General features: G+C 30.7%; 5 protein-coding genes across 8 annotated transcripts; 2 read left to right on the top strand and 3 right to left on the bottom strand.

Annotated features, from left to right (window-relative positions):
- Positions 1 to 7,670: 7,670 nt before the first annotated feature.
- LOC113859273 lies at positions 7,671 to 8,920 on the top strand. The gene has a single exon (XM_027492084.1). It carries the CDS (start codon positions 7,751 to 7,753, stop codon positions 8,918 to 8,920), a length of 1,170 nt encoding a protein of 389 aa, XP_027347885.1. The 5' UTR covers positions 7,671 to 7,750.
- Positions 8,921 to 17,889: 8,969 nt separating this feature from the next.
- LOC113857682 (zeaxanthin epoxidase, chloroplastic-like) lies at positions 17,890 to 29,100 on the bottom strand. 4 transcript variants are annotated; one of them, XM_027489803.1, is made up of 16 exons: positions 28,354 to 29,100; positions 27,671 to 27,833; positions 27,425 to 27,499; positions 27,150 to 27,250; positions 26,911 to 27,026; positions 26,368 to 26,579; positions 25,146 to 25,237; positions 24,826 to 24,940; positions 24,608 to 24,711; positions 20,070 to 20,115; positions 19,875 to 19,939; positions 19,684 to 19,770; positions 19,383 to 19,437; positions 19,009 to 19,097; positions 18,832 to 18,916; positions 17,890 to 18,354 (listed from the first exon to the last, which is right to left on the bottom strand). In XM_027489803.1, exons 1-16 carry the CDS (start codon positions 28,857 to 28,859, stop codon positions 18,274 to 18,276), a joined length of 1,992 nt encoding a protein of 663 aa, XP_027345604.1. In that variant the 5' UTR covers positions 28,860 to 29,100; the 3' UTR covers positions 17,890 to 18,273. The 4 variants fall into 4 exon arrangements, 2 of the variants coding, with proteins under 2 accessions (XP_027345604.1, XP_027345605.1); XM_027489804.1 differs by having other exon boundaries at positions 17,893 to 18,363; positions 28,354 to 28,859; XR_003503289.1 differs by having other exon boundaries at positions 17,893 to 18,354; positions 20,012 to 20,115; positions 26,911 to 27,250; positions 27,439 to 27,499.
- A 4,553-nt stretch (positions 29,101 to 33,653) lies between these two features.
- On the bottom strand, positions 33,654 to 35,225 carry LOC113857684 (CENP-B homolog protein 2-like). The gene has a single exon (XM_027489806.1). The coding sequence runs from the start codon at positions 35,217 to 35,219 to the stop codon at positions 33,654 to 33,656; it is 1,566 nt and encodes a 521-aa protein (XP_027345607.1). The 5' UTR covers positions 35,220 to 35,225.
- Positions 35,226 to 39,945: 4,720 nt separating this feature from the next.
- On the top strand, positions 39,946 to 42,521 carry LOC113857683. The gene is made up of 4 exons (XM_027489805.1): positions 39,946 to 40,640; positions 41,013 to 41,355; positions 41,581 to 41,662; positions 42,086 to 42,521. Exons 1-4 carry the CDS (start codon positions 40,013 to 40,015, stop codon positions 42,290 to 42,292), a joined length of 1,260 nt encoding a protein of 419 aa, XP_027345606.1. The 5' UTR covers positions 39,946 to 40,012; the 3' UTR covers positions 42,293 to 42,521.
- A 15,895-nt stretch (positions 42,522 to 58,416) lies between these two features.
- On the bottom strand, positions 58,417 to 64,287 carry LOC113859185. The gene is made up of 5 exons (XM_027492000.1): positions 63,910 to 64,287; positions 63,460 to 63,630; positions 62,665 to 62,698; positions 61,940 to 62,565; positions 58,417 to 58,662 (listed from the first exon to the last, which is right to left on the bottom strand). Exons 1-5 carry the CDS (start codon positions 64,279 to 64,281, stop codon positions 58,417 to 58,419), a joined length of 1,449 nt encoding a protein of 482 aa, XP_027347801.1. The 5' UTR covers positions 64,282 to 64,287.
- Positions 64,288 to 72,089: the final 7,802 nt, after the last annotated feature.

The raw sequence follows: 72,089 nt of genomic DNA, 5'->3' as shown, positions 1-72,089 counted from the left end.
GCTTTGACTATGGACTATTTTAAGAATAACTCTTCATAAGATCTCATGATCAAATTGTCTAGTTAATGTTATATGAACTTTAAGCTCACTATTATAAGGACCTTTATTATACTCCATTAAAAAATTAAATTGAAATGTCTTTTATAAGATAAATAATATGATACATATGATACATATGGTAATGTAATAATTTATAATACTAATGTGTAATGACTTTACCTTTATGCGTTATAAATTATCAAAATCTATGTGTACCAAAGTTACCTTAAGTTTTATATATCATTAATATATTAAAAATTTTATCTGATTTCTAAAATTAATCAATTATGTTATTTTTATTAAAACTATTCATTTAGAATATTCTTATCATTGTGTAACATCTTTACCTTTATACGCTTTAAATAGTTAAAACTTTTGTGTACCAACATTACCTTGAGTCTCTTGTAATATAAATTTATCAAATGAAGTTTTAATCTTTTTATTAAATAACTATTTTCTTTAATCAATTTAAATATATTTCTAATTTCATTAAATTGATATGTGATTTAGATTACCTTTAATTGTCCAATAAATTATAAGATATTTATGTATAGTTTACGCTATCTTAAATTCTCTTTCAACATGAATTATAATTTAAATATAAATTAAAATATTTCATTCATAAATAAAAATATTTTTTAACAATTTGTATTATATTTGTGTGATCTTCCTTCACCTTCCTTATTATTTATTGTAGAAAACATACTTGCATTATCTTGTATCCTAAATATTATAATCTTATAAAAATAATTTTAATTTCAAAATAAACTTTCTTTTACTAAATTTAATTTTTAATCAACCAACTTCAAAATTTTTATGTAAGAACTACGTGATTTTTAGTTCTCCATTGCACTTGAAGATACGTAGGAGTGGAAATCGAACCCGTCAAGTTAAAATAATTTTTAAAATAATTTTTTTAAAAATATCAATTAACATTTCAACAAATAATTTTTCTTTTTTAAAAATAAAAATAACAATAATTATTGTTTAGGGGTTAAATAAATATTTTTAAAATTAAAATAAATTTGCACAATTAATTGAAGGTCACCGTTATTTAAACGGATATTGCAGGGTGCTAATACTTTCTCTATAAATAAATAACTTCTAAACTTATTTTTAATTTCAAAGATCATTTTTTAAATTTTTCTAAGGCTTTCTTTAATAAATTTTGGTTGCGACTCTTTTAATTTTTTAGAAAATATTTGTAATCTTAAAATATATTTTTCCTAAAACATTTTTTCCATACCGTTGTGATAGTATTCTTTTGATAAACCATCAAGAGTTGCTTGAATGTATTGAGAGTCATCAATGAGAGATCCTACAGCTCCTAGTGTATCTACAATTTTTTTATGGAAAGAAATTTTTGTTGATGTTTTCTTGCTTCTTGATATTCTTAAGTTGTGAACGTAATTGACTTATCTTAACTCTTGTTGTGACAACAAACTATAATTTAAACATTTTCTAAATTTGAAATGAAAACTCACCCTACTATTTTGGTGTGGGGATTAAGTGACATGGAGACTAAAAATCATGTCAAGACTAGTTGATCTTGTTGTTTCCAATTGAAATATTTTTCACTAATTGTTTCCATTATTGCATCATTTTCTGACATTCACCATTTAAATTTTCAAATATGAATTTCTAAAGCTCACAATGTATCATTTAATTCTTCCTTGTGCCATTTCACTCATGTGTATAAGGACAACAAAATATGTGAAGTATACTCAAAGTACTTAATGTTTCAGATAGGACTATAGATTCTTTTCCAATATCTGTTTGGAGCATTTTAATTTTAAGTCCAAGTTGATTTTTAAAATGGATAAATATTTTTATAAAGTGTAAATAATATCTACTATCATAGAAAAAGCAATATTGTCGAATGCATAGAGACCATTCCTTAGTTTTCCTTCTAACACAATTTGTCTTGTTCCCTAAGATTTGACATAACATGTATTAGGATAAAACTAAAAAAAGACTTTGTTCTCTCTAGCAAACTAAGATACACTTAATAAATTTTTAAATATGTTAGGAACATGGAATAAGTTATGCAAGTAAAGGAATTTTAAACACTTTGAAGATAAAAAAAAAAAAAAGAATTACAAATGTGTTCAATATTTACTATTTGTCCATTGGCCATTTTGATTCTAGTGTCTACATTGTAAACTGATTTTCCAAACAAATTATTATGATTCGACATAACATGGTTTGTGCCTTTTGAGTCAGAGTATCATGCAAGATCAAAGAGAGTTTTAGGTACAACCATTATTGCAGTCATGAATTGAATGTCTTGTTTAGTATTTTATGAGTTTTCTGCTACCATTGCTCTTCCAAAAGAATTGTTATGTATTGAGAAATCATCTCTTAATATTAAATTTGTGATAATAGTTCAAGGCAATATGCCCAATTTTCCCTAATACTTGATAATAAGATCAATTATCATTTATGTTGAAATACCATCCTTGTCTTCTACAACTCACATTTCCTTTGAAGTTTCCAAAATTTATTCTTCCATGACTTGAATTGTAAAATGGAACTCAACTATTTTTATTTCTTCCAAATCTAATTTTGAATGAGATTGGCTTGTAGTGACTACATTAAGAATCATCAACTTTCTTATTCTTTTCAATTTTTTCTTCTATAGTGATAAGCAATGTCTCAATTTCAACAATTGTATATGGATATGTCCTCAAAATGATTGAAGTTACTATAGAATTGTATTCTTTTGATAAATCATCAACAGTTGCTTGAATTTATTCAGAGTCGTTAATAAGAGATCCTACAACTCCTAGTGTATCTTTAATTTTTTTATGGAAAGAAGATTTTTGTCGATGTTTTCTTGCTCCTAGATATTCTTAAGTTTTGAACGTAATTGACTTATCTTAACTCTTGTTGTAACAACAAAATATGATTAAACTTTTTCTAAATTTGAAACGAAAACTCACACTACCATTTTGGTGTAGAGATTAGGTGACATGAAGACTAGAAGTCATGTCAAGATTAGTTGATCTTGTTGTTCCCAACTGAGATATTCTTCATTAATTGTTTCCATTGTTGCATCCTTTCTATGTGATATTTTCTTAGCATTTCAACATTTACAATTTTTTATATGAATTTCTAAAGATCACAATGTATCCTTTAATTGTTCCTAGTGCTTGTTGTTTCTACATAAGAAAGTTGTCATCATCTAGTTTGATTGATATTAGTATAAAGAGTAGTTGAGTGATAGGTTGTGAAGCCATAGTTGAATTTGATAATATAAGAATTGAGCTTTAATATCATAAAGGTATTTGGGCAATAATTAAAGCAAATTAAAAATAAACGAAAAATATGTGTTAAATTGTTATTACTTGTAGTTCTCATCACATAATAATGTATGTATACTGTACAATGTGTGTGAACAACTAATAACTAAAATTAATTATAAATAGATATTTATTGTGGTATCTATAAACTTGAGAGAAAATTCTATATAGTCTTTATATTAACGGTTGTGATTTTTTTAATATCTTAAAGATAAGAAAATATTAACATCTTTTTTTTTTAACTAAACTACTAATTCTATTATTTATCAATTTTAAATTAACAATTATAATTATTTTACATGTAAGAGAGGGTATCAAACTCTTTAACATAGATTTTACCTTATAAATATTAGAGTTGATAATGTGAAACTAACTACTTTTATAATGATTTTTATAATGTTAAGAATTAAACGTATTGATATTCACAATTTTAATAACTAAAATAGATATTGACTGAAAAAATGTCGGAGACAAATTAATAATTAAACCTAAAAACTAGTTCGGCAGTTAAAAGATTTTAATTTGCACATAACTTTCCTATCTTCTCGTGCGCAGATTCACAGCCCCTCTCTTGTAGGGAATGAACATATGCAATATATAATACAAAGAATGAATGTAAATGAAATATAAAAGAAATGAATTTAAAAAAAATAGTTCTTAATATAATTAAAACTTTAGTAGCTAGGGTAAGTAGTGATTAAGGGAAAACTGAAGAGAGACAACACGCTCCACGAGCCTTTCTAAATTGAAAAACCTAATCAATTTAATAGAAAACTTTTTGAAAGTTGCGCATGGATCCCGTACCACACAAAGTAGGAGTGGTCGGGTAAAATATGCTCCAGTCCATGAAAATCTTCCACTCAAGGAAAACACCATAAGAAAACAAATGAAGAAGTGGCGTATACAAAAAGCGGAGCTTTTCTTCAAAAAGCAAAGTGGAGAATGGGCCATGCAAACCCCTCAAATATCTAACAAAGTCAAATTATCTTCACGTTGTAGATATAAGGAGCATCGGTGACGCTAGCTGTTGACCAAATTTCCAAAAAGAGTGTTAAGACATAAATTCTCTTCACCGTGGAGATATCGATGAAATTACAGTAGATTAAAAGGTATATAAACAAGAGTCTTAATTTTAAAATATTCTAAAATATTTAAATTTGCATCTCAATCACCCTTTCATTCATGAGTCGGACCACGTACATAATCCTAATAAGTTGAGCGGTGATAAATTTGTTTATGAAATAAAATAAAAAAATGTACTTCCTTGACGGGTGGGATATGGTGAAAGATTGATATGTTTCACTTTTACAAAAAAGTTTTGGTTCACTGTGGCACTAATTTTCATCCACAAGGATTTTTATACATATTACTGTTATAAGTTCGTGACTTGACTAACTTTAAAATAGTTAGCTTTCTTCCCCTAAGCTTCTTAATAATATATAAATAAAAATATCATGTGCATTATTTTGTGGGCGCAAGCGAGGTTTGGGTCACAAACTCATCATCGGTGGTTATTATTTTCATATGAATACAAACGCTGTTCAATTTCTGACAAGAATCTTCGTCTAGTATATAACACAATCGTTGACCGAATTGAATATTTACCGACCAAATATTAATGATCCTAAATATTTAATGTTTTTCATGAAAATGATCGAAATTTTAAGCCAACCTCACATGGCATTTTCGTTCAAGAGGGACGGGAGCGGAGGCTCGTTTCTTCTAATATATTATAAATACACGACTCATTAAGGTAGTCATGTTTTCTGCTCTTACGCCATTTTAGAGAATACATGTGTTTAGTCAGAAGGTAACCGTTAATCTGCGATTTGAATTTAAATGAGTATATGAAATGCTTTCCATATGAATTAAATTATTTAAACATTGCAGATGCATAGGTAAGTATCAGCGATTACTTTATTGGAATTTTATTGATCGATCGCTAATCAAGGGTTTTTGTGTATATGAGTAACTGTTCATGAATAAAAAATTCTCTTCTTTTAAACATTAATTTCGGACACGTGCTATTGCTAAAACAGACAATAAGTTAAATAGTAACTTGTTGAAATTCCAAAAATAGTCTCGTTTTAGCATTTTTTTTAATAAAAAAAACACTACCTTTCTTTTTATCTCTCTTTACTTCTCGTCACATTGCATAATAACTTTTTAATTCAACTAATTTCTTATAAGAGATTATAATTTGTACTCAAATTACATCACTTCTTATAACAAAAGAGGGATTGAGATCCTCTGCAGTGGATCCTTCTAGTTTTAATCCCATCCATTCATTTTTATATTTATTATTTTTAAACAAAGAGTATTTATTTTAATGGCTAAGATCAGAGAATCCTGGTCTAACAAAAGAGTGAAACAAAAATAAGACAAAACGAATGATGTGACATACATAGAGAAAACAAGTAAATTATAAAAAAAAATATGAATATCATATGTATAATAAAGATAAACACTCATCATCTTCTGAACAGTTTCACAAGGGCCATGTCTTTTTAGTGATTTTGCTTCACTAAGCAGATAGGGTTTGTATATAATAGAAATTGGAGCTCTAACACAGAAGCATAAGATCGTAAGATATTCCAAAGAATACCCTAATCTATCTTGCTAATATTCAACCCACGTGACATCATTTTGTTGTATTTTTTATGAAAACTTCAGATATAAATGTGTGTTCAGGAAAGTTCACAAATCCAGTTAAAAAAAGTGTGAAAATGTGATAGTTATAATTTAAGGCAGAATTGACAAAATTATTTGTCTCGTTTGAGCTAATTCAGTTTAGCTTAATATAACTAAATTTAAAAAAGTTAACTTTTTTATTTGAGCCACAAATTTTAAGATAAAAACTAATTCAAACTCGTATTTTATATTTAAATAGACCGTGTTAACTTAAATTCAATTAAAATAAAAGAAATAAAAAAATCAAAAAAAATTTAGACTTAAAATTTCAACTTTAAACCTTATGCTGTAATAAATCTAATTGGGCCAAACCTAATTTCAGGCAATGGCGGAGAGTTATATTTCACCCTGTCCCCCAAATCTAAATGGATTTTTTTGTTTGGACAAACCATTAAATTAATAATAGTAGGGTGCTTGATGATATCCTCTCACTGATGCTTCATAAAAGGAAAGTTGGGGAAAATGGGTCGAGAAAAGCAGCAAGCTCGTGAGTGTAACACAAAACATTTCTTTCTGAATCTAGCTAAGCTATAAATGGCCTTCGTTATTATTTTAGTTTGGGAAAACTGCAAATATTGACTCCAGTAGTGTAACAATGTTTTAGCTAATTAATTAGAGTTAGCACAGATGTTAACACCAAACCTGCTAGTCATTTCATCATGTGGGTGAAGAAGCATAGTGGTCCTTGAGATGGGAATTAATGATAGAATTAACCTTAGCTTCTCTTTGAGAGACAACCCGTCTTTAAGGTAGTTTGTCTTTGATCAATGATTAGTTAGATTTAGCCTTGTTTTTTAAATGTTTTTTGAGACACATGCTGAAATAAATAACGATTACAAGCAAGCAAGAAATGAAAAAGAAAAGAGCGAGTTCTAGCTAACCTTAGATACAACTATAACGTGCCATAATGATTATATGCTTAGCTTTCCCCTGCCAATCAAATGCATGATTACCAATGGGCCAGAGCCATGTATGCCTTGCGTAACACACTACTTAAAATCAATAGAATTAAGGTCTGTTCTTAATAAATCTATTTAGAGAGTATTGAATATATTATTTGAAATGTTTTAACTATTTAAAAGATAATATTTGCCGTAGAATCAACTGAACGGATTAAAAAGTTCAATGAACAAATTAAGGAAGCGAATATTAATTGCACTGAGGTTAGCTTTTGCAGTCTCAAATATCCCGGGATAATGGACAACCAAGCCAACAAAAGAGGAAAATGCAAGTAAATTCAACGGGGTAATGTTATTTTTATGTCATCTTTTTGTAATACTTTATAGTTTATTTCTTATTATATTATTTATCTTATTTAATTTTTTTCTCTTTTTCCATTTTAAAATAATAATACTTAATTCAACATTAGACTGCTTCTCAACGCTTATCAGCCCATAATAACACATATTTCAGAAATTAAAAATACCATTTACAAATTAAAAAAAGAAAAAAATTAAGTATAAGAATTAAGTTATTTACAGATTTACAACAGTGTGTTTACTAAAGAGCGAGGGGGCAACATGGTAATTGGATATTAAAGAAGAAAACATTACCAGAAATCCAATGTGGGCTCCATATTTTAGGGGCTATAAATAAGCAATCTTCTCCACCACTCGCCAAAATCACTCGTCCCAGCAAAAAGCGCATAATCACCTCCAACCTTCTCTTTTCATCTCGTATCTGAAACAAACTCCAAAACCAAAGCGAAAAATAATACAATGGTCGACGTAGACCGTAGACTGAATCCGGCTCACTTAGCCGGTCTAAGACGCCTCTCCGCTCGAGCCGCTTCAGTTTCTTCAACCACCAAACGTTACACTCTTCAGTCATTATCTTCTCTTTCCGATAAGCTCATAACCCACCTCCGTAACTCAGGCATAGAGGTTCAATCGGGTCTCTCCGACGTCGAGTTTGCTCGAGCCGAGGCGGAGTTCGGCTTCGTGTTCCCACCGGACCTCCGAGCCGTCCTCGCTGCCGGCTTGCCCGTTGGAGCTGGATTCCCAGACTGGCGCGCCGCTGGAGCTCGGCTTCACTTACGCGCCATAATGGACTTGCCCGTGGCTGCTATTTCGCTACAAATCGCGAGGAACGCGCTTTGGTCCCGGTGCTGGGGCCCAAGGCCCACAGTGCCGGAAAAGGCCTTGCAAGTGGCGAGGAACGCGCTCAAGAGAGCACCACTCTTGATTCCCATCTTTAACCATTGCTACGTTCCGTGCAACCCCTCCCTCGCGGGAAACCCCGTCTTCTTCGTCGACGAGAATCGAATCTTCTGCTGCGGCTTTGACCTCGCGGATTTTTTCCAGCGAGAGTCGCTGTTTCGGAGCTCTGGTTTCAATTCGGATACTCTGGTTCTCAAGAAGCAGAGATCCGTCGCCGATAAACCCTCCGTTAAATGTTCCGTTTCTGAGTTGTCGCGGCGGAGCCTCGATGTTGGAAGGAGGACGCCCCGGTGGGTGGAGTTTTGGAGCGACGCCGCCGTGGAGCACCGCCGGAGAGTTTCGTCGCCGTCGGCAGCGGAGAGGTTCGTCGAGATTCGGCGATGGGAGGTGCCGAAGTGGGTGGAGGAGTATATAGGGAAGATGGGATCGGTGTTGAGGGAAGGAGGGTGGAGCGAATCGGATGTATCCGAAATGGTGGAAGTTTCGGGTTCGGATTTTTTTGAAGGGGATATGGTTTTGTTCGATAATCAAGGCATTTTGGATGCTCTTCTCTTAAAAACAGATAGGTTTTCGGATTCGCTCCGAAAATCTGGGTGGAGCTCCGAAGAGGTTTCGGATGCGTTAGGATTCGATTTCCGACCGGGGAAGGGACGGAGACCGCCTAAGAAGTTGTCCCCTGAACTGGTGGAGAGAATAGGGAAACTGGCCGAATCGGTTTCTCGGTCATGATACTTGGAACTGGAGCTAATTGCCTTTGTATTTCCATGTACATTTGCTTTTTATTCGCTTTTATTTTTATCAGGTAAACAATTTTTTAATGAAAAAGAAAAACTATTTTGACATCGATATTTGTATTTCCCTTCCCACCTGGGTAAAACAATTAGGAATGGGGAAATCGCAATGTTACCTTAAACAAAGTGCAGAAGTGATCATAGGTTTTTTAAATTGCTTCATGTTAATGATCGTCCTGTGTATGAATAAGAATCGATGGTTAATATACCGTTGTGTGCTGTAATATGAAGAATCTCTGATTCCCGACGGTGGTTTAAGACTTTAAGCAGTTTCACTTTTTTACCTTGGATATTTGCGCGCCCATTTTCCTAAATTTAAATTATCTTTTTCTTGCTTCACTCGAAGTATTAAAATTTATTGGTCAGTTTGGTAACAAGATAAATGTAATTAATCCTGATGTAATAAAATTTTCTGTTAGAAAGTAAAAATAAATAAAATTAAAACTTTACAAACGGAGCTACTTTGGTTTTGGTTTCCGTAGTATCAGTGCACGTGTGTACGAGCTACGAGCACATACATATAGAGAGATCTTCGTAATAGAAAGGTGAGCCTCCAACGGGAACATGACGCTGCTGGTGTGAGACAACATGACATGATGAATGAACCAGGGGTTAAATGAGAGAAAAGTAGTAATTTTTTTAGGTGATAGTGCATAAAAATTCATTTAAAAACGATATAGTTTTAACCGGGCAATAAGATTAGAAAGGAACTGAAATTAGCTAGCCTAGTCATCCTTTTTTCTTTCGTAATTTTATTTATTACTAATCTCACGAGTTTAGTTACACGGGGAGAGGGAAACTGAACCAAATTGCTGCGGATGAAAGTGAAGGCGTGAAAAAAAATAGCAATGTCCGGGTGAAAAAGGTATTTAATGAAGGGAAAAAAATGAAAATTGGCAGAGGGAGATACTATGATGTTAACATTCTTTTCATTAAAATTTTTGTCCTTGGGAATTTGGAAAAGGATATATGGACGGCATGTATGGGGTTTGCAGGCAGAGAGAAGACAGAAACCTAGTAACAGTTTAGCTTTTAAGGGACAAAAGAAAGATATATGTGTTTTGAGTTTGGCAGAAAAAGATGGATGGATATATTTAACACGGTGTATGAGGGTTTAGGATGGGAAAAGACGTGGACTGAGCCAAGTGTTTGTTATTTTAAAATGAAGTTTGGAGGGTTGACAGGAAACAGAGGGACCACGTATTTCCAATCCAATGAGCTCTCCCGTTGCACACTTCATTGTTGTTGCTTGTTAGTTTCTTTCCACCTTCCTGGTTTAGTTTTCATATTAAGCTAATTTCTAGGGTGATAAGAAATGAAGCTGAAATGTTGTACGGTTTTGGTTTGGAGCACTTGTCTTATTTTGTAGACATTTGGAGGGGGGGCTCCTGCGATGGAGCGTGGGGTTGGTACAGGGAAAGTGTGCATATGATTTGATTTGCACCTTCCAATTTCAAAATTTTTATATTGTATCTGATATTGTATTTACACAATTTGTTCTTAATTACTTAATCCAGAGAGATCCATCATGTGAATTGAAATTTTAAGTTTAACCCATATCCCAATATTGTGAGCTATTTTTGTCGTTTGCATAAACTAATAACCCTTGCCACGAACTAATTCCTTTCAAAACTAGAATAGATCGTCATAATATATGGTTTTCTAGCAAATTTTATGTATGATTAAACTAGTCAAAACTGTTTACATGTTTGTGTGAACTTGAGGCAGACTCATCAGAATATCCTCGGCGAGTTTAGATTAGACCAAATATCATTCATCGACCACATTTTCTCCATGATGCAAAAAATGTGCAAAAGGGTAACCAAAGCGAGAGTCGGTAACAAGTAAAGTAGGTAAAATCCCAAAAACAATCAATAAATGTTATGCAGGGTCATTCCCTGCATCTGCATCATGCACTGTCACTTTGGTCATCCAAATCCTGAGTCCTCCCTTCACTCCTGATCCTGAACCCAACTGTTAATATTTGTCACAAGTCTATGATATTCATGTGCCTTCACCTCCACCGCCCCATCCTCATCTTCTCTCTGCATATGTCTTCCCGTGCATTATTATTTTTCAACTTCTGGACGGAAAAGTTTTACAAAGATTAATTTTAACATATACAAGAGTATATAGGCACATCTTAGAGAAATTGCTTATTATTTTCATAAATTTTTTAACTTATTTTATTAATTTCTTTCATTATTTTAAAAAATTAGTTTATTTTAATAAATATTATAATAAAATTAACAAAGAAAATTTTTATATAAAAATAATCATTGAACATGCGATCTAGACCATACTAAAACACATCTTATATATATTATTGAGAATTTGAATCAATAACTATTATTTATTAGTGTTTATTCTTATTCTATAAGTTTTGATTATAGAAATTATAAGAATAAAAGAATTGTTACATATTTATGAATAACTTTATATTTGTGATTTATGTTCAGATCAATTAGTAGAATTAAAATCAACTTTAAGTTATGATTTTTTTATATTTAAAAGTTGTTAGTATGAATAAAAGTGTAAGTTTTCACTTTTAACTTGACACCCTTCTAAATTTCTCTTAATTCCAACATTTGATATCAAAGCTTTATTTGTTCTTGAGGGACTTGACAAGGTTGAGAGTTTCACTAAACACCTAAACACTTACATTAAGAATTGAAAATGCAATCTGATAACCAAGTGATAACATTATTAGTTGTTGAGAGTGAAAACTATCACCTATGGACAATTAGAATGTAGGCTTTTCTTGATGCAAGTGACTTTTGGGAGACTATTGATGAGGATTATGAGGTTGGACAATTACTAGAAAATCCAACACTAAATCAAATCATGTTTTATAAGGAAAGAAAATAGCAAAAATCAAAGGCAAAATCTTGTCTATTTTATGTTGTTTCTTCAACAATCTTTACTAGAATTATGACTCTGAAATTGGCAAAGGCCATATGAGATTTTCTCAAACAAGAGTATGAAGGAAATGAGAAAGTCAAAGGGATGCAAGTGTTGCATTTAATCAAAGAGTTTGAGATGTAGCGGATGAAGGAGTCAAAAATAGTGAAAGAATATTTTAACAGACTTCTAAGCATTGTAAATAAAGTGAGGTTGCTTAGAATTGAGTTTCCTAATACAAGAATTGTTCAAAAAATTCTTGTGACTATTCCTAAGAGGTTTGAATCCACTATTTCCTCTTTGGAAAATTCAAAAGATTTGTCAATTATTACTTTGGCAGAATTGTTGTATGCTTTGCAAGCCCAAGAACAAAGGAGACTCATGAGAGAAGGTGTGATTGAAGGTGCGTTACAAGGCAAACTGAAACTCAATCATGGTTACAAAGGAAAGAAAAAGAATGTTCAAGGGAGCAACTTTGAGTAAGGAGAGAATTCTAACAAAGGCAGTAAAGAAGAAGATGAGAAGTTGAATCATCCTCCTTGTCAGCATTGTAAAAAAGGGATCATCCTCACTTCAGATGATGAAATAGGCCTAATATACGCTGCAACAAATGCAACCAACTTGGTCACATGGCAAAAATTTGCAAAAACAAAAAGCAGCCTCAAATTGAAGCTCAAGTGGTTGATCAACAAGAAGAGGAGGAGCAATTATTTGTAGCAACCTGTTTTGCCACCAACAGCAATGGTGAAAGTTAGTTAATTGACGGTGAATGCACACATCATATGACCTATGATGAAGAATTGTTCAAAGAATTGGATTGAATCACAGTTTCAAAAGTTAGAATTGGCAATGAAGAGTGCATAGCTGTGAAAGGGAAGGGCATTATTGTAATTGAAAGCTGCTCAGGTATAAAAATAATCACTGATGTACTTTATGTACTTGATATTAATCAAAATTTGTTGAGTGTTGGTCAGTTGCTTGAAAAAGGCTACAGAGTCTTCTTCAAAGACAAAATGTGCTTGATCAAAGATGCAAGTGGACAGGATATGTTCAAGGTCAAAATGAAAGGAAAAAGCTTCCCTTTAGATCTGATGGAGGAAGTGAAAGTTGTTTCAAGCTCCATCAATGTCACTGAACTTTGGCATAAGAGAATGGGTCATTTCAACCATGTTGTATTGCTTTACATGAAGAAGCACAATATTGTGAAAGGTTTGCCATCACTGAAAGATCACTTAAGTAGCTGTAGTGCATGCCAATATGGGAAGCAAACTATGCTGCCATTTCCACAAGCAAGATGGAGAGCCTAAAGAAAACTGCAGTTGATTCACACAAACCTTGGAGGATCTCAACTTGAATTATCTTTACAAGGGAGTAGATATTATATTGCTTTTATTGATGATTTTACCAGAATATGTTGGATTTATTTTTTGAGATTCAAGTCTGAAGTTGCAAGAGTGTTTTGGAGGTTCAAGGCTCGAATTGAATATCAAGCTAGCTATAAATTCAGGTTCTAAGGTCTGATAATGGAAAAGCATTCACCTTGAAGCAATTTAATTCCTTCTGTGAAGAGGCTAGGATTGAGCACCAACTTACTACGCCTTACACTCTTCAACAAAATGGAATGAGTGAAAGGAAGAATAGAACAATAATGGAGATGACTAGATGCATAATACATGAGAAAGGACTTCCAAAAAAGTTATAAGCTGAAGCTACAAACATTGCAGTGTTTCTATTAAACAGGCTTCCTACAAAAGCAGTGAAAGGAAAAACTCCGTATGAAACATGGTATGGTTATAAATCTTTTATTAAAAGCTTTAAAGTCTTTGGATGTATTTGTTTTACTTATGTGTCAAAGGTGAAAAGAGATAAGTTGGACAAAAAGGCAAAAACTGGAGTTTTCATTGGCTATAGCACAATTTCAAAAGCTTATAGAGTCTTCCAACCACAAACTAGTAAGATTATAATGAGCAGAGATGTTTATTTTGCTGAAGATAAACAATAGAGTTGGCAGAAAGATGGATGAAAACATGTTCCTAATTTTTCTTTTAAAGAAGAAGATGAAAATGTTGATGATCCACTTGTAAGAGAAGTCAGATTACTTTCTAAAATTTATGAAAAATGTAATGTTGCTATATTAGAACCTGCAGATTTTTTTAAAGTTGAAAAAGATCCAAAGTGGATTGTTGCAATGCAGGAAGAGCTTAAAATAATTGAGAAGAACTAGACATGGGAATTGGTTCCTAGACCTTAACACAAAAATGTTATTGGTGTTAAATGGATGTTTAGGACAAAACACAATGCATATGGTTCTATAAACAAGCACAAAGCTAAATTTATAGTGAAGGGATATGCTCAAGTATTTGGAGTTGATTTCTCTGAAACATTTGCTCTAGTTGCTCAGCTTGATACAATCAAATTGGTTCTTGCTTTTGCAACTTAAAAGGGATGGAAGGTGTTTCAGTTGGATGTAAAATATGTTTCTCTGAATGGTTATTTGCAGGAGAAGATATATGTTGAGCAGAAAGTTTTGCACTTAAAGGACAAGAAGACAAGGTTTGTTTGCTAAAGAAGGCCTTGTATGGGTACAAGGTTAAAGCAAGCACCAAGAGCTTGATACAATAAGATTGATGAGTACTTACTGAGTATTGGTTTCACAAAAAGTCTCAGTGAGTCAACTCTTTATGTGAAATGCTTGAACTCTAAGATTTTAATTGTTTCTTTGTATGTGGATAATTTCTTGGTGATAGGAAACAATACTGCATTTGCTGAGGAGTTCAAGCTAAATATGATGAAAGTCTTTGCGATGACACACTATGGATAAATGACTTTCTTTCTTGGAATGAAAGTCAAACAACATAAAAAAGGAATTTTATTAGTCAGAAAAAATATGCAAAAGAAATTCTTAAGAAGTTTCACATGGAGAACTCTAAGCCTATGAGTACTCTAATGTTTCAAAAGTTGAAGCTTAGCAAAGAGGATGGTGCAAAAAAAGTTAATGAGACTGAATTTAGAAGTCTTGTTGGTTGTCTCATGTATCTTACAGCAATAAGACCTGATATTTTGCAAGTTGTAAGTGTTCTTTCTAGATTCAAACAACATAAAAAAGAAATTTTATTAGTCAGAAAAAATATGCAAAAGAAATTCTTAAGAAGTTTCAAATGGAGAACTCTAAGCCTATAAGTACTCCAATGTTTCAAAAGCTGAAGCTTTACAAAGAGGATGATGCAAAAAAAATTAATGAGACTGAATTTAGAAGTCTTGTTGGTTGTCTCATGTATCTTACAGCAATAAGACCTGATATTTTGCAAGTTGTAAGTGTTCTTTCTAGATTCTTACATTGTGCAAGTGAAGTTCATCTTCAAGCTGCTAGAGATATGTTAAAGGAACTCTTGGTTATGGAATTTGGTTCGAGCATAATCAAGAATTTAATCTTCATGAATTTTTCAATAGTGATTGCCGCAGGTTCATTGGATAATATGAAAAACACTTATGGTTGTTGCTTTACATTTGGAGTCTGAAGTGTTTTCTTGGGCCTCAAAGAAGCAAGATATTGTAGCACAATCAACTGCAGAAGCAAAGTTCATAGCTGCTACTATAGCTGTTAATCAAGTCTTATGACTGAGAAAAATTTTACTGATCTACAAGTCGTTTGAACATATTTAACTAAAGTGTTTATCGATAATCCAACAGTAATTGCAATTTCTAATAATTCAGTTTTTCATAGAAAGACTAAACACTTCAACATTAAGTTGTATTTTCTTAGAGAAGTTCAAAGAGAAGGTAAAGTTTTACTGGAATATTGCAAAATAGAAGACCAAATTGCAAACATATTCACAAAGGCACTTTCAAAAGGACGGTTCGAGAACTTGAGAAAGAAACCTGAAGTTGATAACTACTGATGCAAGGAAGAGTGTTGAGAATCTGAATCAATAGTTATTATTAGTGTTTATTCCTACTTTTATGAGTTTTGATCATAGAAATTATAAGAATAAATAAGCTGTTACATATTTATGAATAACTTTATTTGTGATTTATGTTCAGATTAATGAGAGGAATTATAATTAACTTTAAGTTATGATTTTCTTGTATTTAAAAGTTGTTAGTATGAATAAAAGTATAAGTTTCCACTTTCAAGTTGATAGCCTTCTAAATTTCTCTTAGTTCCAATAATTTTTTAAAATAAAATTTATATCTTAAAATTTATAACCTAAACTGTTTACTGATCATCAATGTAATTGGTATGCACCTTGCAATCTGAAATCTTTGTGTCTCGGAGCCTGCAAGGATAACATGAGACCATGGGCAATGAGCCTACCAATGGGGTCCATATCCACCTACTCGCGCTACATCCACATGTCCCTCAAGTCTGATCACAGCCGTTGATCAAGGGAGTGATCAATGTCAGTGATGTGTTAAGAGTTGACCATACACAGTGTGTATGAAGCTATGTCAAAGTTGTATGACACAAATGTCTGGGTAGAGGATCATGGTAGTGACCAATTGATTAATCTCATGCAAGCACAGGGAGACAAGATCAGTTTCGTTTGGACTCTAATAAAGATTTAACAACTAATGGGATGGGGTGGTTGAGAGATGGTGACTATATAGTCTATATTGGAGCAAGCTTGTTGACATTAAAGCAAGTTTGTCGATTTTTCAACAATGTAGTCTATATTGTGATGCTTTACTATGTTTTTGTGGCTTATATGTCAACTTCTCAATTGTGCATTATTGTATGACTAGAATTAGCGTCCGTTCTGAGAGACAATTCCAACAGGAATGAATAACAACTTGGCCCATTTTAAGCATAAATTCCATTACTTTTTCCTTTTTTCCTCGAAGGATTTCGATGGTGACGAAGGTATGTTAACGAGTAAAAAGACTCATTTTGAAAAAATAATATAAATATTATAACTCATTTAAAAAGTTTAGGTGTTAGTATTAGAGTATAAAAATTGTTTTCAAATGCCATTCTATATCAGCATAATGCCACCTCTAACACTAGTATCAATTTGCCACTTTTATTATTACGTGCTAAATGAATACAAGAGGAAACAGTAAATAAAAAATGTAGAAAAGTATAAGGATTATATTGGGTTATAAGACGTGCTTCTCTCATAAAACATGCTATGAGCGAATCTGTAAAGCATCTTGACGGATGAGAAAATAACAGTGAAACCCAATGTAATAATTCATTTAGGAAATGATTTTTCAACCAAAAAGGTACAACTAAAAGTTGTCTTAAGGACATATATATATATATAAAATAATATAATATAAAAATAATGGTATATGGCATCACATATATAATGATTTATTTGCCTTCAGTAAAAGATTCTTGTGGTTTAGATAAAATTGAATTCGTGTTGAGAATATATTTACAGGAGCACAAGAATACGGAACATGATTTAAACTTGTCTTTTAAACTGAGCACTGAAACTGGAATAAAAAGAGTAACTTGCCTGATTAGAGAACACCAACTTAGTATCTCATAGAAATCAGCGCGTAGAAGGAAAGAACAAAATGAAATGAAACAATTATACCAAGACAATCATCTTCAAGATAAGATGCTAGACAATAGACGCAAGAACAGACACAATGACAATTCTCATCCAGGCTAAGATGTAGTAACTGCATTATTTTTGTCAAATATAAATTTAAGATACATTTACAGCGCTTGCTCGTGATGTAAGTAAAAATTGAAGACAAAACGTGGGGTCACATTAGAGAAGACTTATAAAGAGCTTGTGCAAATTGCTAATAACTTATAAGTTCTTTTTAGTTTATTTCAAATTTCAATAAGTTATTCTGGATATTTTATCAGAATAATTTTTTTTTTTAACTTATTCTAAGAAGTTCAATGATTAAATAGATAAGTCATCGTGTAATAAGGAGCCTATTAAATCAGCGTTTAATTAAACTGTGTTTCCCAACATATCCTTGATCACACTTGAGCAAAAATAAACTGAGCACAGATCCAACTCAAGAAGAGTTAGAAAGAGATTGCAGACTATTGAACTTCCTCTTATTATATTGACAAGTATACAATTATATTGCATTCGGTAAATCACAATTAAAGTCCCAGCTAGGCATTTGCCTAATCCATTCATTAAGCATGTGTAAGTTTATGAGAGTTATGCTATGAAGTATTTGTATCAAACTAACAAATGCCATTACACAGAGAGTGTTGAATGGAGAGCCTGTGGTAAGCAATTTCTAATCAAGAATCCCTCTTACAAGTATGGGCATGTGACATGATCGCATCCTAACTGACTGGACCTTTGTATAATACCCCACGCTAAAAGAATGGAGATAGTTCTCTACATATTCATATTTTATGCTGTATAATTTTTCTACTACTTACAATTGTAACTGAATACAATCAATCAGTCACACTGCCTGTAGAATTTGTGTCCCTTCCTTCTCTGAGACACTTGGAACTGATCTTATCACTTTAACACGAAATGAAACCTGCACATACTTTGGATGCTTAGACATCATAATGACACTATTCAAAATAAAATTGCGCATATTAAAGCAAGGATAATTGATATGCATAAAGAAATTTTCCTCCCAGATTTTACGAGAAGGAAAATGTCGCTTCCATCATTTTTGTGCATATCTCACGCAAGTATTTAAATAAAAGTAATTACTAAAATTTTGGCATTGATTAAAAAATACATTAAAATAATAATTAATTTTAAATAATTGTAAGAAAAAAGTGTGTAGAAGTAACACAACTCAATGAGATTGAACCTTCCAACGATTAATGTGCACTTTTTAACAGACTACTGATGAAACTAGTCATTAATCAAACAAACAGATGTTGACTCTTTCTCATGTGTTTCATATAGTATCTCATACGACTTATGTAAGTTCTAGAAGATGCAAATGTCTGATATGAATACTGCAACAACATTTTAAGGACCTCTTTAGGGATCATCTCACCTTCTCAGAACCAAACTGAATAACATCAGATGGGCGGATACGAGCAGGATAATTAGGAGGAACACGGTATCGCTTTCCTTCATTGCTGAGAACAAAATGAGAACGATATTAGATAAATTTTAAAAGAATTTGAAACTTTTAAAGTAAAATATAGCATCTACCATTTCTTTTACTTACTCAATGATCCAAGTGCCATGTTGACTCCGCAAATCAGTCACGAAGTAGGCACCATCCTTATAGTTAATTCGAGCATGCTTCGGAGAAACCTTAAAAAGAAAATTCATTGATTATGCTGCATGATTCTGAAGCACATTAAGGGAGGATCTAGAAGAATTAATGGAAAAACTTATAGCTCTTTTTAGCTTATTTCAATAAGCATTTCAGTATAGCTTATCAAAATAAGTTATTTTCATCTCATTCCAAGAAGTTTTATTGTCAAATTTATAGGATAATCCCTCAAGTAAAACGAGCTTATTGAATCGGTGTTTAATTAAGTTGTGTTCCCAAACACACCGTAAGTGTGGAACTATGTTTGATTCAAGTCATGATACCTGGGATGAAGGTATTGTAACTGAACTGCTTGGATAATCTTCTTGCAGTGCACTCCTGTGATTACCAAAACATATCAGAAAATATGCTGAAAGTGAGAATTAGATATTTTTAATGATAATTGAGCATGGTACAATGCAACACTTATTGGTGACCAAAAAGGAAAATATCTGTTCATGTTTCAAAAGGCACGTCCAAAACTGTTACTGTATGATTGTCAACAAATTGAATGTGTACATTATTGGTAAAATTTAACAACTATTATGTCATATTTGTAAGCAGGTGGTGCAGCTGTAGGCATACCCGATTATGAAGGGCTTCATCTCATTTTGACTTAAAGAGATAGGCTTTGAATGACATGTCTCATCTCCATGTGGTAATAAAACCCACCTATATTTCAAACAAGAAGGACAGGAATAGAAGTTATGTGATCTAAGTATTCGGTAAGAAATATGTAAAAGATGATACTCATACATATTTGGTCACAGACATACTCTCCATTAATAGCACGTTCAAGTGCTTCATCATCTTCAAACCATTTTCGTAACTGATCATTTGCCTTCATGAATAATCAAATGCCTATTAGCATTCAGATCACTATAAATCTAATAGATATGAACATATAAATTACCAGATACAATATCTTCTCAGCAACAAAGTACAAAAGTAACTTTATTTGAGCAACGTACTTTGTCTGAGAGTCTGCAACTTAGTGGTCTACCCTCAAGTTTGGAGCTGCAAAAGTAGCATCATTTTTCATTTAAAGTAATCAATTAAACAACTTTACATTTGATCATGCATAATATTCTGTTGATAGAAATGATGCTCTAGACCTCCTATTAGAAATGTTTACTTCAGAAAAAAGGCATGTGTAATGAATGACAGTTATGTCATATGATAGTTATGCTTTTATTTAATTTAAGAGCAGTGTGAGTTGGCAGTTATTTTTTAATGAATTGCAGTTATGCTATATGACAGTTATGCTTCGTGGTGTTTTATTTAGGATTAGGGTGTAAGTGAACAGTTATTGTATGTGCCAGTTTTAGAACAGATATATTCTCTCTAGGAGACGTGAGTGTCTGGGGACAGCAAATTCATGCTGTTGTGTGCAGTCTGTCTGTTTTGTGTTTCAATAAATATTTCCTATTAAATACTGAGTACATTTCTGGTATTCTATCATTTTTTGATTCGTCCTGCCGGATAAAAAGGAAAGGAATTTGCTCAGACCAACAAGTAAACCATTTATCGATGGCTAAGATGTCAGAACATATGGATTCATCAGAGGAAAATGTAGAGGGACTTCAAACTAGCATGGAGCATATGGAGGAAAGAATGGGACGCATGGAAGAGAGGCTACTTTCTTAAATGCAGAACCTGTTTGGGAGAAAATTGGGGGAGGAAAATGAGAGTTCCAATCGCAAGGAAGAGAATTCCTATTGGTCATGGATCAAATTTGAATTCTCAAGGTTTGGGGAGTACCATATGGCAGTCAAAAAAATAGAATTGCTTGGTTTAAATGGAGAAGATAATGTAAGATGGATTACTCAGGCTGAAACTTATTTTGAAGTTCAGAATGTTTCAGAACAAGTGAAAATTAAGTTGGCCAAATTAAGTATGGAAGGGTCTACTGTATATTGGTTCAACTTATTAAGACCATCGAAAGAATCACTCACTCGGGACAAGTTGAAGGCTTTGGTGGCTCGGTTTGGAGGAAGATACTTTGAAAATCCTTATCAAGAGTTGATAGAATTAAAACAAGAGGGAAATGTTTGTTGAGTATATTGAGATGACTTGAGACAGAAGCACAGAAAATAATTAGGGTAAAATCTGAATATTCTCATTACCATTCAGCATTACTAAATCCCTTGATTATAGGGATTGATTAATTACAAATGACTGCCAATTACCTTATTTACATAATCGATCAGATTTATATATACAAGGAAAGAAGGTAACTATATTAATAATGAAAACATAGAGATTCTCAACACTCCCTCTCAAGCTGGTGCATATAAATCATATGCATCTAGTTTGTCACAAATGTATGTTATCCTTGGACCTTGAAGTGACTTAGTAAGCATGTCAGCCAATTTGTCATTAGAATTTACAAATGACATAATAATCTCACCAGAGAGAACTTTCTGACGAATGAAATGACAATCAATCTCTATATGTTTGGTTCGCTCATGAAAAACAAGATTAGAGGCAATATGTAAGACTGCTTGATTATCACAAATAAGCCTCATAAGTCTTACTCACAAAACTTGAACTCAGAAATAAGCTGCTTTAGCCATACAAGTTCACATGAGGTATTAGTTTTTACTGGATATTCAACTTCAGCACAGGATCTGGCTACAACATTATACTTTTTACTCTTCCAAACAGATTTTTAGACCTTTCTTGAGAAGGTTTGTGTTGGTTTTTTTTTATGATATGGTAGTGCACAGTGTTAATTAAAAAACAAATTTACAGCATTTATCTCAAGTATTAACAGTATTAAAAAAAATCTCAGTTTGCGGCTAACAAGAAAAAGTGGGTCTGGGTAGCTACAAATGGAATACTTAGGGCATATAATTTCTCACAACGGAGTGACTGTGGATCCAACCAAAGTGAGCAGTATTGTAGAATGAAGCACACCTAAATATGTTAAAGGAGTGACAGGATCTCTGGATTTGAATGGGTACTACAGAAAATTTATTTTTAATTATGGAAAGATAGCTAGACCCTTGACTGAGTTGACAAAAAAAGGTAACTTTCATTGGGGACCAACTGCAGAAAAAGTTTTTACGGCATTAAAACAGGTCATTACCGCTTCTCCAGTGTTAGCATATCCAAATTTAACCTCCCTTTCGAAATAAAATGTGATGCTTATGGTAATGGTGTTAGGGCTGTCTTAATGCCACAATGAAAACCCATCGTTTTCAATAAAGCATTGTCCAGTAATAACCTCAGTGAGTCTGTTTATGAAAAGGAGCTAATGGCCTTGGTGTTGGCAATTCATCATTGTAGGTATTATTTAGTAGGAAGAAATCTTTTTGGCTTACACTAATCTGAAAAGCCTTAAACATTTGTTGGAACAACGCATCACTATTGCTGACCAACAATGTTGGATGGCTTAATTATTGGATTTTCATTTTGAACTCATCTACAAGCTAGGGAGGGAGAATAGAGCAGCAGATGCACTTTCTAGGATTTATGGAGATGCTGAATTAAAAACCATCATTTCTACCCCTACTTGGCTTCAAGATCGGGAGATAAATGAATAGTTCATAAGGATCCGAAGCTGCAGAAATTTATTTTTCATATACAAAAGAATCTTCTAGGTCATCCAAATTATTCCCTGCATAATGGGGTTTTGTTATATAAAAACAGATTGGTGGTCCCTTCCCAATCTTTATCATTCCTGTTTTATGGCCGGAATTTCATTCTACACCTACTAGAGGCCATTCAAGGTTTCTTAGAACCTACAGAAGACCAGCAGAAAATTTATACTGGCTTGGTATAAAGAAATCCATTATGGACTAAGCAGTCTTGTGACACTTGTCAAAGACAAAAATACTTGGCTACTTCTTCTAGTGGTTTATTACAACCATTACCAATTTCAGACCAAGTTTCGGAAGATCCTTTTAGGGATTTTATCCCTGACTTTCCAAAATCCAGAGGATATGATGTTGTGCTAGTGGTAGTGGATTGACTATCTAAGTATAGTCATTTCTTTCCGTTAAAGCATCCTTACAGTGCACCAAGTGTGGCTGCCATATTTGTTAAAGAAGCAGTAAAGCTGCATGTCATTCTGAACTCTATTTTGAGTGATCATGATATTTTATTTGAAAGCAATTTTTGGAAGGAATTGTTTAAATTGCAGGGTCCAGTGTTGAAGATGTCATCTTTTTACTATCTTCAGATGATCAAACCGTAGCTGTTAACCACTGTTTGGAGACCTACCTTCACTGTTTTGCTTTTGAGGAGCCTATGACTTGATCTTACTGGTTGCCATGGGTTGAACTATGGTAGAACACTACTTATCATGTGTCTACTGGTACAACACCATTTTTAGTGGTGTATGGAAGGCCTCCTCCTACGATTCTGCATTTTGTAGAAGGTGAAACAGGAGTTGAGGCAGTTGCACTTGGATTACAAGAAAGGGATCAGGCACTCAATCAGTTTAAGTACCATTTATCAAAAACACAAGATCAGATGAAACAGTGGGTGGACAAGAAAAGGAAGGATTTGCAGTTTTCAGTTGGTGATTGAGTTTTCATAAAGTTAAGACCACATAGACATTACTTGAATCAATAAAAAATTAGCTCCCAGATTTTATGGGCCTTTTCAAATTATTGTCAAGTATGAGGAGGTGTCTTACAAGTTGCAATTCCTGCCTACTTCTAATGTCCATCCAATTTTCCATGTGTCTCAACTTAAAAAGGTCATTGGATCTGCATTTGTTGAACCAGATTTACCTCATGAATTGGAGATTCACCCAAATGAAGGAATACAATCAGAGAAAATCTTAGACAATCGGGAAATTGTGGACAGATCACAGATGACCAAACAGTATTTAGTACAGTGGAAAGGACTGTTACTGAGAATGCTACTTGGGAAGAAAAGTCAGCTTTACAACATCAGTTTCCTACCTTTTGCATTTAGGACAAGGCGGTTGCTCTTGCTGGGGTAATAACAGAAATGATACTCCAGGACCTCCTATTTGGAATGTTTATTTCAGAAGAAGGCGTGTGCAATGAATGGCAGTTATGCCATATGATAGTTATGCTTCATTTAATTTAGGAGTAAGTAGTGTTAGTGGACAGTTATATTTTGTAATGAATGGCAGTTATGCCATGCGACAGCTATGCTTTGTGGAGCTATATTTAGTATTAGGTGTAAGTGGGCTGTTATTGTGTGTGTGTTGTATTTATCGGTTTTAGAACAGAAATATTCTTGGTATGAGACATCAGTCTCTAGAACAGCAATTCATTGGTGTAGGGAACAGTCTGTGTTGTATTTCAATAAATATTTTCTATTAAACTGAGTACATTTGTGGTGTTTTATCATCTGTCTTATTGGCTGCAAGTGAAAACTAAACCTTGTTTTCAATATTATTAGTTTCTTGAACTTCTCATTGTTAATCCATTGGCTCAAATTTCTAACATGCATTTTGAATGAGAGGACTGGAGTAAGAAAAAAGATGAAACTCTTTGAGCAAAGCAAAGTGAGCTTTCATCATTACCTATTGCCACCTAAGACCCAGCTCAACATAACAGGCATCATCATGTCAACGAAAAACCTTCCTCCAACTCTTCCAGGATGTGGTATACGAAACTTAGTCAAGAACTGCACAGAAAGGGAAGAAATAATGAATTTGGGAGAGGCATTTCATTATTTCACTTTGAAGTATCAAATTCACTGTATTGTTCATTCTTTTATCTGTGAAATTTAAGATCCTACCTCTAAAGGACCAAGACCAACACCCAGATAAGCCTTGTAAGTGGAAGCCATAAGAGCTGCCATTCTAGCCATTCCATGAATAATAGCAACTCGTAGTCTTCTTTCTCTCTCATAGCTGGAAGCATTAATGGAAAAGGGAAATAATAGAGAGGCACCAATGATCACCAAAGAGATTTATTATCAAATCAACCAATTTGAAAATGATGAAGGATTAACTATTGGACCAAGGTTGATATATGGAAACATCTCTCTGTTCAAATCAAGTCAATAAAATCATTATTTCAGTGTTTCGCATATTTGAAGAGAAAATGGTATATTACCTCCTTAGGGAAGACTCAATGTCAATCGGATACCCTGATTTAACACTTTGTTCCCATGCATTGTCCAACTCCCATGCAAGTTGATAACTGTCCTGCAATGATAAAACAAGCTAGTTAAAAAGGATTTTTGCCTCACTCTTTAAGTGTTTCATTGAGTACCGGTCCCCTTTGGAGGCTTTGACAAAAGGTGACACTATGGATCTCCATTTCGTCTTATAGTAGGAAATATTTTAATTTTATTCATGTTTCTGTATACTGTCGATATTCATTAGAGATATTGAAGAAAAATTGTTTATTAGATAGCCTTGCCAAGAAAAAAAGTCTGAAATACCTAACAGAAAAAAAAAAAAAAAAAACCAGTGAATCAATGATAATAGTGTATTAGCTATGAATCATGGAAGAAGGGAGATGGTGACTGATAGGCTAAGTTCTGAATTAGGCAGTTTAAATTCTGTATTAGAAAGTTATTGAGCACTTAGTTTTATATTAATTTTGGATTAGGCAGTTACATGTTATGATGTGACAGTTATAGTGATTATAGGTTGTTTGACAGACTTGTAGAAGGCAATTCTGGATTGTTAATTTGTGTTTTCAAGGACGAAACACCTTGTTAGGGGGAAACTGTGTGTTGATTGATGGTTGTCCTCTAATATGGCCCAAGCACCAGATTATTTATATAATTTATATAGAATTCAGTGTCTTTATTTCTCGAGTCCAACAGGGATAAGCAGGAAATCCCCAACAATGTTTCCATTTTCTATTATAATTAGTATAATTTTCATGTCAACTGTAAAAATAGCTTTTACATTCACTGATTATGTTATGATAAGTTTGTATGGTCTAATGTACAGAAAAATTTTAGTCTCAAAGTAAGAGAGACACAAGAAAAAAGAGAGGATCCAAAAAGTATGCTTCGACAGATCACATCAATGAAAAGGAAAACTTTTTAGTGCAAACTTGGGTTATCCAAGGTAACAGACTTGGAGGATTTATTAATCAGGGTACAAAACAATCTTTCATTTTTTTGCTGAAAATTTTGAAACTGATCCAATCATTGTGAAATATCATTGTGATCACTTCCTAAAATTCATATAATTTTGGCCCTCTAAATAGTCAAACGCCTGCATCTGTTTCTGGTCTGAATATGTAGGAAGTCACTAAAACACAAATCGAAGAGCAAAAATAATAACTTTAGACAATACCAGATAAAAGAAATATATACCTCAATAGCCATGCATCCTCCTTGTCCCATATTTGGCTGCATAGCATGGACAGAATCACCAAGCAAAGTAACACGACCCCTTCCCCATGTCAATGTGGGTATCCTGTCGTATATGTCTCGCCGCAGAATTGCCTCTTCTTCAGTGGCAATTATCAGGTCTACTGCATTATCACACCAGCCCTCAAATATTTTAAGCAACCTTTCCTTTTTTCCTGCCATGCAGAAAGAGTTATGAAATTAAATATAATGAATAGTAACTAGTGGCTGCACATTTGATAATCAGTGATCCTCATCATACAAATTATCTTAGCTCAAGATGTCAGAGTCAAACAAATAATCAATTTGTCGTTACCTTAATAATTGAAAAATTCTTTTCAGGTACGATCAATTCCTTTAACTTAATTATATTGAAAGACAGCATCAGTTATTAAAAAGCCAGGATAAACAATTCAAAGAGTATGTCTGCAAGTATATATCGAAAATTCAACATTTGCACAGGCCTTCTAACAGGAGTCAAATCTCAAACACATAAAGAATGCATACCATTGGGAACATCAACACCACCAGGAGATTCTTTGTGAAATGCATACCACTGCATCTTTCCAGCACCAACATCTGAAGATACAAAGTACTGTTTGTGTCCCAAGAATACTCGGTACCTTACAGCAAAGAAGTTCAAGTTAGCTTCTCAACATGATACAAGCAATAGTAACAAAATATGTAAGTAGGGCAAAGGAAATAGAAAAATAAGGATACAAAACATGACTAATGGCCAAACATACCCAACAGATTCAATGTCAGCAGGCACAAAATCTGCAATACCAGTGTAACAAGTATACCCAGAGTAAACAGCTTCTTTTGGCCCAAATAACTGTTTCCTCACCTATTCACAACAAAAGACTACAATAAGATTGAATGCAGAATTTAAGATTAAAAGGACTGCTTACAACCACACGAGTTTTTTGTACTCATTATGTTCAAGTATGACGTTTACTATCATATGCAAAAAATTATTTGCTAAAGAATAAGATCAGAATCAAGGAAAAATCAATAAGACCTTTGACCATATACCATCTGCTCCAACCAAGAGATCTCCTTCATACTTCTGACCATTCTCAAGCTCTACTGTTACCTGAAATTTTGGAATTCTGAATGAGAAGAGTAGTAAATGTCAATCAAAATATATTTTACTAACATTAGTCTGCCAATGCATGTTCAAGAGAATAAAGAAATATAAGCATCGGAAATTACATATCAATTGATAGCAGTGTGAGAAGATCTTCAACAAGCTTTCTCTACTTACCTTGTTTCCATCATCTACAAAATTAACAACATTACTGGCATTCATAATTACATCTTCCCCCACTGCACGAGCAAGGATCTCTTGTAAAACCATTCGACTAATAACTCTTGTGACTGGAAGCCCACGTTCCACTGCAGGAGTGAATGTATCAAACTTGACATACCTGATGAACAACTATATATCAATTCATGGTACCAAATGCTACAATTTCATAAAGAAATTGCATAAAACTGCTTTCTTTTAATAACTTGATATCAAGGAAACAAGATTTTTGTTTGACAAAGAAAGGGTAATTTACATTGACAGAACTCCCCTTTCATGTTTGCTAGAGGTAATTATATGTTTAATTCTACTGTACCCTGTTAAGCCTTTGAGCTTCTAAACTTTACAAATGAAGGATGCCCTCACTAGGTGCAATCAATCCCATTAGAAAACAGGATTTTAATAGAATTTTAGGACCACCGACACAAACAAGGTTAACTATTTTTTTGTATTGAAGTACATGTATGAGTACCCCATGCCTAAAGAGAAAACAAGAAAAGAAAATACAATTAAACCGCAAAATTATCAAGGACAAGCATGGTTTGGATAATTTCTGAGCAAATAAAGATTTTTCTTTTTTCAAAGTTCTCTCTTTCTTCGATATAAACTAAACCAAACAAACATCAATCTTTCAAACTTACCAAGAACCAGAAACCCCATCTACAAGGCCATTGATTCTATCACCCGTGATACAGCCTACTCTCATAACTTCCTCAGCAACCTCAGAATCTATAGCTTCCAAAGCAGCCAACGCATTGCTTTGTATCTGAATGGGACCCCTATACTGTCCCTCCCCTCTTATAGCACTCACGTCCTTCTCAAACACCATTACCTCGAACCCCTTTCTCTTTGCAGCCAAAGCAAAAACCAACCCTCCAATCCCACCACCCGCCACAAGCACCCGAAGCTTCTTCTTCTGAGGGGTCCCACTCACATTTTTCGTTTCAGCCTCTGCCACTGCAGCTTTAACATGCATCACACTCTTCCTCTGCTTCGTTGTTCTGCTTCCCAAGCGACAGTTATAGCTCAGAAGAGGTGAAGTGTGAGTATCCAGTGGAAGCTCTTTGTTCACGGGAACTGAGAAATGGGTTCTTGAGAAAGCTGTTGTTGAGGGGTTAAGAGAGTTGTAACACAAGGTAGAAGCCATGGTTGCAGCGTTTGTTTTTGTGTCTACTGTGAGTCAAAAAATTCAAAACTGAAGTACTAAATGAAGTTATGGATAATAAAATTAAAGGTTGAAGTTTTGATAATGTATGGCACTAATAAAATCTAATGAGGAATAAACATCGGTAACGGAATTGGTGGTTTGCAGTTGTAGAGCAGAAATATCAGCACCCAATTACGAAGATGTCAAAAAATACATCAGCATTGTGACTTGGGAGTAAAGGTTAAGGGGTTAACTCAGTGGCTGGTGACTGTGACAGACTCATTCTGTAGCTTAATTGTGTCCACAGATATACGGTGCTTTGTATGTTGTAAGGTTGCCCACGTATGAGGAACCCGATCATGCTTCAGACCCGTGAGATCAAAATATCAAATTTCATTGGCTTGTGCTACTTTCCTATGTGGATAAGGACGTTTATCCATTCGATTGGCTTAAGGTAAAAATTCTTTTCTTTTTCACTCTTTTCAACCAGTGATGATAAAAATTTAACTTTGTTTTACTTAAATGAAATATATACTAAGGTTAAAATATATCCATAATTTTACTTAGTTTAAGTTCAGATTTATACTATGATACATTATACTAATTTTTTTAAAAACAAAAATTTATGAATTTAAATTAATCAATTATGTCATATGTGACCATTCACAATAAGAGAGAAATATATTTATTTTTTAATAAATTACAAGTCATTTAGATTAACTTTGATTTTTTTATATATTTTTAATCATTTTTTATTTTACTTATTTAAATTTTGAAATTTTCTATTGAGATATTAACTTTTTCTAACTTACATTGATAAAAAGTTTGTTAATATATATATATATATATATATATATATATATATATATTGTAGAGTGTTAAGAGTATATCTTTTCTCACTTTTTTAAATATATTTTTAATTATTAACTAAAAATTGTTAAAAATTACTAAGATATAAAAAAAGTATTAAATAAAAATAAAACTGATGTAATTTTTAATAAAACGTTAAGTTTATGACTAAAAATGCATTAAAAGAATAATAAAATTTATGTATTATTTTATAACTGTTGTTGATCAATTAAAATTAAATTCATTTTAATAAAAAATTGTATTTAATGTTATTATATATTATTGAGGTAAAACGTTTATTTTAATATGTAATCAACACTCATAAAATTACAGCTAATTTTTGTTTTAAAAATGTGTAAAAGTGTTTTTTAAATTCTTTTTATTCGTCTATATTTTATTTTAAAAACAATTGACCCTTATTATTTTTAAGAAGAAAGTCTTAAAAGAAACCTAAATTACGACCATCCAAAGCAACGAAAACAGTTAAGAGGCCTTCAAAAAATTAAGGTAGGACATCGGAGAAGATGTTTCCTCCAAATATTTTTAGTGTTAAATGGTCAAATTAGTATATTATATATTAAATAAATAAATATTTTTACTTTTATAGGTAAAAGGGAAGTAGCTCACTGATGATTAAAAAAAAATTAACAATTAATGATTTAAAAATGAGTCTTTATTTTGTATATTTAATAAAAAAATATTGATATGTTATGAATTATTATGAGTGGATATTTATTTTTCTACATTCTCATATTTCTAGAAATTTTAGATCTTGTAACCATTTGTTTAATTTATCTTTAAATAAATAAAACTCTTGAGTTGTAGATTTAAGCATATAAATAAATATATTATTTATATTAAATGTGTGAAATGAAATTGAGATTATCTCTAATTTTATTCTCTTAATTTTTTTTATTTGTCTATTATAATTTTATATTAATTTGATATATAATAGTCATACTAATATGCTATATTTGATAGTACAAAGATTATTAAAAATTCTATTAGAGTTAATAAATTGTTGCTTAGTGAAATAAAATTATATTATACTCTACTAAGTTTCGTAAAAATTTATTAAGTTTCAAGGATATCCGATACCATAATAAAATAACAAATGAAGAAAAAGTAAAATATATTTATATCACAAAAATTGATATCGCAAATGAGTTTAAAAAGCATATGAAATGTAGTAGACTTTTCAGTTCCAAAGATAAAAATTCTTGAAAAAAAAAAAGAAAGAAGATAATTATATCAAGAATGTAAAGACTCTTCTAAAACATAATTAATATTTCAATTTCTAACAAATCATAAGTACCTAAAAATTATGAAATAAAGAAATATCAATAAATTATGTCTTGAATATAATACAATAAAACCAAAATGAATTCAATATTGACAATGATTTTTCGTTTAATGTAGCATTGGATATAATAAATAATGTAGAAGATCATGAACCAAAATCAATAAATGAATATAGTCAACAAAGTGATTGACAAAAATGAAAAAATGTAAATATGTCAACCAACTTTTTGGGCCCATAATTAGTATACCTAAATATATAAAGTCAGTTTGATACAAATGAATTTTTGTGTAAAAACAAAAATACAAAAGATGAAATTATGTCAATGCTTACTAAGTTTCACAATAGGGCTTGATTTGTGTTTAATGGAGGTTGTTACAATCTAATTGTATGACTCACTTGATAATAATATTTATATGAAACTCTTCAAAGGTTTTAATTTACTAAAAGTATATAATTTAAATGCTAGAAAAGATTATTCCATCAAGTTGAATATACCACTTTATGAATTGAAGCAATCTTAATGCATGTGATATAATTGTCTTTACGAATATTTGTTAAAGGAAGTATATAAAAATAATCTCATTTATCCATGCATTTTTATAAAATAATTTGACAATGCCTTTATTATAATTGTTTTTATATTGATAATTTAAATATCAGAATAATTCTCAAAGAGATTTAAAAAATAATAAGTTATTTAAAGAAAGAATTTGAGACGATGGAACTTAGAAATAGTTTTGTCATGGGTTACAAATTGAATATGTAAAGAATGAAATTTTTATGCATCAAAAAGCTTATATAACTAAGGTATTAAAACAATTTTATATGGATAAATCACATCTAATGTGTACTTCAATAGTTATAAGGTCATTAAATGTAAACAAATATTTTTTCAAACCTCAAGAGAATGATGAAGAACTATTTAGTCCTAAAGTACCATATATTGAAACACCAATATATCTTACTTGTCATACACGACCCGATATAATATGTGTTAACTTATTGGCAAATATGAAATTTTGAGTTTATTTTAGCCAAATGTATCTAAGTCTAACTTACTTGATTATGAAAACACAAGTTATTTGTTTGACCCTTAATGGTAGATCACAAACATCTTATTCGTTTATATGTTATGGTGCAATCATTTCATGGTGATCTATTTAATAAGGTATAATGACTATATTATCTAATCATGGAAAAATTTTACCATTACGTGAGGAAATTTGAGAATACATCTAGTTGAAATATATGATTCAACATGTGCGAGATATTTGTGGTTTATTTACGAGAAAAATTATATGTGAAACTAATGTTACATATATAACTCAATTGAAAGGAAGATACATTAAGAGAGATAAAACAAAATATATTTCTCTAAAATTCTTTTTTATCGATGATCTTCAAAATAATGACGATATAAATAATCAACATGTTTGTTCATGCAAAAATCTAACAAATATTTTTACAATGTCACTGTCAAATTAAACTTTTAACCAATTAGTTCACAAGATTGAGTTTCATCATCTTAGAAATGATTGTCCATATAAGGAGGAGAATTAAATACATTTTGCACTCTTTTTTCTTTGTCATAGTTTTGTCTAATTGAGTTTTCCTAGCAAAATTTTTAATGAGACAATATCTAATAGCATATTAAAGGATAAGGCTATGAATTATTATAAGTAGCTGTTCATTTTCCAACCATGTTATATTTCTTGAAATTTAAGAGATTGTAACTATTTATTTAATTTATCCTTAAAGGAATGAGACTCTTAAATTACAGATTTAGACATATAAATAAGACATCTCATTTATATTAAGTGTGTGAAATAAAATTGAAATTCTTTTTTGCTCTAACTTTGTTCTTTTTATTTTTTATTTTCTCATTATAAATTTTTGTTGATTTAATCAGGAGGAATAATATGCATGATATCATTCAAAATTAGGAAGATAAAGATACCATATTGTTTATAGTTTTTACCATTGAAACATTACACCTAATAAAAATTTATATACAATAAATTTTTATAAAAAATATATATTAACTCAATTTAATATTATATTATTATTAAGTTCTATATATTTATAAGAATCATTATTTATTAATTTTTATTATGTGTAATGTAATATTGCATAAATTAAAAAAATAAAATTATTTAAGTATTGTTCACTAATCAAATTTAAAATTTTAATTGATAAACAACAATAATAATATTAAAATAAATTTTAATTTAATTAATAAGCAACTCTAACAACAATATATAAAGTTTCTTTTAAAAAAATAGTATTGTTTATGTCTTCATCATCTCCTTGGAAATTGTCATGAAATTCATATTATCACAACTCTTATCCTTCATTACACTCTTACCCATAAAAAGATGATAGACTTAAGGATAACTATCCATTTTAGAAAGTATAGCAATTCTAGAACTAGAGTAAATACAGTAGAAACTCTTTAAATTAATACTCGATAAATTAATAAACTTTCTAAAATAATAAATTTATCCGGTCCCGACTTGAGCCAATATAAAAAATTGAAAAACTCGATAAAATAATAAGATAATAATTTTTCGGGAGATCCCTTTATAATTTTCGGTCCCAAGAAAATCATAAATTAATAATTCATAGAAACTGAAAAAAATATATTACACTCTATTGAAATATGATTCAATAGTTGTCTGTTTTCCTTTAAAGTTCAAGTCTATTTGGAGCTCATCTCTAACTTTTCTTATTGCATCCAATAGCTCAGGTGTTGTATTTTTGTATTGTATCATAAAGTTGTGAAGAGTGTTCGACGCCATAAGTGCTTCCTTTCGCGTAACAGGCTCCAAAGACACTGTATCATCTTCGTCGTCATCCTCTGCATTGTTCTCAATGATAGTACCCACAATATCTTCTAAACTCTGAACCTCCGAACATGCTTCATTTTCACCTGGGTAGTTCATTAGATTGTCGATATTCATCTTATTACGATAGCCACATTGATTGATCATAGTCTCGAGGTCTTGAGTTTCTTCATCAAAAGTGGATTCATCCAAATTTTTTGCAACGTCACTATCTGAACGAATTTTATAGTGTCGGAAGCAATTCGCTATTGTTTCTTTTTGAACATCTATCGTCCAAGCTGGGATTGCCAAATTGATAGCATCAAGGACATTTATCTTCCCTGGATCAGATTGTCCCACCTCATAACCTTCCAATATTTTACGGTAAAACCTTCTACAGTAATGCATCTTGAAAGCTCTTATTATCCCAGCATCGCAAGGTTGAATCTTTGATGTCATGTTGGGTGGCAAGAAGAACAACTCAACGTTTCTTAGCCCTTCAATATTTCTTGGATGTGTTGGACAATTATCCACCACAAGTAGAACTCTTCTACCATGCATCATTTGGTCAAATGAACGAACATATTCATCAAAAAGCACACTAGTCATCCATGCTTTTTTGTTAGCTCGATACTGACAATTCAAGCTATTCATGTTGACATTCTTGAAGCAACGAGACTTTGCATATTTCCCAATAATCCATAGAGGAATTTTTTTAGAGTCATCTTCATTGCAACAAATAACTACCGTCAGTCTTTTTTTATCTTGTTTTCTTCCTTCAAGTTGTTTTGTTGCCAGTGAATGATCAGCTTGTAGCCTATAAAACAACCCAGTTTCATCCATATTGAAAATATCTTTCATAGGGAACTGATCAATTTTCTCCCGAATCGATACCAATTTCTGCTCCATGTCTTGTATATCAACAGACCCACTCTCGCCAAAACGACGAAATGACTTTATGCCATGTCGGTGCTTGAATTTCCCAAGCCATCCTATAGAGAAGTTAAAATCTGAATCATCATGAGGGTACACGAGTTTCATTGTATCTCTTGCTTTCTGCAAAATTAATTCTCCTGTGATATTCACACGTTCTTGATGCTGGAGAAACCACTCATAAACAACCTTCTCCATGTCAGGATATTTTGCTGGTTTGTGTCTTTTGATCTCTGCTCTTCCCTTTTCTATTTTAGCAAAGAGATAGTCATCTGACCGCTTAAGTGTGTTTGATATTGTTCCTTGACTAACTTTCAACTGAAATTTTCCCTCAAGCCATCTCTGCAAGTCTTTTTGTGTGCTTGCAGGATTATCTCTCTTATACTCACACAACTCCTTACGTATTTGATCTGACATAGTTGATTTTGCAACACCTTTTAGATGAGAAGCCATCTTGTGAGATATGGTTTGAATACTCTAACACATTCATGTAATTTATATATGCCAAACTTGCTTAAGAATACATTAAACACATTTGTTCCTCTTGTTTACATCTACTGTACTTCAAAAGTCATTATTGATTTCCAATACATATGTAGTGTAGTTACTAATTCACTATACGTTGAGTCCCAAGGTTCGCTGCAACGTAATTCTAAGAGGCATAGATTAATTTGCCTTTTTGTTTGGTATGTACAATATAATTACTTAAAAACTCTTTAAATTAATAATTATTAATTTATCGATAAATTAATAACTTTTTAAATTAATAAATTTCTTCGATCTTGATATTATTAATTTAAAGAGTTTCTATTGTATACCGATTCTTAAGTTACAAGAACTTCTAAAAAAAAAGTAAAAATACCAATAGAAATGATTTAAAGAGTGACACAAGAGAATCACTAAAGAGATTCTTCTTAACCTTTTTTGCTTGACTAAGCTAAAGAAAGAAAATTGGGACAATTATAGACCGCAAAAGTCACTCTATTGGTTAAGGATCTAACCAACAATTCACGAGGATTAGAATTTCAAGCAAGATATTTACAAAAAAAAAAAATATTGAATAAAGTTTCTATTAATATTATTAAACCTAGTTCACTATTACTGTTTACTTTTATTTCTTTTACTTTAAAGTTCTAACCATAGTTGTTAATACAGATAATATCGCATAGCATATGACTCTCAAAAAGTTATAGTAGGATAATGCATATTGCATAGCTAGATAATCACTATTTTAAAGTTTTTATATGGATATATATATATATATATATATATATATATATATATATATATACTATAAATAACATATAAATAATTATCAACAAAAGGCATAAAGAAAAAAAAGAAAGTGAATTTTTTAGAAGAACATAACAAAGGCAGGACTATAAAAAGATAGAATAGAGAGAAAAAAGGATGTGAGTTTTGTTTGAGAAGTCATTAAAGATAAGTGACTTTAGTGGACGAACAAAGAAAGGGAAAAAAAGTAAGGTTTTGTCATGTAACTCCAATTGCAAAGCACAACACCAATAAAGTTGAGTGGAAGAAGTGTCAAAGAGAGAAAGAAAAAAAGAAGAAAAATCATGATAAAAAGTGAAGTTAAATCTGAAACTGTAAAAATTATTTTACCTTAAAAATACTTAAAGATTGGGTCATCTTAAGGGTAAAAAAAATAAATTACAAATTGAAAACATGATAAAAAATGAAGTTAAATCTGAAACTGTAAAAATTATTTTACTTTAAAAATACCTAAAGATTGGGTCATCTTAAGGGTAAAAAAGAAAATTATAAATTGAAAGTTTAACAAATGAAAACAAAAGTAGAAGTAATTACATTAAAGAACATTAAAATCAATGATGAAAAAGAAAAATTAAAATTTTATTCGACACAATTCATTATTTTTAGTTTTTAAATATTTAAAATATAAAACTAATTTTAAATTTTAACATTAAATCTTAAATATAATATACAAAAATTTATTTCTTACTTTTCAAACTAAACTTAATTAATAATTTATTAATATTTATAATAAAAATTTAACAATTATAGACATAATAACTATTATAATGAAACGAATGATAATTATACTAATAGTGATTGACGATGGTAGTAATAAAAATAGATGAGTACAATGATAATAATAATTATTTTGTATACTGTAAGATAAATTAAAGTGAATATTTGTTTTTTATTTCAAAATAAAAAATTAAAATAAATTTTTTAAAATTTAAAAAAATTTAAGTAAAATTATTTTGAAATTGAAACCAAGCAAGCATGTACTAGTGTGCTATATGTCAAAGTTTACTAATTCACCTCTTTGTGTAAAAAATTTAAGTTACTTTCTCATCTCATTTGTTTTTAGCAACTAGAGATGTCAATGTAGACCAACTCACCTCTTTTTGTTAAAAATTTGCCATAAAACATGTTAGTCTGTCCCACTCTATATCTATATCTTGAATCGTGCTAATTTTTATAGTCATACTTATTAAAGGATGGATTGGTGGAATAATGAGTAAAATAAAATAAAATAGGTTAGCAGACCAGCAGATTAATAAGTTGATTCACTTAAAATTTATATGAACATAAAAATTACAAAAAAGAATAAAAACATAAAAAATATTATATTAATAAAAATTGATATTTAATTAATAAATAATTATATTTTAATTTTAAAAATAAGTTCAACAGTAGCATGTATCAATCCGTTACTAACCTGTATTTTGATGGATGAACCTCAACAGCCCAATTTGACACTCCTGTTTGTAGCATCCAACTCAGTCAATAAATCATCAACCTTCTTTTCATTATCAGAAGTGCTAAATAGTTTGAAAATATTTTGCACGGATTCAATGAATACTTAACTTCGTTTCTCAATATAATTGGTTTAAATAATAAAATAAAAAATAAAAAATAAAAAATAAAAAAACTGAGAGAAATCAAAAGGACAGTGATATATACTTGTTACGTCACTTTTCATGTTTAATTTTTATACTACCAATTTTATTTCATTATTACTACCTCTTTCTTGGCTTTAAACGTAGGGATATCCACCTTGGTTAAATGTCAAAACAAAAGGCATCACAAAGGAAACAATAAGAGCAAAATTTAAGGGGCAATCTCATTGTTTAAACCATTAAAAATAGATATTATACATGGCACTTTATTCATTTACTTTTATCTCTTGCTTTTTTTAATCATTTTTATATCCATACATTCCTAAAATATTTAAAAGAAATCATCTTAAGGTGTCTCAGCTAAGATGAACAAAGATATTTCTCTACTGAAGATGGCGATTAATTCTTTTTTGAGAGGCCACAGTAATTAAAAGTATTTATAAATAAAGCATAAATTAATGTTATGGGATTAGTCTTTAAATTTATGTTAACATATTAATTTATGTCTTTTATTTTAAATAAATATTAATTTTACATATATTTATTTAAAATATAAAATTTATCCCTTTTTTTTTCCTTCTTTTCTAAAACTCTTTTTTCAAATAACCGATTCCTGACATTATTTTATACATTAGTGCAATTGAAGATAAGGTCAGAGGAAAACTTGGTCACAATTATATGTTGACCTCTTTTAAAAGTCAAATTCCCACGAAAACATGCTTGTTATGCTCGTTTCTACAATATTTCGAGTGCCAGTAAAAATTACCAAAAATTAAATCATTTTTAGGGAAAATTGAGTGAGGTAATAACAGAGGATAATTCCTGTCACACAAAATACATCTCACTCGCATCCTTACCTTTCAACCTTTGACAGAGATTAAATTGACTCAAGTGCAGAAGTGTTTTTACAATAACTATCCTTCACATTTCATCACTTAAAATTAAAACTCATTTGATATCGATAATAGTAGTGACAATAATTACATTAATCATAATATGCACAAGATAGTGACTTATCATATTGATGATAATAATATTTGTTATGATAAGACTAATTTACAATGACAATATTCAATCACTTTGTTTTTAAAATAATTTTAAGTGTATGAATTATTAAAAACTAGTAAATATGACAAGTTTAACCGATCTTATTGATTCACTGAACAATAGATTAAAATAAATTAATAATTTATCCAATTATTTTTTTTCGATCACCAAACATGTTAATAGTATCAATAATTTGCAATGTCACTTTACCCATACTTATCCAAACATGCTAATTCGCATCAACAAGTCAATAACATTTGAATTTGACGTGCTAGTAAAGGTCACCACGATGAGATCATTTTAGAAAATGAGTGTATATATTATCTTATTATTTTTTAGTTATTGATTAAAAATATTAAAATGTTAATAAAACTTGTTATGAAAAATAAAATTTACACAGTTCTTATAATTTTAAATTAATAATATCTTGTGTACAAAATGTTTTTGATAAATTAATAAACTTGTTCCTCATTATAGAAATTTAAAGTGAATTTATAAAAATTATTCCATTTGAACAATAAAACAAATATGAGTGCAATTTGAAATGATTATAAATCATAAAAAAACCAAAAAGATAAATTAAATCTTACAGCAAATTTAATTTTTATAAGAAACCCATAAATGTGAGCGGAAATGTAATTCAAATCGAAACTAAATACCCCCTTTAATCATGTGAAAGTCATAGGTAGCGGTCCACTGCATGTGAGAGGCGTTTGGAAATGACAAGTGCGAGGATGGGTTTCTTGAAAGTCTACAAAATGTCTCACGCCTCATGTCCACGTCCTGCTCCCTCTAAACCCACCCTCCTCACTCTCATTATTTGAAACTCAATGAACCGTTCTTGTCCTAAGAAAATTGGTTAGTTAAATGGGCTTGCACTAACGTGATGTGTCTCCTCTCACAGCTTAACAACGTGTCCAGATTCCAGGAATGCCGATCCGAGCATAAAACGTTACTAGAAACCGATTAAACATCACAGTCACTAGACAATGACCCGTAACACCATACCTTATGCCTAGCGATAAAATTAGTAGCTTCTGATTTTCTAGTTTCAACTTTTGTTGTCACATACTAATTTATGTTTGTTACCCTCTTTTCTTTGTTGTAACTTTTCAGAGTGCATGAGTCATTCATGAGGTATGACTGGTCAAAATCTAACATTGGGTACATCGAATCTCATCAGATTTAAGTACATTGAGATATCAACCTCACGTTAAAGTGAAACATAGATAGGCCAAAAACATGTTCAGCTTTCTATTTTGGTAGCAAAATTCTGTTCTTGCTTCTAGACTTGAGTGGCTTGACAACAAGATGGAACTCTCTAACTCACTCGGTGTCATGAAGAAGAGCTCTTCTTCATCCCAGAACTTGGGTTCTTTCCCAAGTCCAGGGGCACCATATTATAGAGATAGAAGCCTTGGGAACCAAAAGGGGTGGAGCTCCGAGAGAATTTCAAAGCCTACAAGCAGCATAAGTATCAGCAGCAGGCACAGTATGGCTGGTTTGACACCATTATTTAGTCGTGGAAGAACCATGCCTTCAAAATGGGATGAAGCTGAGAGGTGGATTTGTAGCCCAGTTTCACCCTATGCTGAAAGCAGAAGCTCACATGCACAGCTTCAACGCAGACCCAAATCAATTAGTGGCCCAATTGTGCCTCCTGGAGTTGCTGCTTTCTACTCGAATTATTCACCTGCTGTTCCACTACGCCAAGGCTTGATTGTGAGAAACTTGATGGTGGGTTCTCCCTTTTCAACAGGGGTGTTGGCACCGGTTGCTGTTTCTGTCCACCATTATGACCCTCGTGATAGTGCTGTTTTTAGTTATGACATTGACAATGGAATACAATGTTCTAGTCCTGTGCTCAATGAAAATGGTGCAGTGCATTCAGCAATGTCCACTGCACCCACGTGTGGCACATTATCCCCTACCTCTCAAGGTAAATATAATATATGCTGCCCGGGTTTACAGGTATCCTAATTAAAATTTTCATTATATATTCCTAGTGTAAGACGTTGGATATGCAATCACTTGATTAGCATAAGTAGAAACTGTTTCTGACACGCGATAGCTACTGTTTGTGACTAGATTTCAGGGGGCAATTAATGCGCACTTTTGTTGTATTCAGCTAAACATTGACCAACATCAATGAATTTTGTAAATTGTGAGCATTGTTTAGTCATTCCCTAATTCAATTTGACAATATCCCTGACAGTGAGGACAAAACTGTATAATCCATACACTACTATATGTTGACAACATTCGAGAATCTACATGTATAAAATGATTTCATTTTTATTTTAATTTACAGATGAGAAACATGATGGAACGATGAATGAGGACAATGTAATATGTCAATCCTTGAGATGTGATAGAGGTACCCAAATGAGTCCTGAGGAAACAGAGAATGATGCACATTCATCTCCAAAATCTTGTGCCACTTCGATCATAGGTCAACAAGATTGCATTTCTACCAAATTAGAGGTCAGAGATGTGCAGGTTGACAGTGAAGCTACTATCATCAAGTGGTCCAAGAGGCACGCAACCAAATTGACCAAAAAGGACTCACTGCACAGCAAAGAGTTGAGAGAGATTAGTGCACAAGCCCAAGCATCGTGTTGGGATATTAATGAGTCAACCTTGGACACTTCCAAGTATGTTGTTTAAAACTCGGGTTACATTAGTACTTTTGGTTCCTTGGCTTAAGGATTGCAGCAGAACAATTTCTAGATATAGAATCAGTTTGGAGGCTGCAAATGAATGCTTTTCAGTTCCTTAGATTGTCGTGGGATCTCCGTGATATTCATTCAGAAAGCAAAATGCATATAATGCTAGTGTTTTACTCATGCATTTATCTAGGAGCTTGTGTTTTGGCGCAGGTTACAGAGAGAGGAAGCCAAAATCATTGCGTGGGAAAATTTGCAGAAAGCAAAGGCTGAAGCTGCAATACGAAAACTTGAGGTTTTTTTTTTATTAGTAATACACTGAAATAGTCTTTAACATTATAAGTAATAGTTAATTTAATACTTAAAATTATAAAATTGTCATTTTAGTCTATGATTTTGTTTAACATAAGTCAATTTAGTTCTTATTTGTTCAAGGACCAAAATGATTATTATTATTTTTTACTTTAGGGACTAAATGATCTTCCTTTAAGAATTCTAAGGAATAAAATGATATTTTATATTTAAGGATTAAATTGACTGTTTAGGAACTAGTTTGATTTGTTACTCGTTTTTTTTTCATCAAAATTTATATATTGAACTTTCACATACAATGTTTGTCTCGATTCTAACAAAAATTCGTATTCATAATATCATGGTTAAAAGCAAGATATTAAAGAATTTGCAATCTCTTTCCTGACCTTGATAATATTTGACACAGATGAAATTGGAAAAGAAGAGATCATCATCAATGGATAAGATTCTAAACAAGCTGAGAAGGGCACAGTTGAAAGCAGAAAATATGAGAAACATAACACCTGTACGACAGGGCCATCAGGTTTCCAAGTGCAGAGCATTTTCATTATCCAAATATGCTCTGATATGGTCTCCAATCAGCTGCTTCAGCAGCCATGCACATACTCAGTAATCCATCCCTTGTACAATCCCTCAAGTCATTTAGGTCTTAATGTCATTTGATGTAATTGACACGTTGTGTTAGAAAGCCTTACATCATTATTTGCAGCTAGCCACTTAGGTATGTGTTAAATGTATATAATGCAACACGATTTATTAGGACGATCTTTCCTTGTTTATTCTCACTTTTTTTCACATTGTTCTTTTTTAATAAGAATATTTTGTTGGACACGCTTTGTACTCACGGCTGGTGATTGAGGCACAATTCTTTGGAAATGTGTTTATTTTCTCTTAAGTTCAATATGCTGGGGAGAAGACATATCTTCCTCTGATTATCAATTCTGTTTCGCTCTTGTAAACTAGTTAATGATCTTCCACCAAATCCTCCGAAAGAATCCATGCTATTCAACATCAAATTCCCGCTGGACCATAGATCATCAAGAGGTGTGGCTGAATCTATGGCAACCTGCAGGAACAAGTTGCTAAGAAATTAAATAATTTAAATCATATATAAATCCAAATTAAATAATATATCTAAGTTTCAGCAGAATGAATTTGTGCAGCCTCTTTTTTATATATATATATATATATATATATATCGCCATTGGAGTTCATCTTGACAATCACAACATAATGTTACGTGACAGCAACATCAAAGTAAAAAATTATGTTGAGACATTTAAAATTATAGAAGTTACATAACTTTTTTTATATATATATTTAGTTCTTTAACTACTGTAAACAATGGCTAGTATCTTAGCTTGGGAGCATAAGAGTTTCAAATTCCCTCCCGTTATAGTGGAAATTGGACGTCAATTCTTTTGAAGTCAAGTGTGAATTGGTCTCACATGGAATGAGATATGGATAAGTTAGGTATCTATAAGGAGATGGACTTATATACCTATTGCCTTAAAGTTTTGGGATTGTATTATTGTATCCTACCCCTTATGAAGTTCCTACCTAAAAACCTACTCCCAATAGTGATATCAAAGCTCGGTCAATCTAGGTGACCGGCTTAGACGGGTAGATGAGCCGCGACAGAAAGAGTCGACAATGTGGCACCTATGGTCATCAGTCTGAGAGTGCATCGTAGAGGAAACAATGACACTAGATAAGCCCTAGCCAAAGAGCTAGTGGCACCCATGTGAGGAGAGTGTGGAGCCCGTACCATGTGGAAGAGAGCAAGGGTTGCTCTGATGTATACCATAGATACTTGTGATGGAGAAAACTTTCGCTATGGAGGGAGTCGATATGAAATAGATAGATTCACACTTGAGGGAGAGTGTTGGAGTCAAGTGTTAGTCTAACATAAAATGAGATATGGGCAAGTTAGGAGTCCATAAGGAGATGGACACATGAACCCATTACCTTAAGATTTTGGGATTGTATTATGATGTCCTACCTCCTGTGAGGTTCTCTGCTAAAAACCCTACCCCTAACAGTGGTATATTGTGGATATAATTCCATTTTTGTGTTGTAATTGTGTTTGTTAAAAAATGGAAGTTTAGGTACAAAAATTTACTTTTAATTCTTTCCACGATTTCTCAGCTCTAGACTCTCTCTCTCACACCTCGCATGTGTGTTTCCATTATGTTATATGAGCAATCATTCTTGTGTTTCGTGTGTATAGATTCTAACAATGGTATCAGAGCTCTAGGTTCAAGTTCCTAGGAGTTAAGTTTGCAAGAAGAGATCATGAATAGAAACAAGTTCTTTGAACATTTGCCAATCTTTGATGGTAAGAATTATGATAGGTGGTGCATTCAGATGAAGGTAATTTCTAGGATGTAGGATGTGCTTGAGATTGTTCAAGGTAGAGTGCAAGAATTGAAGAAGAATGCTTTAGAAGCTCAGAAGAATGTCTTTTGGGAAACCAAGAAATGCAATTGCAAAGCCCTTTTCTTGATTCACTAGTGTGTAGATACAACAAATTTCGAGAAAATTTTAGCTACTACTTCAGCCAAAAAAGTGTGAGATTTTCTTGAGAAATCATATGTCAGATTAGACAAGCTAAAGAAGGTGAGGTTGCAAACCATGTGAAGGCAGTATGAATTGCTGCAGATGAATGATCAAGAAGGTGTTATAGAATACCTTGGTCATGTTCAAACCATCATGAATTAGATGACATTGTGTGGTGAGAAGTTAAGTGATCAGCAGGTGATTGAGAAAGTTCTCATAACCTTAACCTCAAAGTTTGATCATATAGTAGTGACTATAGAAGAGTCAAAGAATCTGGAGGAAATGTGGTTAGAAGAGTTACAAGGATCTCTTAAGGCTTACCAGCAAAGATTGAATGAAAGATATGGTGAGAAAGTTGCTGAGCAAGCTTTGTTGGCTTTGAACAACAAGAAGAATGGTGGAAAAGGTAAAAAGAAGCAAGGGAAGTGGAAGAACAAGAAAGAAATAGAAGGTAAACCAGATGAAGATTCTGACTAGGCAACACTTGATTATAGTGAAAGAAAAGATCAACAGAAATGCAATGATAAGAAAAAGTTCAATGAAAAGAATGTACAATGTTATAATTGCCAAGAGCAAGTTAAGGTTTGCAAGTGACAATGTGTTAAGAGAAGAAGGAATGAGAAAGGTACTGATTCAAAGAAAGGATAGGAAGACATCATGTATCTTTGATGTTCTTTGTGTGCCAAATATAAAGAATAACCTTCTCATTTAGGTCAGTTGCTACAGAAAGGTTACAAGATGACTATGAAGGAAAACGTGCTAAAGATCTATGGTGGCTCAGGCAGGTTGATCTTGAAGGCTCTTCTATCCAAGAATAGGACCTTCAAGATTGACACACAAGTTTATAATGAGCAACAATGTATGTTAGCAATAGTAGAGAATGAGAGTTGGTTATAGCACCACAAATATGGGCATTTAAGCTTCAACAACCTAGGTCTGTTAAGTTTAGAGATAATGGTTACTGGATTGCCAAAGATTCAGAAACCTATCAGTATTTGTAAATAATGTTGTATTTCAAAATAGACTAGGAAGTCATTCAAACACACTATCCCAACCATATCAGTTGCAGCTCTGGATATGATCTACTTAGATGTGTGTGGACCATTTGAAGTGACATCCCTAGGAAGTAACCTATACTTTGTTTCCTTCCTAGATGATTTCACTAGGAAAATATGGTTATTTTTGCTCAAAAGGAAAAGTAATGTCTTAGACATGTTTAAGAAATTTAAAGCTGTTGTTGATAAGGAAAAAAAGAGGGGTATTCAAAATTTAAGGACAGATGATGGTGGAGAGTACACCTCTAGGAAATTTGAAGCTTTCTGTGAAAAAGAAGGAATAGTGCATGAAATAACTCTTCCCTACACATTTCAACACAATGAAGCTGCAAAGAGGTTGAATAAGACAGTACTCAACATGACAAGATGTATGTTAAAAATGTATGATCTTCCTAAGGGATTCTAAGATGAGACAGTAACAACTACTGCTTATATCATAAACAGAAGTCTAGCCAAGAGATTATAGAACATAACACCAGAAGAAGCATGGTTAGGTAATAAGCTTAGTGTAGCTCATTTTAAAGTTTTTGGCTGCCTATGCTACAATCATGTCCCTGATTAGCTCAGAAGAAAGCTTGATGACAAAGGAGAACCAATGATCATGATTGGTTATCACTACACAAAAGCATAAAATTGTATGATCTTATATCTAAGAAAATTATGACAAGTAGTGATGTGGTGTTTGATGAAGGGAGAGGTTGGAATTGGAGTTCTAACTTTAATTCAAGGAAGCTTTCAGCTTGGATCAATTTTGAGGGAGAGAAGAACCATGGTGTTGGTAATGGTGATCACACTGGTCATCATAAAGGATCAGAAGCTAAGCCAAGCAATAGGCCTCAGAGAGCAAGGCAAGTCTTAAATAGGCTTGCTGGATATGAGATATACACTGATGGCAATATTGACATTAAGGGTAATTTTACTCAAGATGCTAATAGAGAGTTGGTCTATTTATCTTTGATGGCAGAAGCAAAACCAATTCTATTTGAAGATACAGTTAAAGAGCCAAGATGGATAGAAGCTACAAAAGAAGAGATAGCGGCTATTGAGAAGAATCAGACCCTGCAACTTTGCACCTTGTCAAAGGGGAAGAAGCCAATCAATGTCAAATGGATTTACAAGGCAAAAGAGAAGCCTAATGGTGAGACAGTCAAATATAAAGCCAAATTAGTGGCAAATAGATTTCTGCAGAAAGCAGGAATTAACTTCAGTGATGTTTTTGCACCTGTTGCAAGGATAGAAACAATAAGGTTGATCGTGACAACTACAAGCTACAAAAGATGGCCATTACATTAGATGGTTGTCAAGTGAGTTTTTCTTAATAGTTGGTTTGATGAGGAAGTTTATGTATCCCAACCTCCTAGTTTTGAAATGGTTAATGAAGAGGATAAAGTATATAAGCTGAGAAAGGTTTTGTATGGACTAAGACGACCTAGAATCTGGAACAAGAGGATTGATGGTTTTCTGTCATAGTAGAAGTTCACCAAATGCAGAAATAAGCATGAAGTATATGTAAGATCCAAGTCTGTGAAGCACTTACTGATAATTTGTCTTTATGTAGATGACCTATTGGTGACAAGAAATAGCCTTGAGGAAATTGACAGGTTCAAGCATTCTATAAAGACAGAATTTGAGATGACAGATTTAAGGAATTTGTCGCACTTTCTTGGTATGGAATTCAAATAAACTGGTCAGGGTGTTTTCATGCACAAGAAGAAATATGCTTTGAGCATCCTCTAGAGGTTCAAGCAAATTGCAATCCTACTCTCTCACCGGTAAAGGTTGGTACAAAACTTAAGAAAGAATGTAATGAGAGATTTGTTGATCCTACTTTTTACAAGCAGATTGTAGGATCATTAAGATATTTGTACAATAGTAGGCCAGACATCTGCTATGGTGTAGGGCTGATAAGTAAGTATATGGAAAAGCATAGAGTCTCACACATGCAAGCATCCAAGTGTGTTCTGAGATATGTTCAAGGAACTATGCAGTTTGATGTATTTTATCTAAACAAAAGCTGCTGTTCAGAAGCAAATATAGTGAGATTTATTGACTCAAGCTAGAGTGGTGATGTTGATAATGGCAAGAGCACAACTGGACATGTTTTTGTGTTTTGTAATTCACTAGTCTCCTAGAGCTCGAAGAAGCAACAATCATTGTCTTTATCTTCTTGTGAAGTTGAGTATGTGGCAACATCTCTTGGAGTTTGTCAAGCAGCATGGATGAGGAATCTATTGGGTGAGCTGAAGCTGAGATATGAGCAGTCTGTGAAGTTATGGATTGACAACAAGTCCGCAATCAATCTTGCCAAACATCTCATAGCTTATGGCAAGACAAAACACATAGCCACTAAGTATCACTACTTGAGAGACCAAGTAGGAGAAGGGAAACTCGAGGTGGAGTATTGCTGTTCTCTGGATCAGAAAGCAGACGTGATGACCAAGCCCTTGAGTGGAGTAAGATTCAAGCAGATAAGAGAATTGCTTAGGATGAAGATGCTTAGTGAACTGAATTAAGGAGAATATTGTGGATATAATTCAGTTTGTGTGTTGTAATTGTAGTTATTTTTTAGTTTTATGTTTTTAGCCAAGGAATGTTTTGTTAAAAAATGGAAGTTTGGGTACAAAAATTTACTTTTAATTCTTTACACGATTTCACAGCTCTAGACTCTCTCACCTTGCTTGTGTTTCCATTGTGTTACGTGAGTAATCATTCTTGTGTTTCGTGTGGGTATAGATTCTAAGAAGTTCTTTTTTCGCTTAAGTGAATATGTGCTCGCTTAAGCAAAAACAAAAAAATTCACTTGAATTTTTTTTGCTATCACTCTCTTTTCAACCTCCATATTCAATCTTTCTCCTCCTCTTGTACCCAACTTTTTTCTTCCATCTTCCCTCCACCCTTACCCCATACCCAACTTCCCTTTTCCTCTTTCCACCTCACCCCGTACCTATCTCTTCCTCTATCCTCACCTTTATACTACTTGATCTCTTTATTTCCACTCATGCTTAGTGCCCTTCTACTCCCACACTTAGCCTACCTCTCCTCCCTCTCATTAGAAATGCACAAAATAGAATTAGACGTCCAATTTTTGCTACAACAGGAAGAGATTTGGATTCCGTTCAGCTAATTGGCTTAAAGTCATCTTCTTGCCAAAATGGGATAACACAGTTTAGTGACAGAAGTTAAAACAAATTTTGTATATAATCAAATATCTTTATGTTATTATAAATATTATGATATTTTAATACCATGGTAAGAAACTATTGTGTGCGCGCACACAGGAAAGACTACTCATTTAACTTTACTTATTAAAATCTTTTAAGAAAATTATACAAAAAAAATAAGTTGTAAAAATTAATTATTATATTAACTATTAAAAAACTAAATGTAACATTTGAAATTTATTTCTATTTAAAGTCAAGCTCTTATTATATTATTTTTAAAATTTTTAAAAGACTTGATATTTACAAAGAATAAATATGAGAGAAAATAATAAACACTTCTAAAACTATAGAAAACCTTATATTAACAACCATCTAAGGTTTTTAAAAAGTTTAGAAAAATAAATTATCATAGAAAGTTTCAAATTATTTAGTGCTTATTTTTTAAAAAAAATGAGAAACTATACAATTTATTTATAAGTGACTATTTTACTAACCATTTAGAAAATTAACAAATTTAAAAATTTGAAAATAAAAACAATTTAAAGATAGTTTCAATTTTTTAAAAGGAGTGGGTCAAAATTGTCATTCAGTAGAGTCATTAATAACATTTTATTTTTAAATGAAATACAATGCAAAACAAATTTCAAAAACAATTTTTAAAATAAGTTTTAAAAATTATAAACGTAAAGTGCTTCGATAAGACCGCTAGTCTTTAATATTGCATTTTCATTTTTGAATATGCTGTAAGTTGGTCATGTCTAGAATCTTTTTATCTTCAAATTTCTAACCAATATTTATATTAGATTTGTTGTTGATATTTGTAATTACTCACTTTTTTTTTTTAATTTTAAACAACACTTTTCTTATTAGTAGTGGAAAAATCAAATCTTAAACAAAAATGAGATAACAATTTTTAAGGTGTGGTTGATTATTAATAGTTGTAAAATCGTTTCCAAATTGTATAATAGACAAGATTTTTAAACTATTGGTAATTCACTTGTAAATGGTTGTAAAATCATTCATAAAATATAGAATAGGAAATGATTTTAAAAGTAAGGACATTTTATTGTCAAAACTGTAAAACTATTCTTAAAATATAAAATAGACAATGGTTTGTTTTATCATTGATAATTTTCTTATGAAGAGTTATAGAATCATTCCTATAACATAAAATTGACAACATTTAAGGTGTAGACATTGCTCTTGATTTTTTATATTTCTCTTGTCAATAATTATAAAATTGTTTTTGAAATATATAAATGACAACATTTTAATATACAGTAAACAATCACTTTAAAAGATACTGAATTAGAGAACGAAATATTATATTTGCAATATATAATGGTAATTAAAAATTATTGTCAAAAACTAGTAAACAACAATTTTATCCATATCGATTATTGTTAAAAATTATTGTTGAAAACTAGTAATTAAAAATTATTGTTGCAATAAGGAACGAAATATTAAACTAATTTTTTAAATATAAAATACACATAAGATTAAAAAAGACATAAATTATTCTTAAACCTATTAAATAAACAATCAAGATCAGTTAATTGACTTCAAGAATCCTGGTCATTTAAAATGTTACTTATTTATATAAATATAATTTTTTAAAATAAAAAACCTACAATATCATTATTACAGTTTAATTTTGAAGTATAGAAATCAGTTCCGTAAACATAGGAATAGGAACTATTTCATTCTAATTCTTAAAAATTAATTCAATGAGTCATGGGAACTTAACTAACCCTTCAAAGTGCATAAAAAGGCAAAAATGTGGCCAGTCGGCATATGATGACCTTTTTGTCTATGCTGCCATGCTAAACAACCTAGTCTCAATTAAGATAAATTCTAAATTTGTTTTAATCTTCGTGTCATGTGCTATGATGTTAAAAGAAAGTTTAATTAATGTAACAGATATATAGATAATTATATAAAATAGGCTTAATTATGTTTTTAGTCATTATAAATATAAGTATTTTTGTGATTAGTTCCTACAAATATTTTTGTTAAGAAGTGGTCCTTCTAAAATAGGAAATTAAGAAATGATCCCTACCGTTAACCCCCTTCTATTAAGTGCTAGCCCGTTGACTACTATTCAGTTAGCCTATTTTAGCTTGTTAAATTTAAATTATTAGTGTTATTCGAAGGCTTTAATGTTAAATAAGCTACTAAATAGACTATTAGGTTAGGTTAAGCTTCTAAAAAGAACAGACCAAGCCTAACAATTCGGTGTATTCTAACTTAGTCCATTTTTATCCCTAGAATTTGGCCATGAATCGCAATAGTTCCTTCCTTCTTTGTCCTTTTATTCTTCAATAATCTTCTTTGTTTAGTGATTTTAAGATCAACGAGGCTCACAACATGAAGGTTCTAAAGGTACAACAAACACAGAAGTAAGTCTATAACTTTCTTTTCTTATCTTTTGTGTCTTTTTTTTTAAAGATTAAAATTTTTGAAATTTTGTTTCTCAACGAAGTGGATTCAAAGATCTAACAGGTCTCTTTAATTTAAAGGTTCTAAAAGCACAACATACTCAAATGTATGTCTAAATTTTTCTTTTATTTTTTTTTCTTTGACATCTCCAGGAGCTTAAAATTTTTTATGCTTTATTTGTTGAATTACTATTTTGCAATGATTTTTTTTTTAAAAAAATGAAAATATATGATATTTAGTTTCTTATATTTGTTTCAAATGTATTTATTTTTAAGTTGTTTAACTTTTTAAGGTGAAAGTTTATTTACTGAATATGAAGATAATGAATCAAATTTATGTTGTTCATGTTATTTTTTTTAATTAGTTCATAGCTAAAGAAAGACTATTGAAACTCTTTAACACGAAGGGTCTAAAAGTACAACACGTTCAAAGGTAAACATATGTTTTTCTTTCATTTTTTTTTCTTTGTCATCTTTGGGTACTTAAATTTTTTTGAGATTTTATTTGTTGAGTTACTATTTTGTAGTGATATATTTTTTTATTTTTTATTTTTCACAAAGATGAAAATATATAATATTTAGTTTCCTATATTTGTTTCAGATTTATTTTTTTTTATTAAAAGTTGTTAACTTTTTAAAGTGAAACTTTATTTGCTAAATATAGAGATAATGAATGCAATATATTAATTTATGTTATTTTTGTTATTTTTCTTAATTAGTTGAGAGTTATAGAAAAACCAATGTGACACTTTAATCTGAAGGTTCTAAAAGTATAACACGCTCAAAGGTGAGTCTATGTTTTCCTTTCATTTTTTTTTTTTTTGCCTCTAAGAGTTTAAAACTTCTAAGATTTTATTTGCTAAGTTATTCTGCAATGACATTTTATTTTTTTTATTTTTAAAAAAGATAGGAATATATGATATTTGGTTTCCTATATTTGTTTCAGATTTAATTTTTGTTTTTGCTCAAAGTTGTTAATTTTTTTAGGTAGAAGTTTATTTGTGGAATATAGAGATAATAAATTAAATTTATGTTGTTCTTGTTATTTTTCCTAATTAATTGAGAGCTAAAGAAAGATAAAGAAAATGAATGTTTAATTCAATATCCAAAAATGATAAATGTATATTCAATCCGTAAATATTTGATGTTGTTCAAAATATAACTCTTTTTCAAATGTTTCACATATATATTTTCCTTGTTTTCCTTGTTCATTTTACTATGATGTTATTTCCTTTTAAACTTTTTTTTTCTAGAATTTCATATTTTAACATGCTTGTAAACAAAAAGGAAATACATCTCATTCAATATTTTAGATTTGTTGGCTCAGGTGTAGGTCCTAGATAAATTTTGTTAGGTTAATTGTTAACAAACTTTGTTTTGTCTTGTTTACTTAGCTAAAATGATTATAATTCAGTTGAATAAATTGATAAATGTCAGACTCAAAAAATTAAGTTTTACAAAACTAGATGATAAACAACTTTGTTTCACCATAATGGGAAATTTAAGAGATAGTTAACACTTTAATTGTTAGAAGTATCATGATTCATGAATGGTTCCTTTCCTTTTCATTGATATGTAAATTATGTATCTATCACAATTGTTGTGTAGTTAATATACTGAGGGTCCTTTATCAATGTGTGTTATTTGTTTTTTTGCACATAATTTGCTTGCACATGTCTAATTGAGTTTCTATTTTTAAAAAAAATTATGGTGTATGTAAATGTTTTGTATTGCTTGAACTATTATTCATTTTGCTTGCACATGTCTAATTGTGTTTTTGTTTTTAAAATTTCATATGATATGCTTATTTTTGTGGTTTGATTCTATTTAATTTGGTGTTGTTCATGTAATTTTTAAAACTTTAGAATTGAATATAGTAAATTATTAGTGACTATAACTCCTTCGTCGAATCAACAATGGAGCAGTCTAGTCAAAACCCGCTTCTAATACTTACCCAACCAGGACCTACATCTTTAAATGAAATTGAAGGGGTTGTTTTCATTACTTCTGCTCCAACAGTAGGAGGTGGTGGAAGTGAAGCTAATATAGAATATGTGGCATTTAATTCCACTTCTTCCCTTTCTAAAGAAAAAAGAAAAAGAAAACTAAATGCTAGTGGTTCTTAAAAAACTTCAGTGGTTTGTGACCACTTTACTAAATTATCTGAATTTGAATATTAAGAACCTATGACTATGTGTAATTATTGTAATAAAAGGCATTATTGTGACACTAAAGTTCATGGAACATGAAACATGTTAGGACTCTTAAAAGGTTGTTCTAAATATACATACGCTATTAGTAATGATATCAACCTAAAAATCCTTACTTTTGGTCCTAGTAAGAGTGGAGAATATTCTAATTTAATTGTGACAAATAAAAGATTCAATGTAAAAGCATGTATAAAAGCTTTGCCCTTATTTGTCACCTTAGATGAACAACCTTCTAAGTTGTTGAAGGTGAGGGATTCAAGATTCTTTGTAAACAACTGCAACCCCAATTTGTTGTGCTTTCAAGATATACTGTGACTAGAGATTGTTTTAAATTGTACAAAGCTGAAAAGATAAGATTAAAAGCTCTTTTTAGATCAAATTGTGATAAGGTTTCCCTCACTACTTATTGTTGGACCTCTGTTTAAAATTTTAATTACTTAACTTTCATGGCTCATTTCATAGATAATGAGTTGAATTAACATAAAATAATCTACGCTTTTCAGTGGTTCCCTATCATAAAGATGAGACCATAGAAAAGCATATTGAGAACATCTTAAGGGATTAGGGCCTTAGAAATATATTTAGTATCATTATTGATAAAGCTTCTTCCAATGATGTGATTGTGGGATATTAGAAAAAAAGAATTAAGAGTTTTAGTGGGCTTGTTTTGGATGGTCAATTCTTGCATATGAGATGTTGTGCACACATATTAAATTTGGTTGTTAATGATAGCTTAAATGACATGTATGCTTCCATAAGAAGCATTCAGAATGTTGTTAGATTTGTGAGGTCTGCATCTAAAAGGCTAGCCAAATTTAAAGAGTATATTGATTCTGCTAAAATTTCTTAAAAAAATAAAAATAGCATGTCTTGATGTTTCAATTAGATAGAATTCAACATATTTAATGTTGGATTCTATTGAGAAATTTCAAGTTGTTTTGAGAAGCTAAAATTTGAATATGCATGTTATTTGGATTATTTGGGACTGTTGGTCTCCCTACAAGCATTGATTGGGAGAATGCTAGGGCTTTTACTAAATTTTTTAAGCTATTTTATGATGCAATAAATATTTTTTCTACCATCGTTCAAGTCATTATACATGCTACTTTTTTCACCAATTAGCTTTGATTTTGTGTAAGTTGAAACAATCTTCCATGAATTTGAATTCTATAAGGGCCTCAATGGGATGAGAGATGAAAAGAAAATATGAGAAATATTGGGATAATGTTCTGAATATAAATCATCTTCTATATTTTTTTGGAGTTATTATCGACACTCGATATAAGTTGAAGTATGTTGAGTGGTTTTTCAATGATATGTACTTTGATGACATTAGTTTTTCAAATGATTTAGCCAGTAGTGTGAAACAGAGTTTATGTGAATTGTATAATTGTTATGCTATAACTCATAAGCATCAAAATAAGGAGGTACAACCTTTTTTTTGTTTCAATAGAAGGGTATTCACATGGTCAAACATCTAATCCTACCATACTTGCAACACATTTGGTTAGGACAAATGTTTTTAAACAACATTTGAAGATAAAAGATTTTATTGATCAAAAGAATGAACTTGATAGATATCTTGCTGAAGGTTGTGTTGATGGGAATGAGAATTTCCACTTGCTTCTATGGTGAAAACATAATAGCTTGCAGCAGGTTGTGTTGATGGGAATGAGAATTTTCTATTACTTCTACAGTGGAAACATAACTCCTCACATTTCCCTATCTTATCATCAATAGCAAGAGATGTGTTAGCCACACTTGTTTTTATTGTGACTTCTAAAAGTGCATTTTGCATTGGGGGTAGAATATTGGACATATTTAGAAGTTCATTATCCCTTGAAATGAACAAGACACTTATTTTGCTCATTTGTTAAAGCCTTCTCTTTATCAATTTAAACATCTTGATATTGGTGAAAATTTAAATTTTTTTTGAAAGAGTCATATCAGGTGATTATTTTTTGAAATCTTTTTTATTTTATACATTTTTTTTGTTTCTAATACTTCTTTTTAATGCAATGAAACCGAGAAATTCAAGACGAGTCATCTAATGTTTGTGGACTTGGATATGCAAGTTTACTATCTCAACTTTTCATCATTGGCTGAAATACTTGACTAATATAATTTTTTGTAAGGTATTTTCTGAATTTAGTTTTCTCATTTAATGAAGTAATTAGATATTATATATTTATAAATTTTATTGTATATTTACAAGTTTGAAGGTACATTTTTTAAAATATTTATAGACATGACATATTAGACTATCAACTAATGATATATTTTGTCAGTTATTTCTAAATTTAATTTTCTATTTTAATGTATTATTGATATATGCAAATTTAATTTTGATCGTTTTATGTGTGCAATCATGGGCTATTATTGTATTAGGCTGAAATACTTAACTGATACAATTCTTTGTGAGTTATTTTTTAAATTTTTATTTTAATGCAATAATTAGACATTATGTATTTATAAATTTTATTGTATATTTACAGGTTTGGAAGTCTTTATTTTTTGGATATTTATAGACATGACATATTGAAATATCAATTAATAATATATTTTGTGAGTTATTTCTAAATTTAATTTCTTTTTAATTTATTATTGATATATGCAAATTTATTTTTGGTTGTCTTATGTGTGCAGTTGTGGGCTATTATTGTATTTGTAATATATGTAAGAGTACTCAACTTTCTGATTTTGGCATCAACACCTCCAACTTGACTATTTTGGATAATTTATAAAATATAGTAATTAAAATTGCATAATTTTCATATTTTCAACTTTTTTTATGAATCATATGTACATATCTGTAGCGAAGGCTATTTTGAGTGGCTATTATGTGATATAATGACAATAGGGCTTATATTATTGAAATTTCAAGCAAATTTTCTATATATTTTTTTATCTTATTACTTTATACAAAGTTTAAAAAATGTTTTTTATGTATGATGTTAGTGAAACTAATAGTATGTTAACAATGCATAACAAGGAAGATAATTCAATTATGTAATGAAATTGATGGTTTGAATGCTAGAATGATGACTTTTTTTTATACAATTTATGTTACTGGTTTGATGATTTTGTTTATAGTATAGCCTTGTGCGATTGGTTGAGAGTTTAAGAGTTGTCTCACTTGCAACTTCCACACAAAACAAGATGTATGAAAATTAGTTCAAATCTGTCTTTTAAAGAACTTTTCATTTTTTTTTTCAAATAAATGTTAATTTGCAAGTATTATGTATTCTTTTACATAGTTTGGTTACTAGTTTCTAACCCAATGCTCATCACAGGATTCTCAATAAGACATATTTTACAATTTTTGCTCAGAGTGAAGGAAACAAATTTATTTTGATTTGTTTTTCAAAGTTATTTTCTTTATTTGATTGATCTCATGATTATCAAATATTTATTATTAGCAATGGGCATATTATTTGGAAAAACATATGATTTGTTATAATTAATTTAGCTCACATAGGTAATTGTTTATTGGTATTTACATGAAGTTACAAATTTATAAACACAATTGAAATACATATGTATAATCAGGAATTATGAGTTGTAAACATATAAACTTGTGAAATATGTATGTATAATGAGGTTTCTGAATAATTTTATTTACTTGAGCTGACTAGAAATTTATATATTAAAATTTTCAATTAGAACTCGGTAGAGCAAAAAACTATTTTTAATCAAGGACCTAAAACATGAAAAAATAAAGTCTACTTTATTTCTTTTACAAAATTTTCTTTTAAAAAAAGTTAAAATGAGCCTAAGTATTCCAATAAAAAAATACATTAAAACTGTGAAAATCCACTCTGACCAAACCATTGATTTTTTACCTGACAACTTAATCAACTCAATGAGTTTAAAACTAATTTCAGTTTAAAATATTTGTATACTTAATTAAGGTTGATTTTAAGCCTCTAAACTCGAACCTGACCAAACCTACCTGTTATCCACTCTAGTAACATTTGGTGTGTGGCTCCTCTTGAAAGAACACCACACACCAAATGTTACCATGTGTCATCTCTCCTATGTGTGACCTATTTAATGGGCTTAACACACCATATATCACACTTTAGTGTGTGATAATTTTTAATGTACCTAATACATTAGAAAGTTTGTCTTTTCTTAACTTTTTTTTTCTTATATTTTATTGTTGAAACAACTAATTTTGGTATTTTATGAAATTTCTTATCTTAAAAATTATTTTTTAAAATAATACTATTTAGGTCAATTAACATCCAAACTAATACTTTACTCCAAAATATTCAAGTGCCTAACTAAATTGTATGCTAACTAAAAATTCATTAATATTTTCACAACTACTCTATGCTCTAATTTTAGAATAATTAGGAAATTTAAAGTTTTATTATATATATTGATGTTAACAAAAAATAAAAAAAAGGTACTATTAAATAAATTTATATTTTTAATTTCTTTTGTTGTTTTAACTTATTTTTTAATGTAAAAAATGATCATTTATATATTTTATATACAACTTTAATATACAATCTATGTTTTATTTTATTTTTTAAAAATAAATGTAAATCATATATCACATTTATGATATATTTTTTAAATAAAAAAGTTAATAATTTTATCTCATATATTTTGTATCTAATATTATTTTTGTATAAAAGTTTTAAAATTTACATTACTTATGTGATTTGCTGTATGGATTACACTATATACAAAGTTTGTATTGAAGGGAGTAACTTACATATGACAATATATTCCTATAGAGCATGAACAAAACTATTTATTATAAAGTAGTGACTTTTGAAAATGCCAGTGATAAGAGTAGATGACATCATTTAGTTTGGTAAAAAAGGGTAAAGGAAGATCTAAAATAATTTTAGAAGAAATTGTTAAAAGTGATCTTTTGATTAATAATATTTTTAAAAACTTAATTTTTAACTAAGTTCAATGGTATTGTGTGATCATGTAACCAATCTCATCTAGTGAGATATGACTTGATAAGTGTTATTGTTAGATTATTTACATAATATGAAAGTATGTAATAAAGACATATTTTAAAAAAAATGTTTAAATATATTGATCGATTGACGAGATAGAATGTATGTAAATCAATATTAAGACTTTAGTTACTAAAGTGTTTCACATTGATTAAGAATATAACAAAATTATAAGACTTAAGCAATGACCTTCTTATGAGTTAGTTTTTAAAGTAAGTTAAGTTCATAATATCAAAACTTATCCACATTGAATATTAAAAATACGAAAGTAAGAATATTTCTCATAAAACATGAAAATCCTTCTTTATGAACTAGTTGAGTGAGTGCTTGCATTAATCCAAATGTGGAAACAATCCCAATCGAGTAGCATTAATATAATCCTGGATAATATGAGCTGATAATCCGGGAAATGCCAAGCCCAAAAGCCTAAAAAATCTTAGAAGCCATACTTCTTGATATTCAGGTCCATATTTATACACAATAGTAAAGCTCCTGCATAGCTCCCAGAACGCATTGATGCTCATCGGTATCATCTCTTTCCATGAAATGTAGTTCTTATTCGGCTCCTCTTGTAGTTTCTGCATTAATTTCGTATGTGAAGTTAATTTTGCGTTGCATCAACTATTAATTTAAATGTACTTAATATAAAGACAATTTAGTCTTAATTTTATTTCCTAAAAAAGTATTTTTAATATATATATATATTTTGAAAAATATTTTTTTTATTATGATGAAAAGTTGTTAAGTGATTCCATGAAAAAGTCTTACTATAGAATATAGGATATTAGTTTTTGATATTCATTTCAAGATTGGTAAACAAAGAATTTAACAAGTTATTGTTATAAGAATCAAGTGGTGGTTACTTAAAGGCAAGAAACAGTTTAACTTTCATAAGCAATTAGTAGAAAAGGATAATAAAGACAAAATGGCTACAAAGGTTGTCAATACAATTTTGGGTGAATTTAGAAATCTTGGACCAAATGACAAAGAATCATAGTGGTGGAAAAAAAATGTGCAAGAGAAGATTAAATTTAAGACTGTTTTAAAATTTTGCATATATACAACAATGCCAAAAAAAAGGACAGAGTATCATAATATAAGAAATAAGACAAGAAGTCAATGAGTGAAGTATGTTTTAAGGGTTTTGAGAAGTTCTATGAATATCTCAAGATAAAGTATGGTGAAAGAACGATTTATAAGCTTGTTAAAAGTAAAGAAAGAAAATTTAGATATTTGGATTAAGTTAAATGTACTAAAGATATTAAAAGAAAATTTTTTATTTTAGATAAGACACCAAAGATAAATAAGAGAACTATTTTTATAAACTTTTTAACAATATGACAATGAGCAAATAGAAATATAGCATATTAAAAGTGCAAATGATTAATATAAATTTGACATTATCGTAAATTTGAGCAAATAGAAATATAGCATATCAAAAGTGCAAATGAATAATCTAAATTTGACATTATGGTAGAATTCGAATTGGAGAAGTAAAGAAAGTTTTAAAAAAGATGAACAATGGTAAATCAAATTACTTTAATAATAATCCCTATTGAAGTTTGAAAAAGTTTAGAAAAATAAGAAATTGAGTGACTTGCTAAGTTTTTTAATAAGATTTTAAAATATAAGAATATTATATATATATATATATGGAGGAAGAATAATTTGGTCTCTATATAGAAGAATAAGAGAGATATCTAAAATTGTAGATATTATAGAGAGATTAAACTTATAAATGACACAATGATGTTGCAAGGAAAAGTAATTGAATATACACTACGTGATAAAATTGAGATTGCAGAAAATTAATTTAATTTTATACTAAGAAGATCTACAATAGAAACTATATATCTTTTATAAAAGTTGATAGAAAATTATCCTTATAAAAAAAAATGATTTATATATTATTTTTATTGATTTTAAGGCTTTATTTGAGAGTTTAAAGAGGAAGAGAAGAAAATGATTTGAAGGAAGAAGGAGGGCAGGGGAAGGAAGATTAAAGGTATGTTTGTTTTCTATTTTTAAAAGAGTTTTTAATTTTTTTTCTTTTAAATATAGTATAAATTTATACTATATTTAAAAAAAATTTGAAAACTCTTTTTAGAAGAGAAATCAAATATATCATAAATCACTCTCTTGTTTGATGTTTAATATTGAGAGGAGAGGATAATAGGATATTTAAAAATGTAAATGATATTATTATTCTTTATATATTTTATTTATATATTTTTAATTTTTTCAAAAAAATACAAAAATTAAATATTTTTCTTTCTCTAAAATTTAATATTTTAAATTTTTTATAATCTTTTTAAAAAAAGTTCTCAACTTAGAAACTAACATATTTTGAAAAAAAAAATAGAATCCTAATCATGAAATGATACGAAACAATGGGCGAGAGAAAAACCTTCCAAAATAGGAGAACTCAAAAAATCAATATCAATTGAATTTTAGAGGGTTTAAAAAACTCTCTAACTCTTTCCCTCTTAATTAAGTAATTCCAAACAACGATTAAGTCGCACTAACCCCTCCTTTTCTAAACATGACTCTTAAACATAGTCTAAAAAACATATGACTAGAAACGTTATGAAAGACTTTAGAAAAAAATAATCATGTAATATATATTTAGACTACACAATACAAGTATGAGAGACTAATTATATGTGTGAGAACTTCTAAAAATGTATATAGGAATTTTTTACAGGGACAAATTTACATTAATGTTTTTCTTTTTGTCTTTACTTATTTAACCTTGTCCATGAGTGACATATAGAGACTAAGTACATGTTTTTTGTGAGTGAAATAATGTTGGTTGATGATTCAAAATAATAGGTTGATGCTAAACTTGTGTATATTTATTATAGTTTTAGCAAAAAATAATATGAGAATCAAGCGTTAAAATTGAATTTAATATTATACTACAAGTCTTTAAGTTTAGGTATTTAGAATCAATTTTACAAAATGATGAGAAAATTAATGAAATTAACAAAAATGTTACTTATGAAATACAAAATGAGGGGTTAAAGTAAAAAAATAAATAAATAATAAAATATAAAGACTTATTTATGACCACAAAGTACCTATCCATAGAAAGAAATGTTTTATGATACTATAATATGATCAATTATCCAATATGATAATAAATATTGGACTTTAAAGTAATAACTGAGAAAATGATAAAAGTAACATAAATAAGAATGTTTAAGGTGAATGAATAGTTACATAATAAATAATATAATAAAAAATAATTGTATATGTAAAACTATTAGAGTAACAACTATAGTAAGAAAAAATAATTAATAGCTGTTTTAAAGTAATTTGGTTAAGTAAAAAAATCTCTAAAAACACTAATAAAGAGAGTGAATAACATGACTTTTAGTTCAATGAAAAGAAATATTTAAAGACATAGAAAAATCTTAGAGAAAATTATTATAAATAATCTTTTGATTAATAATATTTTTAGAATTTTAATTTTTAACTAAGCTTAAAATAGTTAAGTAATCTATGTAATTAATTTTATCCAGTAGAATAAGACTTGATTGTTGTTATTGTTGCATAGTAAATTAAAAAGTTCTATTTTTCATAAATTTCTTTTACAGATATCTTTTTACATAATCTTAATTTTTTTTAAAACAATTTTTTAAACAATTTGTATTAACCTCAACTATTAATAATGAGTTTAAATATTTAAAAACAAAAAACGCATTTATTAATTAAATTATAAAAAGTATGTTTTTAATAATAAAAATTATTATTAATTATTTATGTTTGCGAGGAAATAAAATTTTCCAGTAAACAAAATATCTCTTAATGTACGATCATCAAGAACTAAGTTAATTGTACAATATGACATACCTCGCATTTATAGTTCCTGTCATAATAAAGACATGTCCCAAAGTGCTCAAACATCATGATCTTGTCATCGAAGGGCAACCTAGGAACAACGTCGTTGCAGTAAACAAACCTGTAATACTTAATATTGTGTTTTTTCAAATTTTGGTTCATGTAATTGGCAAACGTTTCATCACCAACTCTAGGTTGTCCAAACGTGTACACCCCTTCAAGCTTCTCCAAAAGAAACGTCTCATCATGCAGCATCAGTACTGCGGGAAAGAGAATCGCAAGAGCTCCACCAAGACTATGACCCGTCACAATAAACTTTGCTTTATCACTTCCATGCAAACGCTTCTTTAGTAAATCCCTTATGGCGTAGTAGGCACGTGGACCCCTCTCATCAGTTTCAATTTCCTTGGGCCAACCTACAAGGTTTCTCTCTAACTGTAACTGTAACCCTAAGGCTTTCATGAAGCCTGCATGGGTTTTTCCAAAATCCTGAAGCTCAAACCATGAGATGTCAATGTCGGTGGACCATGCATCAGCATCAAAAGGTTCGGTTCCTCTGAAAGCCACCACATAGGTATCGTGGTCTTCACCTTTGTCCAAGAGGATGAATGCCTGAGTTGTAGCTTTTTCTTGATAATCTACAAATATAATTTTCAAACACGAACAAATAATAATTATTTTTTAATGTTTTGATCATTTAATGGTAGGCATTAAGTTTTCTCCTTTCAAGTTCTTACCATTCCAGTAGTCACGGCATTCCACCAGTTCCATCTATATATGTGAGAGCATAAAGTTAGAATAGGTATCAGGGTGGGCCCAACACTAAAGAGGGTAAAGCTCCCACTTTAGGATCCTAATATTTTTTTCGTTTATTATAATTTAAAAAAAATAATTTATTAAGGCCTATTAATTTAAAATAAACAGACAAACACATAAAGTTTTCTCCAATTTTGTTTCAAGAAAAAATTACACAATAATTTTTTATTTGAAAGTAAATAAAATTATCAAGCAATTTTAAATTTAAATTTAATTCTCTTATTTTAATATTTCAAGTTATTTTAAGATCTAAAAAAATTTAGTTAAATGCTACCTATCATGACTTTATCTATTTTCATAAATTTTACATCTTAAGAAACTCAAGATAAATTTAAAATTAAAACTATACTAAATTTAATAAATCGCGTTTATTAATTGAAAGGACTCAACTTAAAATATGATTAAGTCTGTATTTAAGTTGCGCTTGCCCCAATGGGTATACATAAGAGATTCAGCTCTTCGACCACTAATTTAAATCAAAATATTTTTAAAACATAGGTAAACATAAACAAACGGTATAGATGAACCCTTATTTTACTCTAAAATGGTTAGCTTTGCTTTATTAAGTATTTTTTTCTTATTTGAAATTTTTTTTTTTAATTTTATAAAATTGATAAATAATAAGTTTTTTTTAATTTATATTGATAAAAATAATAAATAAGTGAGATATTAATTTGTATAATAACAGAAGAAATTTAAAATGCTAATATCTATACCTTCCAGCGATCTTCGACAATAACTTGAATGACTGCTTTATTCTCGTAGGATACTTTAGAAGCCATTATAGACAATGCAGCATTGTACTTGCTGGGTTCTTCACGTTTGATGCTACAGTCCAAGTCCATTCGCGTATCCAAATGATTAATAAATGAAATATAATTTGCAGACTCTTTATTCAATATCTCCTTACCTGTTCGTAGTAATTAACCAGAGGGATAATCATAGAGACAAAATTGATAGAAAAAAACTTAATTACTTTAAATTAAATTTAAATGTTTTATTTAATTGATAACAATTTAAGAAATTATAAGCTTATGAGAAAAAAAATCCTGAAGTTATTATTAAAAATGACAAATTGTTTAATTAAAAAATCCTGAACTCAATCGATCATTGGTGCTGGTATACAAGGTTTATATCATCGATCTGAGTTCATTCGAGATTTTAACTATTATGAAGATCAAAGTATAAACTTGAGCATACAAAAAAGAACATAACAAACCTCGGAATATGTTAGGGATAAGCATGAAGACATTATAGTTGTTGGAAGCTTGTAGGTTCAAAAATACTTCAACTATGTCGCCAAAGCATTTTAATACATTGGCCATCGAGTGCAGAACCTTCTGTACCAATAGCGATAAAAATACGAGCCATTTATGGCTGAAGCGTTCTTCGACAATGAACTCAAGGCATTGCACAAAGTCTTTTTGGTGTAAATCACTTCCAAACAAGATCTGGAAGAGTTGAATGAAACCCATTTTTTCGGGTTTCAAGAGCATAAATTTGGTAGCAATAAAGTTGTCGTCACTGCTACGACCCATGACTAACTAGAGAACAATCAAGGGAAGAAAAGAGGATTTTCGGATGCCTTTGCTTGTTTCAGGAGTTCCACGTATATCCTTCGTTTATATAGAGTCGCGAATGCCAACAAGAACAAGCAGCTATATAAATTGATACTAAATTTGTAGGTCTAGAATTGGTCGTTACTCGTTACAAAAGACATTTGACGTCAATTGAATATTAATGCACGTGTTTAACAATTTGGGTATGAAAGGGTTAGAAGGTCTAGGAAACAAGACATAGAAGTCATTTTTTTTTAGTTTGGTTAATAATTTGATGAATTGTTAATTAAATATTGTTATCGCGTTGGCCCAAAGGGAAGACTTAAGTTTATGATTCCGGTTTGATCTGAAATTCTTATATATAAAAAATTACTGATGTGAGAGATCTCTACTTTAGTCTCGGACAATGCTTAAAGATATACCAGCCTCTTAACAAATAGAAGAATTAATATAATGAGTAATAAAAAATATTAATTAATTAATGATTAATATTGATCTTTTTTTTTTTTAAAAAAAATACACACTTTTTTAAAGTTCTTAAAAAATATGTTATGTTTAATAATAAGTTATATTTTTCTCTTTAGCTAGTGGATGAAAGGTACTTACCAAATTTCAATAACATTTCAGAGTTCTTGTACGATCTATAGCAAGTTCCATGTGTTACACAGTTCATTCCTTTAGTAAAGTATATTCTTGTTGCTTAGAGGAGGAAATCGAAAAGCACAAAATACCTATTTTTGAATCCAGGTTCTACCTCAACCTTTCGATTGCGTGTCCTGATTGGTTTGGTATGTCAATAACAATATTATTTAATAATACTAAAAATCAACTTTTACAATTCATGAGACTACCTTCTTGTAAAAAGAAAAAGCATGATCCTTGACCCATTATCTAGCTTATACACGATCATTTGGTCCATCCATCCATTTTATTTTAATGTGCACTTATGATATAAGTATGGGAGGATTAATTTATGAATGTTTAGGAGTTTAGATGTAAGGTCATTTTACTTTAATTGGTTTTGGTTAATATATAAATAGACGATATTATAATAATTGGATAACATTTAATATATTTTTCTTTCGATCATTTAGAATAAAAATAATAGATAGTTTTTCAGTTCAGATTTTAGTTTTCATTACAATTTAATTATATTTTAATATCTTTTATTAGTGATATAAAGATATTCCTAATCAAACTTTAAAAACTTTACTCTAGAGTCTTGTATGAACTTCAACAGATTACATGTGTTAGACAACCACTTTCTTTTCTTAGTGGTTAGGTATAGACTTTTGTTGCTTCAATATCCATTAGGAGTATCTTCGCTAATGAATGTAGGATAGATATTTGAACCTTCACTCGGGTTAGTAGAAAGTATGCTAGATAGATAGAATATTTGATGGAAGAATAGAGAATTCTTTTAAAAAGCCTATTATAATGGGAAAGCCTTATATCTTGAAATTAATTCATCAAGTTGATGATAAAATACATGGACGTTTCCGTGGACATTATACACTTGTTACGCAACGACCCCTTAGAGGAAGGGCTAAATGGGGAGGACAACGGATAGATCGTGGCAATTTTATAGGAAAAATAACAACACAACAACTAAAAGTACCAAAGTACGCAGCAGAAATAATTTTTTCAATTTGCAAGAACCAACGAGAAGTAACAACAACAAAAATAACAATAACAATCACTGAGAAATATAAATATTTTTAATGTGAAAAAATCCTCTCAATGTAAGAAGTAAGAACCTACGGACATAAGTCAATCAAGCTCCACTATGATCAAATAAGAGGTACAAGAGAGTCTAAGCAAATGCACAAATAGTTGCTTACAACAATCAATACATCAAAGCAAGCTTTCAATTAGAAGAACAAAAAATAAGAAACTTAAAAATAGAGCAACTATGCAAAATTGATTTCTCCAACCACAAACTTTTAATTCACAATCTTAAAAATAGAGCAATTGTGCAAAATTGATTTCTCCAACCACAAACTTTTAATTCACAATCCCAACAGTCAAAACAAAAGACGCTATGTCACGAACCTGTTGTCCACTTTTCAGCTCGATCTAATGGTAAACAAAGCAGGAATCACAATTTTACTGAAACTGATATGTGAATATGTGAACAAATATTTTCTATCTTTCTCTCCCCAAAAAGCTGCGAAATTAACTCACTTTCTTGACCTAGAAGACTGCTTTCCACTTGGTTTAAGTTAGACAAAGTGGGCCTGAAGTTTGGGCTTTTTAGACACATAGTTAGGAGCCTAATCCAACACATCTCCCCCCTCCTTCACAACTATGTGGAGGTGACTCTTAATCTAGCGATCTCACAACAAACTTCAAGCTTTCATATTGGTAGTGCCTTAATCATCATATTAGCACCATTACCATCAGTATAAACTTTATGTAACTCCAACAACTTAGCATCCAAAGTATCACGTATTCAATGATACCTCATATCAATATGTTTGGATTTAGAATGGAAAATTGGATTCTTACCAAGATAAATAGCACTTTGACTATCCACAAATAATGGATAGTTTTCCTGCACAAAACCAAGCTCTTGCAAGAATTTCTTCAACCATAGTAACTCCTAGCATGCTTTAATAATCGCAATGAACTCTGCTTCTATAGTAGACAATGTTATATACCTCTGTATCCTTGATTACCAAGACATAGCTCCCCTTGAAATCTTAATCAAATAACCTGAAGTGGATTTTCTAGAATCAATACTTCCAGCCATATCTGAGTCTGAGTAACTCACCAAAGTAGGCTTATCTCCAAAACAAAACCTCAAATCACTAATACTACAAAGATACCTTAAAATCCATTTCATAGAATTCCAAAGCTCTCTACCTAGATTCGACAAAAATCAAATGACTATACCAACAACATATGCAATATTTGGTCATACATATCATTGCATACATCAAACTATCCATCGCAAATACATAAGGAACTCTGCTCATATCTGTCTTCCGAGCTTCATTTAAAGAACTTTGTTTAACACTCAATTTAAAATTAGTCGCAAGAGGAATGCTCACAACACCTTAATGTAGTGCTCTTATGATAGCCAAAACTTCTTCTCTTTTCTATCTCGCATGATACTTATACCAATAATCTTGTTAGCAACTCTCATGTCTTTCATGGAAAATGACTCGCTCGGTTGCTTCTTTAACCTTTCAATCCTAGAAACATTTTTTCCAACAATAAGAATGTCATCAACATACAATAATATGATAACAAAGTCATCATCAAGAAACTTTTTAAGAAAGACACAATGGTCAGAAGTAGTCTTTTTATAGTCTTTGTCACACATAAAGGACTCAAACTTCTTGTACCATTGTCTTGAAGTTTGCTTCAAACCATATAGACTCTTTCTGAGCTTACACATATAGTCTTCCTTGTCTTCAACAAGAAAATCATTGGGTTGCTTCATGTAAATCTCTTCCTCTAATTTACCATGAAGGAAAATTATCTTCACATCCATCTGCTCAACCTCCAAATCAAGAGTAGCAGCTAAACTAAGCACAATTCTAATGGATAATATCTTTACTACAGGTAGGGCTGAGCAAAAAATCCAAACATTTAGATCTAATCCATAACCAAATTAGTTTTAAAATCTAAATTTTTAATCAAACTAGATATTTAGATTCACTTTATTTACTATCTAGATTTAGACAATATTTTATTTAATATATCCAGATTTTATTTATTAAAACTGGTTTGTTTTAAAAATAGCTAGAGCATTCAACGCATTTGACTCTACCGTACTTTTACTCCACTCACACTGGGAGATAAGTATCGTTATAGCTATTTAACAATCACTTACAAAAACACACAAGCTCCAATTAATATCATTTGTTTTACTCTCTTTCTTATTTCTTAAAAAATTATTTTAATACTCATAAATCAAAAAAATTTCTCAAACGTTATAAAAATAAATAAATAAACTATATTTAAATTTAAATTACCATACATTTTAAAATATTAAGAATTTTGATTAATATTTTTAAATAAATTTTCAAAAAAAGTACATTAATAATATTTCTAATTCATCAAAGTATATTTTTTTTTAAAATTATAATTAAAAATGTAATAAAAATAATATAAAATTAAAAAAATTAATTACATAATAATTATACTAATTTAGCATGTAAAGCTAATTTAACTAAAATTATATATTTAAAACTAATTTTAAACCAAATCTAAATTTTAAAATAAGTTTAAAACTAGTTTTTTTAATAAAAAAAAATAGATTTAAAATCCAAAATATATATTCAGAGATGTAGAATTATTCTCTTACTTCACCCTAAAGATTCACCTATTTTCTAAGGCCTTTTTGCCCTTAGGAAACGTTAATAGGTCATAAGTGTGATTATTAAGTAAAGATTTCATCTCATCTTGCATTGCATCCATGCATTGTAGCTTTATTTCACTTTCTAAGGCCTATTCAAAACACTTATGTTCTCCAACATCAGTAAAGGTCACATACTCATCAGAAGAATACCTAGAAGACGATTGTCTTGGCCTGTTGGACCTCTTGGGAAGGACTTGTGGTAATTTAGATGCATCATCAAAATCATCATTATCATACCATATTATGTTCCTCTTGAACATCATTAATCAGAACCTCTAATCCATCTCCAACTTGTTGATCATCAACATCACCATGTTGCTAATCATTTTGAGCATCAATCTCGGCATTGTCTAGGTTGTGAACAGGTAACTATATCAGATTACCATCAGTCAGATTACTATCTTTCTCGGGTATAGTCTTCTTCACCTTGTTAATATCTTCCATGGTTTGATCTTCCATGAACTGTACATTAGGACTTCTAACAAGCTTCTTCTTAATAGGATCATACAACCTGTAGCCAAATTCATCCTAACCATAACCAATAAATATACACTATCTTGTCTTTGCATCCAACTTGGATCTTTCATCCTTTGGTACATGAACAAATGTCTTATAATCGAAGACATGCAAATGATCAAAACTAATATTCTTGCCAAACCAAACTTTGTCTGACACCTCATAATTCAAAGCAACTCTAGGACTAAGATTAATAATATGCACTGCTGCAAGCAATGCCTCTCCCTAGAAATGCTTAGGCAACTTTGCTTCAGAAAGTATACACCTAACTTTTTCAACCAAAGTCCTATTCATCCTCTCTACAAGACCATTCAACTTAGGAGTTTTAGGAAGAGTCTTTTCATGTCTAATACCCTGCTGCTTGCAATAAACATAAAAAAGTCCACAGTACTCACTACCATTATTAGTATGGATGCATTTCAGCTTCTTGCTTGACTGCCTCTTAACCAAAGCATGAAATTTTTTGAATTTTTCAAGCACTTAGTCCTTTATCCGTAGTTCATAGACCCATAGCTTCTTGGAATAATCATCAATGAAAGTAAAAAAGAAAAGTACACCACTAAACAACTTTACCTTCAATGGGCCATAAACATCAAAATGCACCAATTCAAGCAACTCTGACTTCCTTAAGAGAGGATGCTTTATAAAGGATACTCTAGTTTGTTTACTAGCCATGCAATGAGAATGTTTCTCCAACTTTACACACTTCAATCCAAAAAACACATCCTTTTTAACTAAGCAATTAAGCTCATTTTCACTGATATGGTCAAGCTTTTGGTGCCACAAAGATACCTCCATATACACAACATTCACACTGTCTTTAGCAACCAAAGCTTTAGTCCAATACAATTAAAATTTTTTCTCCCTTGTAGCTATAACAAAGTTACCTTTGGTAAGCTTTCATTTACCAGAACCAAAGTGATTGTCATAACCACTATCATCAAGCAAATGCATAGAAACCAAATTGAAACAAACATCTAGTTGACTCCTCTAAGTGACAATTGCACTCTCATGTTGGTTTATAAGCAAACATCACCAATACCAACAACCTTTGACGCACCATCATTACCCATCTTCAACACTCCAAAATCACCAGAAATGTAAGATGTGAATAACTCCTTCCTTTGTGTAACGTGCAGTGTAACACCATTATCAATTATCTACATACTCTCATCTGATATAAGATTAACATACTCATAGTCATAAAGAAAAACAAGATAACCTCTTGTAGTAGTAGTGACACAATTATCATTACGATCCTTCTCTTTCTACTTGCCCTTCTTACCTTTGTTCTCCTTTTTCCATAGAAAACAATTCCTTTGGATGTGCCCAATTTTATTACAATAATAGCACTCCACAATCCTGTATTTTGACTTAGACTTGCTCCTGATCTTCTCTCTACCACCCTTTGGTCCCTTTTTCTAACTTCTCCCCCTATTTTCTGTGACAGGCACCTCAGACTGAAATGAAGAACCTTGTGCTTCCTTCTGATCTCTTTATTAAGAACACTACTCTTTGCTATTTGCAAACAAACAACACCAATTAGGGGTTGAGTTTCTAATTGAAACTTGAAATATCTCCTGAAACTCAGGTAGAGTATTTAGTAGCCATACCCCATAACTTCGTCATTAAAATTGATACTCATTCTTAATAGTTGATTTAAGAGCCCTCGAAACTCATTCAAGTGGTCTAAAGTGAAAGAACTCTCCCTATACCTCAAATTCATCAAGCAAATCAACAAATGCAACTTATTGTTGCTTAACTTAGAAGTATACAAGGACTCAATCTTCTCTCACAAAGTTCTAGCATGTGTCTCGTTATAGTGTGATTATAAACATTGTCTTCTACATATTACCGAATAAAACCAAACATTTGTTAGTGTTCAAAGTCCCATACTTCGTCATACACAGAATTTAACTTCTGAGTAGCAAAGACCAAAAGATGCAATTTCTTCACAAACAATGAGTATTTCATCTTTCCCTTACACAAATGATAATTTGTACCATTCAAAGCAATCATCTTTATATTTGTCTCCATCATCATTCAAGCAAGTAAATATAACCCCAAACCAATGAGCTCTAATATCACTCTTATAGGAAAAATAACACCACAACAACCAAAAGTATCAAAGTAGACACAATAGAAATAATTTTTTCAACTTGCAAGAATCAACGAGGAGCAACAACAACAATAAATGACAATAATAATCACAGAGAGACAAGTTCCACTACAATCAAATAAGGGATAGAAAAACCCTTATTTAACGTAGAAAAACCCTCTCATTGTGAGAAGTAGAAACCCACGGGCATAAGCCAGTCAATCAAGTTCCACTACAATTAAATAAGGGGTATAAGAGAGACTAATCAAATATACAAACAACTGCTTACAACCAATCAATACATCAAAGCAATTAAATTTTCAATTAGAAAAACAAAGAAGAAGAAACTTAAAAATAAAGCAATTGTGCAAAATTGATTTCTCCAACTACGGACATCCAATCCATGATCTCAACGGTTAAAACAAAGGATGTTGTGTTATGAACCCACCGTCTAATTTTCAGCCCGATCAAACAGTAAACAAAGCAGGAATTACAATTTTACCGAAGTTGATATATGAATATACAAACCAGTTTTTCTGCCATTTTCTCTCTTCTTTCTCTTCCCAAAAAGCTGCAAAATTATCACACTCTCTTGACCTAGAAGACTGGTCTTCACTTGAGTTAAGTGAGATAAAATGGGCTTAACAAATTTGGATTTTTTAGACATATAGTTGCGAGTCTAACCCAACAAATTTTGCTTGGTTTAACTTGTACAGTCATGAGAAAGGGAAATAAAAAAAAAATTAGTTAAGAATTTGAAATACCTTTAATTTATATCTTATAAAGAAACCATACTACTACCAG

This window comes from Abrus precatorius, unplaced genomic scaffold (genome assembly GCF_003935025.1).
Source record: "Abrus precatorius isolate BTA unplaced genomic scaffold, Abrus_2018 Scaffold2, whole genome shotgun sequence".
Taxonomy (NCBI): domain Eukaryota; kingdom Viridiplantae; phylum Streptophyta; class Magnoliopsida; order Fabales; family Fabaceae; genus Abrus; species Abrus precatorius.
The sequence above is the reverse complement of the archived record's forward strand: the minus strand, read 5'-3'. Positions and strand labels throughout refer to the sequence as shown.

Excerpts from the sequence above, each read along its gene's own strand:
- LOC113859273 (XM_027492084.1), top strand. The coding sequence starts at position 7,751 with ATGGTCGACGTAGACCGTAGACTGAATCCGGCTCACTTAGCCGGTCTA.
- LOC113857682 (XM_027489804.1), bottom strand. The coding sequence starts at position 28,859 with ATGGCTTCTACCTTGTGTTACAACTCTCTTAACCCCTCAACAACAGCT. Across the intron at positions 25,238-26,367 it reads GAGGATGCATGGCTATTGAG|GACAGTTATCAACTTGCATG; the intron begins GTATATATTTCT and ends TTATCATTGCAG. Across the intron at positions 24,941-25,145 it reads ATTGAGTCTTCCCTAAGGAG|CTATGAGAGAGAAAGAAGAC; the intron begins GTAATATACCAT and ends TAATGCTTCCAG.
- LOC113857684 (XM_027489806.1), bottom strand. The coding sequence starts at position 35,219 with ATGGCTTCTCATCTAAAAGGTGTTGCAAAATCAACTATGTCAGATCAA.
- LOC113857683 (XM_027489805.1), top strand. The coding sequence starts at position 40,013 with ATGGAACTCTCTAACTCACTCGGTGTCATGAAGAAGAGCTCTTCTTCA. Across the intron at positions 40,641-41,012 it reads ATTATCCCCTACCTCTCAAG|ATGAGAAACATGATGGAACG; the intron begins GTAAATATAATA and ends TTTAATTTACAG. Across the intron at positions 41,356-41,580 it reads TCAACCTTGGACACTTCCAA|GTTACAGAGAGAGGAAGCCA; the intron begins GTATGTTGTTTA and ends GTTTTGGCGCAG.
- LOC113859185 (XM_027492000.1), bottom strand. The coding sequence starts at position 64,281 with ATGGGTCGTAGCAGTGACGACAACTTTATTGCTACCAAATTTATGCTC. Across the intron at positions 63,631-63,909 it reads ATACTTTGATCTTCATAATA|TCTGCAAATTATATTTCATT; the intron begins GTTAAAATCTCG and ends TTGAATAAAGAG. Across the intron at positions 58,663-61,939 it reads ACAGGAACTATAAATGCGAG|AAACTACAAGAGGAGCCGAA; the intron begins GTATGTCATATT and ends AAATTAATGCAG.